Genomic DNA, 59182 nt, shown 5'->3' with positions numbered 1-59182 from the left:
TATGAACCTTTTGGTAGTACAAGTTTGTACTTACGTGCAAATGTTCAAGGAAAGAAGAGGAGCTAAAGGAGGTTACAGTTCTACAAAAGACCTCACTTGGGATGCCCTTGATGTGCGAATTGTATTAGGTGGCAAAGAGCCACCTGCCCATGAAGCCTGCAGCCAGGAGGGCGCATATAAAATGAAACGACTTAGTAGCATATGGCAGTTAGGAAAGACGAGAACATGCAGTACTTGGACGTGATGGTTTTGAGTTCATGAACCATCTATCTGGAATGAGTGATTGTAGTCCTTGAAATTATGTTCCTTCGAAGAAAGTTTTGGAAAATTCAGCAGCTAGATTTATTTTCATCTGCTGCAGCATAATGTTTTTAAGAAGTGTTTCTACCGTGGGAGGCTTTCATAGGAAAAGCTTAACAGAGGAAACTCAATTAATTAACATTTGGAACACCATTCTGCAGCAAGGGTGGATTCTCTGCAAATCCCATGCCTGTGGCATTCCAAAGAACGCCCGGCCCCAGGGCATTATTCATGTTCATATTCAATTTAGCCAAAGCTGCTGGAGAATGTCCAGAATCCTCTCCATTTGCTGCACAATTTAGGTCAAGCCCACGATGGAGTACTTGAGTTCAGGACAAAGTAGCCTTTGAAAACTTTGACCTTTTTCTCACTCTTCCATTATTTGTGCTAGGCTGGTGGATTCCATACTATATTGCACACACGTTGTATGCCCGCAAAATATTAAGAGTACAAACTACAATATGTTATTACTACTCCTGCCAACTTACTGAAAATTTGGTTCATCCTTAGGATTTCATATGAGTGCAATCATTACTTAAACCTTTGGAATGGCAAACTGGTTGATGGGAAGGCACTGAGCATCCTTGATCCGAATGTGGTAGGAGCACTGCACACAGATTACTCTGCTCCTTTGAAGACAGGACAATCAGTAATTATTAAAACAGCATTCTCTGGATGCAACTTCATTGCTTCTAGGGGCTGGGAGAGGAATGGGTAGGCCTAATGTCCATCCAGAATGACTATATATGAATTACGCTACATATTTTCAGGTTTCTTTCTACAGATTCCCCTCTTCACAGAATCACAGAATGGTCAGGGTTGGAAGGGACCTCTGGAGATCATCCAGTCCACCCCCCTCCGCCAGAGCAGGGTCACCTACAGCAGGTTGCACAGGACGGCGTCCAGGTGGGTTTTGAATGTCTCCAGAGTGGGAGACTCCGCAACCTCTCTGGGCAGCCTGTTCCAGTGCTCTGCCACCCTCAAAGTAAAGAAGTTCCTCCTCATGTTAAGATGGAACTTCCTATATGGTAGTACTTAAGATCAGAATTTATGAGGATTGAATTTATATGGCAGTCTGAAGTAAGTAGGTGTAAATTCTAACAGCAAAGATTTGATTTCAGTCGTGGGACTGTTTCAGAAGTATAACCAAAGCACTGCATGGATTATATTAGTGCAAATGGGACTCACTACATCTTCACGTTATCTTCATGCTTTAACTGGCTTCTCCTGGGGACAATGACACCTGTCTGTCAGTAGAACTATTTATTGTAAACTATTTTACATAGGTGTTATATTTAAATAGATTCTGACATGAGAGGCTTGAATGCAGACAGCACAGCGGCTTTGTGTAAAATAAGAGGGTGTATTATGCTTGGGAGGAGGGGGAGGAGAGCTTCAGAAGCAGGAAAAAAGGAAAAGAAAATTGGCAGGTGAGACTGAGAATATCGGTAGAGCAGAGACCAGCATCAGAATAAGGGGCAAAAGGGAGCAAAAAAGGTCAACTAAAAACCAACACACACAATCATCTGTAACATTTATTCCCATCTATTTAAAGAAGGCTTTTATAGGAAATGAGTGGTTTTGCATATTGCAGTGAAGGTTTTTTGTCACATTCAACTCTAAACTCAGTTGTCTGATTTTCTCAGGTGCTAAACTTCACAGCAATATGGCAAAGGTGGATGCAGTTCAGCTTTTTTTTTTTTAAATAAAGCCATGAATTACTTTCCAATCTATCCTTTGTGTCACTGGTTATTGTTCAAGAGTTCTTCACCTGATAAACAACTTTTAAGACCTAACGTTGCATCTGAAAACCAGTCTCTTAAACTGACTTCCCTTCTCTCCTGTCCCTCCTTCCCCATGGAATTGTTATTGTTAAGAGCTTTCACCAGTTTTTCCAACTGTCTGAATGAGAGAGTTCTCCTATCTCTATTCGCTTCAGCATTGATGTGATTTGTGCTGAGGGGTTTTTTCCTCATTCATGACTTGCTGGGTTTTTTCTTCTGCCTATGGTGAAGGTCTCCTCCCTACATTTCTGACTCTTTCAGATGGAGAGATTTCTGTTGTCTGGTTTTTATCTGTTGATATCCAGTCTGCAGATAGGCTTCAGGGTGTCTCACTGTAACTATGCTTTACCTGCAAGATTTTTTTAAAAAAAAACCAAAACAAAATCATTGCTTTCCAGCTATGCCATTCATTCAGTATTCTGTCCAATTGATTTTCCACTTTTATTATCATTGACTATTATTTTATTGACTATTTAATATCTAAATCAAGGCCTAGGTTTACAGCTGAAGGAGACTTTAATCCTTGTTCTTTTTCCTTCAGTAAACTGCTAATAATGTGAGAGGTTCAGTTATCTTCTATCGCATTTAGCCCATCTATTTTTGAATTTTTAATTAACCAGAAAAACATAAAATGTTTAAAAATGGACAAAACCCTAGCAAGCTGACGTGAGCAACTAATCATAAAAGTTCATCCTATGTTTTTTTTCTAAAATTACTCGTATTAATAATGAGTAAAGAACAAGAAATTAATTCTAAAATTTGCTGCCAGGAAACTTTCTTCTGCTGTCTCTGTTTTTCTCTCTTTTTCCAATATAATTGTTACAGTTCCTTGACATAATATGAACAAGTTAAACTGAATTCACTGAGATGATTAAAATATATATGGTCATCATTAACTGAATTATAGCAAAAACAGCAATGAATCACACAGGCTAATGTTTGCTGCCATGTTTGATGACAGATGTATCATACTTAGGCTTCAGCTGATGAGAGGCCAACAAACGATATTTCAGATGTCTAGACATATTCCTTTGGAGAATACTCAAGTATGAGTTTCATGCACGCCTCCAGTCTGACTGATAAGTGCATTATTCATTGATAACTGGTTTTAAAAGATGTATTTTGTGCCACAGTATTTTGATAGGCAGTATTTTTTGCTGTTGCTATCTTAAAAGGTTTATTAGCTGTTCTGTTTTTTTCTTTCTTTCTTTCTTTCTTCTTTTCCAACTTCTTTTCAAGGGTTTAAGAGTTCACTGTGGAACTCTGCTGATGTTTGGCAGAAAATACTCACTTTAGAATCATGTCTTTATTTCTAAAATAGAAAACAGTGTGTGTGGGAGGAATCTCTAATATTTTTATATGATTTCAGAGATACTGTCTTAAGCTTATTCAGTTCATTTATTATATGTTAACTCGTTTAGCAATAAAAATTAGCTGATTGTCCCATTTAATAAGAATAAACCAAGCAGCAGATAGTAATTCCATATTTTGATTCATATTTCTATAATTCCAGACTCTGGTTGTTCCCAAATGTTTGTATTTTTTACTAGTACCACTACATCCACATACTGGTTTAGGGAAACTGCATTTCAACTCAAAGAATCACAGGAGGGAACTGAGAGCCTCAGAGGACCCTCAGTAGGTTGTTATCTTTTACATGGCATAAACAGTTTGATAAGAAACAGGAAAGTCATATATGAAGTAAACCAGCCACCTCACTGAGGAGAAATCCCACACGACTGATCGTTCACTCTTACTGGTTTCCCAACCTATTTTTTCTCATCCAGAGGCAGTGGGTCGAGTTTCACGTGGTAAAAGTACTATTGATCCTACTGAGTTTCAAATAGTGTCACAACAGGACTGAAGCAGCAGGAGATGAGAACTTGGAGCTCATGGGAAGCAGTCAAAAGCAAAAAAAGCAATTCCTTAAAATAGCTGTGATGAAAGCATTATTGCAAACTACCCCAAAGTGGCATAATATGAGTGAAATAAGAGCCCAACTTAACTAAACCATGAATTCTTCAACAGTATTAAAACAGAAGAAGAAAATAGGGAAGCTAAGTCACTTGGCTAAGTGTAATTAGCACAAGGATACAGAGGCAAAATCAAAAGATCAGCCAAATCAAATGAGAAACAGTAATGAGTGTTGCATGAATAACAAGAAAAGAGGAGTATGTTCACAGGAGGGGTAAAAACAGGGGGTGAGTTGATCCGCCTTTCAACAGGGAGGAATCCTCAGTGCAGCAGCTGAAAAGGCGGAGGGGTTTCAGCCCTGGTGGAATGAGCCCTCACTAATAAAGTCAGCGCTCGTGCTAGCAACCATCTATCAGAGTGCAAGCTGCAACTGGGAAAGAAAGGGATCGGGGATGCTTGGCTTAGTTAGATGATGTTAAAATGGCCAGGTCTACCAGAGTACCTAGAGAGCCTAGGCAATTTCAGGAGTTGTTTTTGAGAATTTGCATTTACAAGTATACACGCAGATTCTGGTTTTTAAAAAAAATGGGAGCTGGGGAATTTTAGACCCATGGTTAAAAAACACCCTGGAACAAAATTATCAAGCAAAGGAGCGAGAAGTAAAAATCAATATGGACTGTAATCAGTCTGATGCCTTTCTGTACAAGGGTACAGATTTTACATGTTAAAGGTGGTAGATATCATTTATCTTGACTTCATTACGATCTGTGATATTGTGACATAGTAACAACATGATCTAAATGCTACAACTGTAACCTGAGTGAAAATTTTGGGGGAAAACTGCTCTCAGTAGTTCATAGACAAACTGATGAGACGTACTGAGTGGGGTTCTGCAGAGATCCGTCACGAGTGTGATGCTGTTCAATGCTCTCTTTAAAACCTTGGATGGTGGAATGGAAAATATGCTTGTAAAACTCGTGAATAACGAGCATCACGTAGGACACCAGCTGTCTCGGCTTTTCATCTGATACTGCTGAATATTGAATGGGTATAAGAATAGCTCTTCCTTTCCTGGCTGTTCCTGAGCTAATCAGTTACCTCTGATGACCTCTGCGAGCACCTTCTGCTCAGCCCTTGCTTCTCCCCATGGTTCCTCCACACTGGCACGAGCTTCTGCCCTCTGCTCATCACAGCGATTTCACCACCAAACTGACCTATGCTCAAGGCGTATGTGCCTTTGTCCTATGGGGACATTGGCAAAATGATCAGTAACTAAGCACATCTCCGAGGCAGAATATTTTAATAAGAGCTTTCTGGATAAAAATGGGACTGAAATCTGGTTTCACACACCTGACCATTTTTTCCTGGCTGATCTAAGTTTTCAGTAGATCCTGTATCTCTTTCGCAGAAAATGGTAGGTTTGGTAATGTTTGACTCACAGGCACTTTAATATTTCAGGAAGAGATCCTTTAAAGCTGCATGTGGTGTTTTGTTTTGTTTTGTTTGGGGTTTTTTTTGTTTTGTTTTGGGGAAGGGCGCTGTTTCTTTTAGGGTTTGGGTTTGGGGTTTGGGGTTTTTTTAATCTTCAAAGTCCCTGTCTAGCAAAACAAGACTCTCTTTTCCTTAGAGACGTGTTATAAGATCTTCAAAGCTAATAACTGTCCTGTGTCTTTCAAGGCTATGTTGAAGCCTGGGGCCATAGACTGTGTTTCCCACAGCCCCCAACAAGCTCTATTTTGCCTCTGGCTGTGATGCTCCTCTAAGTATCAATAACCTCCCATCACTAACAAGGTCAAATACCACATTTATAAAGTACTTCAGTGATCTTAGATTGAGGGCAATCCTATCTTTGCCTGGGTTTATACTCCTTTACAGCAGGAGGCTGGTGCTCTGGTGAAGTGGTAGGGGGAGACGTCCATTGCCAATGTATTAAACGCCAAAGCTGAAATACAAATTTTCAGGGCTCATTTGAGTTCAACCCCCTCAGTCTGTCAGCATGGAGTTTATCAGCGTGTGGGGGAAAGAATGAGAAACAGACTCTTGAGCACAAACAAGTGACAAAACTGAAAAAGGGGCTTTTAAAATGTGTTCTTACCCTTCAAGATTTTTTGTTAATTGGAAATAGAGCCTTGTGTGGGATCATTATTTAAAGAGGAGGCAACTGCAAGCAATTTCCATTAGACACCAAGAGACAGTAAACCTGGGTAAAGCGTTGGTCATGTTTATTACCTTTCTTATCTAATTGTGTGATACTATCAAGCACCACTCACTGGAAACCCATCCACTCTCGTTATGTATAGAGTCATGGTGCTAAATAACAATGTGGTTAGGTGAGAAGAGTCAACGCGTTAACAATTTTGCAGCCTTCCCCCTGTGTTTGTAGGGCAATAAGATGAAAATTTCCAGGTCCTGCTTTGATAGATCACAGCTTATAATTATAGTCACGTTGCATGGGAACGTGGGCACAGCGCTGGCTAGATTAGAGAAACAGACAGACAAGATCGAAGCCTCCCTGTGTTTTTTTTTTCCTCTCAGAGTATGCTAACATGTGCCTATTTTAGGAATTTTGATGAGAATGTTTTCATACTTTTTCTCCATTCTTCGTTTTTATAGATCCGAAGGTTTCGCTGGTTCTGCTTTGTTTCACTTATAATAAATTCTTCTTTTGCTTGACCTTTATCTATTTCCTCTGTATTCAGTAGACTGTACTGTATTCCTTTCCTCCCTCCGCCACAATCAGAGCTCTCCACCCCCTCCAATGCTGTCTCCACCTCCCTCCCTGGAGGCAGCCCCTGTCATTATCACCTCTCCTTCACTCCTCTCTTCCCTGACATAAGCGAGAAGCTCGATGACACACAGTTCCCTGCTTAAGAAGAGGCTGTTCATCGCCAGTTTTTATTTATTAAATAACCCCCTTTCACAACGGTGCCTTACAGCTGATTGTAGAAGATATAGGAAAGAAAATTGAACAGTGGTTTACGGAACAGCGCGGTAGAGCTGTGGGTCCACCCGCCGTCCCCGGCTCCTGCTCTGTACTAGCAGATGTGATAGTCCGGTGGGCTGAAGGGCTGTGGGTCATGGCCTGGCAAAGCACTAAGCCTGACTTTTGAACGCCTTGCACCCCATCAAAATATTCATAGAATCCTAGAATCATTTAGGTTGGAAAAGGCCTTTAAGATCATTGAGTCCAACCATTAACCTAACACTGCCAACCAAGTCCACCCCTAACCCGTGTCCCTCAGCACCACGTCTACATGTCTTTTAAATACCTCCAGGGATGGTGACTTAACCACTTCCCTGGGCAGCCTGTTCCAATGTTTGACAACCCTTTTGGCGAAGAATTTCTCCTAATATCTATCCTAAATCTCCCCTGGTGCAATTTGAGGCAATTTTGTCTCGTTCTATCGCTTGTTATTTGGGAGAAGAGACTGACCCCCACCTGGCTACAACCTCCTTTTAGGTAGTTATAGAGAGCAATAAGGTCTCCCCTCAGCCTCCTTTTCTCAAGGCTTAACAACCCCAGTTCCCTCAGCAACTCCTCATAAAACTTATGCTCTAGACTTTTCACCAGCTTCGTTGCCCTTCTTTGGACACGCTGCAGCACCTCAATGTCTTTCTTGTAGTGAGGGGCCCAAAACTGGACACAGTATTGCGGTTACATGATACAAAATACCAATCGGGTATAAAGTCAGTCCAAAAGGTGAAGTGTTCCCAAAAGGGCTAAGTGTTTGCTGACAGGTTTTACGACAGATCCCATTTTTTCTTTTCTCACTAGGGTTTTACTGCACCTCCCATTTCTATCCTCAAGTCTTTTCTTGGTCAGTTCTTTGCCCACTTATAACTGTTTTGCCAAAGAGTAAGTCCTCAAAGCACCCATCCAAAAGGAAGCACCCCTGTCCTTTCTTTTCCTGCAGGTGCTGCAGCTGGGTGGTCTCTACAGCCTTTACCTTGGACCTGGCCTTACACCAGAAGTCTCCACTGCCATAGTAGCCAGCAGTGGCACTGTCACCCATCAAAGGCCATAGAAATGTCATTTGTTTTCAGTCTTATCAGCTGTGATCCAGGGTGGATCCAGGAAGAGACCTGCTGAGGCGCTGGAGAGGAGCTGCTGGGCAGTAGTCCTTCACTGGCAAAATGGCCGGGGATAAGGAATACAGCGCTGTTGCCTCATGCTTGCTTAAGGAGAGGCATCAAAAGAACTTAGACCAGTGGAGCATCTAATCAAGGCTCTGAAGGAGGTCTATAGAAAGTCTAAGAATACTAATATATGGTCCCGTGCTGGGGGATGTTTTGTTTGTAGCAGAATGAACTTGGCTGCAGTCGGTGGGAGAGTGGGGGGCTGCAGTTCTTGAGTGCAGCAAGAGTTTGGTGGCACAGCCCCAAGCCTCCCTTCTGTAGGAGCCACTTCCCCTCCTCAGAAGAAGGGCATCCCTCTGCACTGGTCGGAGTACTTTGAGAGCAGCGACGGGGAGCACAGTGGATAAACCAGACTTCCTCAGTTCCCAGGTACCCTTGAAAAGGTCCCAGGCTAACAGGGGGACAAAATGAGGGATAACCCCATTTGTGGGTGCTTTCCTTCCTTTTCACGGCAAGTCTTATTTTCTGGGCTCACTGCCAAGGACCAGGGTTTTCCAGCAGGGCTGTCCTGTCTTCTCAGTTATCCTGCACCCTGACCTTTCTGCAGCAGAGATGCTCCCTTCTCTGGCCCATCCCACCTCAGAAGCTTTGATCAAGACCGTGTCACATCTCCATCCCTCTGTGGTTGGGCAACCACTTCTAAGCACTTAGGTTTTGCTTGCTCTCTCTCTCTCAAAACCTTTCCTACTGAACAGGCGTAGACACAATTTTTATAGTGATGGCAGACACATTCACACATCTCACACAAACCCAGGGCTGTTTATTACCGTCAGAAAGTGTTTTGGCAATGGATGGACATAGAACCAACCCAGCTGTCCATCCTTTGGCAGCTTTCAATGTTTATATATATTTGACTTAAGCGATACCAGAAATTAGATGATTGATTTTTGGTGAAAACTAGCTGTACTGAGACACCTTTGTGACCAAGATGTTTTCTTGTGAATTACTTCTTTTAGTTATGTGTTCAATTCCACCCAGAATATAGTTTAGTTACCTAACAGGCTTGATTATTTAAGTTTAGGTGTAGGTCTGATTATTAACTCAGAAGTAAGAACTGCACAGTTTACTTCGTATAGAGCTACCGAGCTCCTTACAGAGCTACCAGTTCCTTTTAATTTCATAGGGGGAAACGTTTTCTTTTCCAAATATTGACCTCAGTTTAAAATCAGCCAGGCCTTTTGAAGATACTAAGCGAATGCACCTAGACAAAGCAGATGCAACGATTGCCCACAGGAAGATCAGCTGAAATGCTGCCTCCCAGGTCATGTTATTCTTATCCCTAACCTCTTAGGTGAGAGAGAGAGACAGAGAGACAGAGAGAGATGAAGAGATGCTGCAATTTCACCCACCTATCCTGCTCCATACCTGATAATTACCCATGACAACAAAAAATACAAGGGGGAAGACGCTGAATATGCACTTCTAAGAGATGGATGCCCTGGAGCAACAGAAACACAAAAGCAGCTCCCACAGGAGAAGAATAGGATTAACGATCTTGATTGTTTTATAATGGCCTCTGGTATGTTTTTCCTGTTTTGAGGCAAAAAAAGCTATTTGCTACACAAAGAAGAAACAAGTAGAGCCTACCTGGTGCAAAAAGGCAAGGGCATGAAGTATAACTAACTTGGAAAGGGAGAGAATAAGTATGGGAAGAGTCCTGCATGGATTCATCCAGGCACGTGTTAGTGATAGTTTAGAGAAAAAAAAAAAAAAAAAAAAAAACCACCTTAGTTTGAAGGAATTTTTACACGTATCTGATTTCTGAATTGCGTAAACTGTGACTCCAGCTTCAGAGAGGGGAAAGCCAATGAAAGCCAAACTAAAAAAGCCAAAAGATGTGGGAAGTAGCTTATGTTACTTTATAATATTGTATTTTCCCCAGTAAAGAGATTGTGGTCAACATGTTCTTCTCCGAGAGTGGTTCACGCTGCACTTAATCTGGTACAACTGTGGGCTGCCACCAAAGATGGCAGTCTTTCTGTCTTCATGTCCCCACTCCCACGTGTGTCCCTGTTCTCTTCCTTACATCACATTGAGGGATTATGCAATTTGAGGGTGAATCAGCTCCCCTAATCCCACAGAAAATGAACAGGTTTTGGGTGGGATAGTTTGCTTTGGGCTGACCCAAGAGAACTGAGCTGGAGGCAGATGGGGGGAGGATGGAGAACAAACTGATGAGTGCGTGGGGCAGTGACCTCTTTATCTCCATCAGCTTTAGCCAGAGCAACGTTTCTGACTGCAGTCTTAAGCAACTTCAAAACTGGAAAAGCACACAGGGAGAGCTGTTCTCTATCAACATGCTGCTGGACCAACAGCAAAGATCCGGGGGAGGAGGAGGTGGCAATAAATGGCATGGAAGAGAAAGAATTCTGAGGGGTTTGAACACTAAAGCATATGGGATGTTTGGAGAATGGGAAACCACCATCTCAGCTCTTTCTGGAGAACGGAAGGAGCCGGACTGATGCAGCTTCCATAACCTAGCGGCTGAGGAAATGAAAATCTCACTTAGCTTCAACCAAGAAATATTAATTGTTGTCTCATTTGCTGTTGTTCAGATATTTGCTGCTGATCACAGTCTAGCAGATGATGTGCTATGAAAGGTGGAGGCAGCATAAAATGCCTTGCTGAATAATTGATCACCCCCCCTCCAGGCTATGTCTATGGATGAATGCATATGCCAGTTAGGATGACTGTGTCCACAGTTAATGCTCTTAATTGACAAACACTTGATCTGAATTAAAATAGTATCTTTAAAGACATCTTATTTATGTCAGAAGGGTTTTCTTATTTTACAATTTCTCTTTTTTGTGTGTTTTTCTGATTAAATGCAGTTACCTTTTGGCCCTTTTATTGCATGGACATTTAGAAAGGGATGTGTTTTTTAAAAACAGTGGTGTAAATTTTGCTCACACCAAGTCAATGGGAAACCTCCTGTTCACCATCCCACTGTACTTTTTCATCCAATATGTGTTGCTACCAACATGTTATAATTCCCCCGTTTTCTTAATAGGAGTTAGGAGACCAAATGAAAGCCAATATATCAGGTCTCCGTATCTCATCTGCAAAGGCAACACAAAGCAGTAAAGGGTCAGAGGGCTAGACAACAGGGTTGCTGAACTCAGTCAGTAGCAGAGATTTTCCACCTTTAAGTCCATTCTACAGATTTCTTGGCCCTTCACAAGAATCACAGGAGGATAAGAAATTTTACCTGAAAATAGTCCTGATTCCTAAACATCTAAAATTTTCTAAAATTTTTAATGTTGCTGATGTTATGCGCGTGTTGTCTTCTGCAATTTACTGCAGGCTCTGGAAGGAGGGGGGAAAAAAAAAAGGAAAATTAAAAAAAAAAAAAAGAGGAATTAAGAGAGTTGGAAAAAAGGCAGCATTAGTACCAAACGGTGCCACCATACATGAGCTCTCCTCTCAGCTTTCTGCTTCATCCCAGCTTCCTCAGTGTTGCTTCTCCTGAAATGCACAGGGACTGGCTCTTAGAGGCCCTAGGCCATTCTCTCGTCTGTTCGCCTTTGGGAGGATTAATGGTTATTTGGAGGCAGCTGCCTGGATTTTCTCCCCATGTGACTGTTCACGCGGTCACATCCAAACACGGTCATATTTGGTTTAGATTTGCTATGATAAGCTGATTTACTGTTTCCTATATAAATTGTTTAACATGCTCTTGTAAGTCCAAAGTTAACATAAATTGTAAAAGGAGATACTATCAAATCTCATCGTTAATCATTTTATTTTTCAGTCTTTTTCAAGGCACTTTTACTTTTCTTTCAGGTGAGACCCTGATCCAGAGTATATAAAGGTGTGTCTACACATATCATGCATACTGCATGTAACCCTCTACATTACAGGAATATTAATTGGGGTATAAGGTCCAAGGTGAAGCTTTTGAATGTTCGAAAGTGGCAAGTTTAAGATCCCCTTATTACTCCTTTTTCATCTGTATTCTGCACTGAACCAGACAGAGATCCCATGGAGGAACACTACGTGCTGATACTGCATAATTCAATTGGCGCAGGGGACCAAGTCAAGGTCGTCTAGTCAGCTGGCATCTTCTGGCTTTTGGGTAGCTGACTTTGCTACCCACAGGACTTTCTTCTTAAGTAGCTTCCTTGCTTCTTTTTTACAAAAACTCTCAGTTTATGTTAAAAAAGAAAATACAACCTTGTTTGTCATGTGTCCCCCAGGCTATGGACAGGTGCCCTTTTCCAGATCCAGCTGTGCTGGGGTGAAGAGTTATCCTCCCTGCAGCTTATAGTCACCCACCCCTTCCCCAGGAAAAAAAACTCCTGTGCCCTGGTACCCGCCGGCTGAGCCCGCCCTCCGCCTCCGAGGTCACGGAATCACGGAATCACGGAATTTTCAGAGTTGGAAGGGACCTCTAGAGATCATCTAGTCCAACTCCCCTGCCAAAGCAGGATTGCCTAGAGCACATTACTCAGGACTGCATCCAGGCGGGTCTTGAAAATCTCCAGAGAAGGGGACTCCACAACCTCCCTGGGCAGCCTGTTCCAGTGCTCTGTCACCCTCACCTTAAAGAACTGTTTCCGTGTGTTTGAACGGAACTTCCTGTGTTCTAAATTGTGCCCATAATGTGGGGCACAAATGAATGAAATCGCTGCGGGTTAAGCAGGGTGAGCAGGAGGCTTCGCTCACGTGCCTGATTCAGACTGAGACAGCTAGGGAAAAGTCACGGGTCTTGGGGTGGGAGTTCGTAACTCTCTCAGTGGACCCCAAGGAATGATACCCAAGAACCGGTGCCTTCCGACAGATGAGGCTGTGAGTGTGTCAGTGTGCCGTTTGCACGGACGCATTTGCGGAGTGCCCTTCTGCCTACACCTGAGCAGCCCAGACAGAAGGACATTTGGCATTTTTTATAGTTCGGTTCTCTGCTGAAGCTGCGTAGGTGTTTTTGTGACAGGGGAAAGGCATTTCCCCTGGAAAATATCACAAACTTTATTATATAAACTGTGCGACTTCTCAAATAAAGAGAATGATTTTTCAAGGCAAGAAAGGACAAAGCCCTGAGCAACCCGGCCTGACTTCAAAGCTGACCCTGCTTTAAGCAGGAGATTGGACTAGAGACCTCCTGACATCCCTTCCAACCTGAATTAACCTGTGATCCTTTGATTTTTTAAAGTGAAAAATAACCAGCTACAGGTTTGCTGTTGCTAGTGCTAGAAAGGGAATGAAAATAATTCGCGCTTTGGAGCCCTGTTGGGAGGTTTCCCATTACAGCTGAGGCGATGGGATGCCTGGCTGCCCCCAGAAGGACAGTTTATGCTCTGCCAACCTTTCTGCTTTCCTGTTACTGCTCACATCGCCCCACGGTTTGTTGGATCCCCTGCCTGAGCTGGCAGAAAGCTAGTTTAGTGAGCTGACCTGGCTCAACCGTGGGTCAGACAGTGCCAGAGGGAGGAAAATGGGAAAAGGTGGAGCCACATGGCCGGGATTAACCCTGGGAAAGCAGGGCCTTAGCTTCTCACGTCAGCAGGCTGTGAGCTACTGCAGTTTTATTCTTGTAAGTTGATGTAGATGTGTCTAGTCACTGTCTGGGTCAGTTCTCCCACTGTCATGTTTAATTATTTACTGTGGGCCTGATCCTTCAGGACTGCAGCCCCACGATGTAGGCTGGTCTCCGTGCCCCCATCTTCCGATGTATGTTTAAGCTGTGAGTGCCAGGAATCAAGTCCTATATCTGGGAAGTACCACTTACACGTCTGCTGTTAAATAAGTGATAATCTACAAAGAGCTTTTTGCTTCCCAGTAAGTTGCCCGTTTGGCGTTTTTTCAGTCTTTTGATCGTAGGTCAGATTCATGTCCTTTTTTAGGACAATTGCTTTTTTGAGTGATTGTCAGTGCAACCTTATTGCTCAGGTTACCTATTTTTATATTGCCGACTTGCGATGTGCGCGATGAAGCCTGACTCGCCGCAGCCTGGAAAGAGCGGTCCAGCTCTCTCCTCCTTGCCGCTGGTTACAAGCTCCCGCTGCTTCCAATCAAACAGCTGTGGGCTGAGTCAGACTAGCTCACAGATCAGAGCAGAGAAAATGAACCCTGCAGAAAACCCAGCAGAGCCGTCACTGCCAGCCCGGCAAGCTCATCCAGCTCACCGTGCCCTGCTCTGCCCATAACGCAGCCAAGGCCGGGGGGGGAGGCAGGGATGGAGCCCTGGGCAGAGAAGGGGAGTATAAACTACAAAGTGATCGCGGAACTGCAAGATCGGTCACCTTTTGCTCTTCAGAAGCACTTGCATTCAAATTTTTCTTCAGGTGATTTTACACTGGGAGTTCCAGGAGAAATTCCCCATGAGGCTGCAGAACCAGTAAAAGACACCCGACCGTATTTTTTTTTTTTTTCCTCGAACAAATGTAGCTGAAAAGAATGATTGTTTAAAAATTATTGCTTCTTCTGCCACAGAACAAGAGCAAGCTGGAGAATATTCATCAGTTAAATATTTACAATAGTAAAGTCAAGCGGTGGTTTTCTTTTTAGCTTTCGGCAACAAATGCAAAATTGTGCAATGATTTGCTTTACATGGAGTCAGTGTGAAAGAACAACAGTATTTTTAAGAAGCTGTCAGTGGCTTATCTCACAGCTGGCACCTATTAATACAGTGAGTAATTTCTGCAAACCCAGATAGGCTCCAAAATTAACGCTATCCATTAAGAAAGACCATGGAGTGCTATAATTATGTCAGAGTACTTTGGCTGGCAATAAACAAATCATCCTTAATGTTGTATTCACATACATTAACACAGGTTTCTAACCAGAAAAGCTGCAAATTTATTCATTTTTAATACAATTTAATCCATACATAGTTTAACATCATCAAGAAAAATAACAATTTTTCTATTATTTCCGCATCAGCAATTTTTGTGGGAACTAGCCAGTTTGACATCGCACTTTTTTTCTAGTAACGTTCCCATGTTAATGTGTGCTTTCACCCAGCCTTCTCAGACTGCTCAGAAGTGACACAATTACTTCAGACTCAGCAGTGCAGCAATAAATTACAAATTGTCCTCTAGCTTGTTTTTGCACACCCACGGAAAACTTCTTCCCTGCGGTTGCTCTCAAAAGACTTGAGATTCCATCTGCTTATTTTATTTCCCAGGTGGAAAAGAAAGGGGAAAAAAAAACCCAAACAAGATAAAACTGAAGAGGCTGCATCCATTTAAACCTGTTCAAAATCCAGACTGGGTTTTGGGTTTAAGCAGAGTCACTGAAGATTTACAGTGACAGACAGACAAGAACTCAGTATCTTCATCCGAGGCTGAGTTAGGAACACATGTAAACAACTTGGAATAAGGATTAAACGCGAAAGAACTTGTGCCCACTGTTTATTTCTCTGTAAATACGTAATGCTATCTTGAAATAAGGTCTGTCAGTCAATTCAGGCAGTCAATTTGACCCTTCTGACTACCAAAAGAAGGTTCCTCAGCTGGGACACTGGAGGAGTATAGAATACTAAGCTGCAGTGCTGAGCTGCTAGCAAGGCGGGAAGCCAGGCTGGAGTAAAGGAGAATATTGCCGTGATTCTGGGGATTTAGGTGCTGCAAGGGCAGCCTCAAAAAAAAAACACACTGAAACAACAAACCAGCTCTAAGAACTTATCTTACTTGACTCATTTGCTGAAAGCACCAAGAGGCTACTACAACTGCAAGTTACTGGACAGGTAGAGGCTAGTAGCAATAACTTTTTCTGAAAACGTAATTTAATCTTCCTATGGGGACCTCAATGCAAACATTTGCAGAGGTTACTGGTATCCTGCAGTAACGTATCTGAGCTTTCCAGCTGAATAATGTGGTTTTTGTTTTTTTTTTTTTTTCACCAATACAGCAGTTATCCTAATACAGCTGAAAAACATGGTGTATCACTAGTTTTTACAAATGCTCTGACTCTTCCCATCTCTATTTGATTTCAAACACAAAGAAAGTGACTGTGCAGTCACATTCTCCCGTGCAAAATACTTCATGTGCAATAGAAAAAAAAAACAACCCAGTTATTACATAGTTATTACCCTCTGTATAATGTTCAGTTGCTTCTTAAAATAAATGTGTATCTAATAAAGCAACTTAGCAGCTTATTTCCAAGAAAATAATAAAAAAAACCCCTATGCTGACTTACTTTGTCTATGACATTTCTTGACTTTTGGAAGGCTCCTGGTATCAGGATATGACCCCTCTTCCTCGCCAATTAAAAATGAAATAAACCAGCAGACAATAAAAGAAAAATTTCTCCCAGACCATCTTCTGGAACTGACTGCCTCTTTCTTTTTAACTCCCTGGCTTTCCCACTGTCCGGGTACAGCTGCAGCACACTCATATTATCACTGACGTTCCTGCTGTTCGTCTTTATATGGGTAACATTAGCTTTACAATACTTCCCATCTTTGATAGCACTGGAAACAGACATTTCAAGGTTGCTTCTGAACTTGGAGGTTTTGTACAGCAACAGCATTTATCAGCACATCTAAGACAGTATGATTGGACTGGCCAGAAATAATTCTTCCAAGCTCTTAACTGAGGACTTCAAACTGAAGTGGCAGCATGCTGTGAGAGATCATCCTGACTATGCCTACTACGCCAACCCTTCCTGCACCTTCTGAACATCAGAGAAAGCTTATATAAGTTGTAATATCATCACCATAGGTGATATTTCTTTTTTTTGGTTGCATTTCCAGAGCTTGAATGTACTGTAAGGAACATAGAGAACTGGCGTGTTTGTGGTATGTGTCTTCTTATAGATATCTGACTGAATGGTTCAATACTTAAAACTTCTTTGCTTTGTACACATCAAAGTTCGAGATCCTTTCAAATGGATTGTAGGATGGATCACCTAGGACATGGCTTTGATATGATGCATCACCTATGTGTTGGATATAGCACTTTTTGTGACAATTTACAGATCAAATGTTTCAATTAATTTTTAACTTCAAAATTAAAACAAAAAACACCCCAGTCACTTTAGAAATATGCCATTTGCCTGTCTTTTATCCCACACCTCTGTGCAATAATACAAAAAACATCAGCGCATTCAAACTTTCAGTAGAGTTAAAGCTCCTGAAATCTCACGTGTAGGCTTCAGCTGGAGGACATACATTGACAGTGTGTTATTAATGACTGGTATAGAAAGTGCTGTAGGCGATAAGCAGGTGCAGATCTACACCTCGATGTATAACGCTGGAGATAACAAAGCCAAGCGTCATCCTTCCTCACTCCCTGATTTGCATGATTCGGTTTAATTGGGCAAAATCAGTTGGGGACACCGGCCTCATCTGTTAATAGCTCTTTCTGACAGCGTGCACAATTACCACCCGGTCCCCAATGTCACTCTTGTAAAGGATCTCTGTGCCTGACTGCCAGTCAATTAATGATCAGGCTTATAAGGTCTCTTTGGCTGGTGTTAGTTCCCCCAGTAATGCACAGCAGCTGTAGGCCGGGCCTAGCTTATGACTGTATTTTGTTTGCTTGGCATTGCCACGTAGCAGCACAAAGCAACTAGTGCCTGCTGCTGAATCTGTCTCTCGACTTCAGATGACGTTTTCAGCTAGGCCAAGGTTCTTCACATATATCTTTAGTTTATGGCAGATACTAGGCTACCGTTCTTGTGTCTTCTTAGTGGGTTTCTTCCTGGGTTTTCTTGTTAAATGTTTGCGTGTAAAAACCTTTTAAAGAAATTCTCAGCCAAAGATCAGTGTTAAATTGGAGTCGATATTGAGAATGTGTGTCACTAATTTAACTGAAAGTACTCCCAGAAAAGGTATGAATTGCATCTAGCGATGGCTACTCCCATCAATATCTAGATCCCTTTTTTCACCGATTTGGTCATATCTGCAACTGATGAACTGAATGTCAGGTCCTGAATGGACACTACCAAAGAGACTAAAAGTAAATACACATTCTTGCACAGATGTCTGCTAGCTATTTTACTGTCGTAAGCTAATATCTCAAATGTAAGAATGCTTTGAATTATCAATTGGATAGTCAGTTTTATTTCTATACTATTTTATCCTTTGATCTGTGGATTACAACACTTGTTAAAAGATACAAATCTGCTGTACATCTAGGCACAGAGAGAAAAACTGTTAGATTGCTTTGGTCTTTTTTTATTGGTGTTGATAAAGCAGGCAGTTTGCTGTCAGTTACAAAGTGTTTAGTTTACCTAACCCTATATCCAGATGACCAATTAGTCATGCATATCAAGGTGATCTGATGATTGAAGACTTCTGTATGTCCATCCCCTGTCCCAGCCAAGCCAACTAAAAAATCCCAGTGGTTGGTCCCTTACCAGCATGATAAATTGAACTTCAAACTATGTCATATTACTCTTTGAAGCTATATCATCCTTGATTGCCACAGCGTCTAAAATGAAAATTGGAAGGATGATACTTACTGTGGTACCCAACCAATTCTATCGCTTCAAAGATTATAGATTAAGTAGATTCGTTTTGGAAGATTAGCCTATCAAAAATGCTAGCATTAATGAAAATAATACCTTTCTGCCCTGTAATAGGCTTTCTTCCAGGTCTAGTCTGCCTGCCTTCTTCCTCATATCTAAGAAAAAGGTTTCAAACATCAAGAATTTCATATTCCAAATGCCATTTAAATAATTTATTATCAACGCTATTTTGAAGGCTTGTTTTTTGAAGCATTCTACATTTTCCCTGCCTTGTAAGAGTGTTACAATGCCCTTTATTCTTTTAGACTAATCCAAAGAGCTCACTCGATATACTTGAGTGTTCTGCTCTGTCAGAATGATATCTTATCCTGGCAAATGTCCAGCCGGTATTTCATTTAAATTTAAACAATAGAAACCATGATGATTTTGAACTCCCTCCACTCAATTCTCATCACACAAACCCAAGTTTGTACCCCAGCACAAATACGTGACCTTCCCACAGCACTGTTTGAAATTAAGGGATAGGTAGCTTTTGGACGTGCCATCAAATTATAAACTGTAATCTATCTTAAAGCTACAAGTCGAATAAAGCTCGGTTTGGCAGACCAGAGAGATTATGATTCATGCTTTAATTTTATCTGTCAGGTGCTATTGCAGTGCTATTCTGGCCAGCGTCCCAGGCAAACTCCTAAGAAGACAGAACACAGCTCTCAGAATACGTGCACTTTTTAGACTTCGAAGCTCCAGGACCTCCCTTGTATTTGACCTCCTGAGGTAACCAAACAAACACAAAGTCAATCAATCATGTCCTGCCCCTGTCTCGTTGAGGTGCTTTTTTCCTACATCTACTCTACAGTTTGTTATCTTCTAGTTACACAGGGACAGATTCTTATCTGGACTTAAGTGTACAGGTCAAACAGCTTGCATAAAGGTATGCTGGTTAACCCAAGCAGAGTATCTAGCTCATTTTACTGCACCTTAATGAGAGACATGCTTAAAGAGTTTCTGCTACATGTCTCCCTTCTTAGCTGTAAAATAGCTTTTTTACAACAAATAAATCCAATTATAGGATTTTTTTTTCTTTCAAAATATTGAACTACAGATAGAACTACTGAATTTATTTGAAATCTTCTCACATGTGCAGCTAACAAATATTCTGTTGTTACTCTATAAGCTAGGAACTCACATTATTAATTACTTTATCTGCTTAAGTACTTCCCCAAGGATAAGGGAAATGGTAAAGCCTTTACTGTATGTTCTACTGGTATCATAAAAAAGACATTCAACACTTCATTCTTAGCAATATTTATCAATGTTTATATGAAAAGGGTAGCAGTTAAATAGACCTAGTGAGGACAAATTTGGACATTAAAGTTGTCTAGAATGCTACAGAATTTGCAATTAATTAAAAACAGAAGCTTCTAGATAGTCCTTTCATAAATCCAGTCTTCAGGAAAATGTAATTCTTCTCCAAACCATCTCATTTAATAGAGTATGCATAGAGATTTTATTCTTCTGGGAGAGGTATATTAAGGCACTGCATGCCCTTATGTATTTTGCAAGTGGTAACTAACAAACTGAGGCAGAGATCTGTGGGTACGTTTGAAAGCATAAATCAGAAGCTGTCACGCAAAGCTGGCTTAAAGCTTGTGCTTACACTGCCTTGATCCCAGGGTTTCTTTGAAGATTTCTTTGTAAGGCTGTGCCAGAGCATTCTGAGGGTTAGTCGAACGTACGTAACGGCTACAGATGATGATAACTCCAATTCAGAATTAAGTAGCGAAATTTGTCATTTTTCAAACTCCCTTGTGTGTAACTACATTGCCTTTTCCTCCTTAGCAGCCAGAGAGCGGCAGTTTAGCTTGAGAAAAGAGCTTTTGCATCAGCGGTGTGCCTGTGCAGCGTCAGCCGCACAGCCTCCCCCGTCATTTTGCAGGCTAGACACCAGTGAGACCGTGCGGCGCAGCTGCTTCGGGAAGAAGTCGTCTGGCCTCAGTGTTCAACTTCCAGCGATGGCGATCTGTGACCATCATCTTGATAACTGCAATTTTATTTTTATTTTTTTTCCCGGGGCGCTTTTTTTTTTTTAAGGTTTAAATCATCTTAAAAATAGCAGCGCTGCAAGATGAGGTAGTCTTTTATTTGAACAGTTCTTCTTGAATCCTGAGCAACTGGGAGAGTCTCCTACTTGAGCAATTACTTAACAGGAGGAATCAACACCAATCCATGTTGACTGACAGGTTCCTCTGGGAGATTTCTGCTTCTCCCGGCCCCAGACCACCTGTCAGTGCGATGGGCTCGCTACAGACGGTGCTCTGAACCTACAGGCAAAGCCTGAGGGTACACTCCACGTTAATTAGACAACTTCGTTACTCATTCTCTCTCTCATTTATATATTCATTTATTTTGAAAAAGGAGCGCTGTAAAGGGCTCCGACCCAATATTGAGTCTCCACGCCGTCCAGCCCTGCGCTTGGCGGCAACACAAGTCCAGCCAAAAGGATGGGGAGAGAGATGAAGGGGTGGTGAGAGGCAGCGCCTGGTTCTTCGGGGAACGCTGGCGTCGCAACAGCCTCAGCACAGCGGCAAGGAAATTGTCTTCTCCTCAGGGGAGAGGCTTCCTCGCCTGGCCTTGATTCTGAACCCACACGGTGTTGTGTTCTATTAGCTGGATCTGATCCCTGAGCTTTTATTTTTTTGTTCCTTTTTGTTGTTTAGATGCTATATTTTATGTTCGTTTAATCAAAAGGAGGGGAAAAAAAAGGAGGAAAAATGGAAAGGGTAAGGAGGCAGAGGACACTGACATGGATTATGTCACGATATAATCTTTTGCCAAACTGAGACAAAGCCAGTGATTCCACCACCACCCCCCCCCCCCCGAAAAAAAAAAAAAGTGAGATCTCTTACTGGCACTCCCGCATGCTGCACCTTTATTAAATCCATCTTTCTCTCCGTTATCTAGAATAGCGTGGAAATTGAGAAAAGGGGACTCAAGAGGTTTCTTATGGAGATCTCTTACCTCAGAGTATTTCATAATGAAAATGTAGTGAGCTGATATGGAATACCTTTTAAGAGAAATTTGCGACTGTTTTGAATATTTATGTACCCATGTCTCTGTGTGTTTATGTGTGTATATATAGCCATGAGCAGTGAAATACACTTTTTATTATACACAGCAAAGGAATTCTTCTTAAGGATTCATCATCTTTGTATGTTTGGTTTTTTTTTTCTGGCAGAAGGTTGGTTTGTTCATTCACTCCTATTACATCTGAAAAAAAGCAGTACCTCTGCAATATCCTTTTTTCCTCCTGATGCCACAGTGCTACACGTTCACCCTTTCCCTTCGTTTGTCAGAAATAACGCCCGTAAGTCAAATTCTGATCTCAAAGTAAATCTGGAGGAATTTATAAAAGAGATTTACAGTGAGAAAAAAAAAGAATGGCACTTTTGATCCAAAGGTGGCTTATGGCACTTGTGAATCCAGCCGTGGCAGTAGGTGTTTGCGTGCTGACTGACACGGTGTTGGAGAACTGAGCTGAAGCTGGAACTTGCTTAGGGGCTTTAGTTCCAGTATTTCATTTTTTTGCTCTGACAGCTTTTAAAAAAATGCCGTGTAGGACCAGGAAGCTATGTGACTTTCAGCCGTATCCCCTAATCAGATTCAGAATGCTTTAAATATCGCTGCAAAGTGTGAAATCTCCTCTGGGCTGCTGTTCTTCCTTTGGCACTGTTTCCACTGGAAGCCTGCCACCTGCACGACACGAAAATAGGAAACCCAATCTCTGGCCAGATTTTAATGCTTTAAAACAACTCCTAAAAGAGAGAGCATCAGTGAAGGTGAAAAGCAAGCAAGAGAAGAGTGAGACATGACAGAAATTGGAGGATGAAGCAGGCAGAATAAGCAGTACAAAGGACCAGCTAGAAAGATACATCTCAGATGTAAAGAGAGGGAGGAAAAGAAAACAGGAAGCAGGATGGAGGAACACATAAAGAGAAATAAGAAAAGGGAAAAAAAAAAAACAACAAGGAAGATGACAAATAGCAGAAAGGGAAAGAGGGAGCAAAGTAGGAGGGATAAAGGCAGATGATGAAATCGAGGAGCAGACCTGAACACATAGCGTTGAGAGCAGGCTATTTTTTTCTCTCCTGTAGCCCCGAGGGAGCGTGGCTTGCTAATCAAGGTATGTATGTGTTCACCCCTGCAACCAGCTAGATCTTATGCTGATGTCAGCAAGAGCTGGCAGCTGAAGACAGAGGTTGTTTCTCTTTAAAGGAGCCTCTGCAATGCATACCCATTCCTCCTCAGGGGCGGGGGGGAGGGGGTGTCTGGCTTTGCCCAAATGCATCCCCCTTGGCAGAGGATGTACTGAACACTACCTCAGTTCACCCTGATGGGAGGAGCCAGGGAAAGATTCAGCCCTAAATTTAAATAGTTGATAATGGCAGCTTCACTCCAGTTCCTTTAACCCCAAGAGATCCAAATTCCCAGAGAGTAGTGAGCCTTGCCTCCCTCTCTCCCTTTAATAGATGGTTCAAAGCAAGACCCCAGCTTTGCCACTGTGAACCGTTTGTCCTGAAGAAGCCAATTTTTCACCATTTGTTAGGAGGGAAACTTCCACTGGCTCCTCAAGTCCAGACATAGGGTGTGTGAACACCTTTCCAGCATCTGAAGCCATCGCCTGACGTACATTCAGTCGAGCATTCACAGGCAGCTTTTAGCACACCTTTCCTGGGGGAGGTATGATAGAAGAATTAAGTATCAGTATTATTTATTAACATTCTCTAGAGACGTATCTGAGATGAATTACCATCTTCAGTCTAAAAGACCGTCATGTGTGCCACTGTGCCTGGGAATCTCAGCAAAAGGGCCAGAAATATTTAATGAGTGTTGAGAATGTTCTTTTATTCCTAGCAGTGATCCTTCACACCTCAGATTACCTCTGAGAGAGGCTGAATGGAAAAAGTAGGGAAACTTTAAGAGTTTTCTGTGATGAAGCAGAGGACTTACAGAGACTATAGAGCTGAACATTTGTCGTCTTCTAAATTCTGCAAGGATAAAGGCTGGGCCCAGACCAGGAGAGTGAATGGGAAGTAGGTAGTAAACGAAATGATTATTTGATAATTACCAAGCATCTGAAATTAAGTGGTTTGGTAATTTCATTCCAGTCCATAGAGGACAGATATAAAAAATGACCACTATGGTCAAATTTTTCATGATCCTAGACACACAACTACCGCTGCTGCGTTATAACCTGCGAACGTTCTGTGTACAGTCCTCTGTCTTATGTGTTTGGAGCCAAATTTGCACAAACATACAGTCAAATTATGGCCCTAGAAAGACTGCTGGACTTATTCACCATCGTGTTACTCCAGGTTCACGACAGAATACCCCTGCTGATGTCAGGGCTCTTCTGCCTGTGTGAAACCTGAAGGATATGGTGGTGAACCAAGTCTCATGAATGCAATAGTTCCCTAAAAATTATATAATGTGCTTAGGTCAGGCTTGTACATGCAAGCATGCGCAAACCCTTTTAAACCATGTTTTAGGCTCTCTGATGTTACGATGTACTCCAGATGTGGTCCCTCCCTGTCCCAGCCCTTTCTAAAGCAGAATTTTGGTCTCCTGCCTCCCCACACCAGTAAGAGCAGTGTGGACTGCCAGGAGCCACTGATATGTTTTTCATAGCTTGGGCTCATCCTGAGGCTGAGCAAACACAGGCTGGAGAGGCAGTTCTCACTGTCACCAATCTTACTGTCTTTATTTTAGGGTCTGAGAGTATCTTTCACTTTTCATGGAATCACGGAGTTTTCAGAGTTGTAAGGGACCTCTAGAGATCATCTAGTCCAACTCCCCTGCCAAAGCAGGATTACCTAGAGCACATTACTCAGGAATGCATCCAGGCGGGTCTTGAAAATCTCCAGAGAAGGGGACTCCACAACCTCCCTGGGCAGCCTGTGCCAGTGCTCTGTCACCCTCACCTTAAAGTTTTTCCGTGTATTTGAACGGAACTTCCTGGGAACCATTGAAAAGACTCTATCCTCCTTCAACCCACCCTTCAGATACTTGTATGCCATAATAAGGTCTCCCCTCAGCCTTCTCTTCTCCAGGCTAAAGAGTCCCAGCTCTCTCAGCCTTTCCTCATAAGGCAGATGCTCCAATGCCTTAATCATCTTAGTTGCCCTTTACTGGACTCGCTCCAGCAGTTCCCTGTCCCTCTTGAACTGGGGAGCCCAAAACTGAACACAGTATTCCAGTTGTGGCCTCACCAGTGCAGAGTAGAGGGGGAGAATGACCTCCTTCGACCTACTGGCCACACTCTTCCCTATGCAGCCCAGGATTCCATTGGCCTGTTTGGCGACAAGGGCACATTGCTGGGTCATGGATAATTTACTGTCTACCACGACCCCCAGATCCTTCTCCTCAGAACTACTTCCCAGCAGGTCCACCCCTAACCTATACTGGTGCTTTACATTCTTCCTCCCCAGGTGCAGGACCTTGCACTTGCTTTTGTTGAACCTCATTAGGTTCTTCTCTGCCCAGCTCTCCAGCCTGTCCAGGTCACGCTGGATGGCAGCACGGCCCTCTGGGGTGTCAGCCACCCCACCCAGTTTGGTATCATCAGCGAACTTGCTGAGGATACACTCTGTCCCCTCATCCAGGTCATTAATGAATATATTAAACAAAATTCACAAGCTCTGATTTTTTTTTTTTTTCCAGTGCAGTAGCATATAGAAGCCTGACAGGATTCTGGCCTCATTATACCAAGCATGTTAAAAAACCTCACCAAACAAATTGCCATGAATTGATTTAATTGTGTTGATTTTATTATATCAGTGCAACCCAAGCAAAACAGATACACTGTGCTGGAATAACCTGCATTTGTTCCAGTGCAATTTTATACTTACGTAGTTTTCCTTTTTATAAATAGGGATTAAAAGGTGGTTTATCTACAATATAATGATCATCGTCTTTATGGAGAGTTTTTTACACTTAAGCAGTGACAAAGTGATTACTTAATTGCTGAAGATGCCGGTAATGCAGCAACTGGCATAGGTTTGGTGTGTGCAACAACGGTTCAAGTATTGACTAAATGGCAAGTCTTCATAAGGATTTACACAGCAACAGCCTATTGTTAAATAACAAGAACACATTTTTTCAGGAACAACTGTAATTTTCTCTGCAGCAAGAATTTTCACACAAAAAGATATTTAGAAATTGCTACCATCCCCTTTCACATCCTCTTTAATATGAATAAACTTTTAACTGAGAAGTCATGCATGCCAGAACATTTATACCATAAGATGCTGAAAATATTATTAGACCTTTAACTTCCACAAAGCTATCGGCATAATGTCATTTTCAATGTCATAATCATACCATGAGCATTTCCCTAGTACAATGCTATAAAAATGTCAATTTTGAGATAAGAGACCAAACACTAGCTAGAGAACGACTGCTTGATGTACAAAGAGACAATGATAGTGCCGATCCCTCCTGTCTTAAAGATGTGTTTACTTTAGCTCAGCTGAATTAAAATATGGTGCAAACAACTATTCCAGAACAACTGTACTTCTAAATGAAACCAAACTTAAAACTAAAGGAATTCAAAATGAAGGTTTATTCATCCCCTTTCTTTCCCTGAAGCATTCTTTTAAAGACTGCTAATACCGATGCCATCAATTTTGTCATTCAGACCATCTAGGTCATGTCCCATACAAATATTTAGCAGAGACAGATGAGTTTTCTGCCACCATTTCAGTTGCAGATGACATGGGATGGCTTGGCACTTTCACTGATGTTCTCCTGTGCTCCTATTTCAGGACACAAAAAGCTGTGAGGAAAACAGCCTTTCTTTCCTCTTTAGTATTATTCAAGAGTAAGACCCATCCTTGCACAAACCCATGGGCACCATGGGTGGCACCATGTGGAGGGCACCATGACCCATCCACCTGAACTCTTGAATGCACCATCCCAATCACCTTTCAGCTCCCAAAATAAGGGTTAGTTGGGAGTTCAGTGGGAAACAGGCCCAAAGCTGCTGGGAAAACACCACGATCATTAAGCACAGTGGTTTGGGTGATGGCCATGCAGCAGAAGGTCTGGAACACGACAACCAGAAAGATTACTCGCCTGTTAGGGATAACATTTGTGGCTGGCAGTTGCAATTCCCCCTGCTGATTAGAAACAGTTCTCTCCAAGAATGGTTCCTGTGGGATTACAACATATCCCAGCATTTTGTAACCATCAGTGGAAGTTCTGTTTTGCTTCTCACAATTGGTATGGACAAAGTAGGCTGCGACAGAGGAAAGGTCAAGAGCAAGAGGTCATTTCAAAATAATTGCTTTCTGAAAGTGGGGAAAGAATATGTTTGTTTATACAGTAGAGAGAGCGCACTGTGGAAAAGGGCACAAGGAGACAGGTTTCTCCACTGCTTCCTGGCTAGAGATTTCATGTAGCATGAGGTTCAAGCACAGGTGAGTCACCTCATGTAATTCTGTAATTTTAAAGAGTAGATGTCCAGCTCTGGACTATTGGTGCAAAGCTCTCTTTAGAGTCAACGGCCCCTGTTGGAGAGAAAATCATGTGCCTGTCTTAGCATCAGATCCATCACCTTCAGCAGGAGCTTGTTTCTCCCCACTGGGGGTTGGGTCTGGGCACCTACTTCATGTAGATGTCTAACTAAATACCAACAAACCCAGGCCAGCTGCCTCTGCCTGGCATGGCCTGTCCTCAGATGTGCAATCCATCCATTTTATTTATCACTTACAGAAGGCTCTATGAGAAGTATAAAAAGAGAAGAAAGAAAGAAACTGCAATAGAGGAAGAAAGGAAAAGGCAAGGCAAATATGGGAAAAAAAACAGAAGGCAAGGAAAATTACAATACTGGAAGTAGAACGTGAATGCAGAATGAAATTAGGATAAACGGCTAACCACAAGTGGGAAATACTACACAGGCTTCAAATTGCTGGTGTACAAGATTGCTAGAGAGATGCAGAAAACTGTAAATCTTTTAAAAGTATTAGTACTTTTACATAAATGTGATGTCCCAACTAACGGGTCTTTCATCACTTCCCTAAGTCAACCTCAAGCACTTTACCTACATTTTTCTTTTCTTTGTCATACCCCAGTATTTCTATCTGAAATTCTTTTTGACAACTTTGCCTTCAGAATCAGAAAGTTTCTCCATTGTTCACTTGTTCAATTTTCAAAGAAGCCTACATCTTTGGTTATGCTTTTTCACACACTTGGGTAAAGAGTCCGTCCTGTCCCGTCCGCCCCCGGGCATATTTTGTTCTCAAAATCTCATCATTTCTTGACAAAGACAATGCAGAAAAAACTAGATTTGACCACTACGACGCTGACCAGTACCATTTCATTGTCTGCTTGCACTCTGCCATCTACCTGCATCTAACTGCCGTCTTTTGTTACGTACTTAGGACATGTGCTCTTTGTTCCGGTTGTACAGCATCTTGCAAAATGGCATCCTAGCCTGTGACTGGGGCTCCGGTGCACTAAGATGATATAGGTAATAAAACACCAGTGTTTTGTTTACTGTTGCTGCGCTGCACGTGAGCCACACCGTACCTGTAAGCTTTTGAGCACAAAAGCACCACACGGTGCAGGGGGACAAGGTAACACCGCTCTCTCCTGCTTCTCTACCCATACCCATCAGGTTCTCCTCCCGTCTCAGACTAACGGGCCGGTTTGGCCCATGCTTTCCAAGCAGAACCTCATGTTTAGTTTTTTCCCCTTGTTTCTTTCTCGCTGTAAAGAACGGCCTGGAGCAGACTCTTTGGGAAGGAGAACAAGGCAATCTAGATGCTACAGCGAGCAATAGCCTGCGCCACACAGCAGCTGTTCCCCAAGGGAGAGTCGTGCAGGCCGCTGTAAACCGCTCCATCTCCCGGGCAGCCCGTTTTGCCCTCACGCCTCCCCGCCGGGGACAGCCCCTCCGCCGGTTCCGCGGCTGTACCATCGCCCCCCGCCCCCCCGGCTCACACCGCCCGGCCCGCTCCGGCTGAGGGCAGCGCAGCGGGCCGCCGCCTCCCCGCGGCCTTCCCTCGGGCCGCGGCCTCGGAGACGGGCCCCGGCCGCCGGCTCCGCCCGACCACGGAGCCGAGAGGCAGCTCCTCCCCACCGGGCCCGGCGCAACCCCCACCTCCCCCGGCCGCTCAGCCCGCCCGGCCTACCCCGGCGGCGGGCAGAAGGCCGCCGTACCACCCCCCCGCCCCGGGGCGGCCCGTCCTCCCCCCTCCCCGCTCCCCGGCGGGACAATGGCCACGAGCCGCCCGCACGCCAACCGGCCGCCGGGGCCGCCCCTCGGCGCCGGCCCCCTCCCTCAGCGCCGCTACGCCGCAGCTTCCCCCCGCCCCTCCCGCTGCTGCCGCCGCCGCCCCCAGCAGCCCCCGCGGCGCCCCGGCCCCGCCGCCGCCCGGCTCGCAGCTCCTGAGCCGCCGGCGGTTGCGAACCTGCCGCCGTGCGCGGCCCGCCGGGCGCCGCGGCCTGCGGGCGGCCGCTGGTTGGCGGCGGGGGGACACGTGAGGGGGGAGGGGGCAGCAGCAGCAGCGGCGGCGGCGGCGGCGGCAGGAGTTTCCCCGACAGCTGGAGGTTGCGGCGGCGGCTCCTCCTCCCCGGGTCCCCGTTAGAGCCGAGAGACCCCCCGCGCTCCTCCTTATTGACAAACACACAAAGGGCCGGGCCGGGGACGACGTCTGGAGCCGGCATGGGAGACAAGAAGAGCCCGACCAGGTAGGGGCAGGGGCAGGGGCAGCGGCGCCTTCTCCTTCTCCTCCTCCTCCTCCTGCTCCTTTCCCCGGGCCCTGTCGGCGGCGGCCGGGTGCGCGGAGCCGGCGGCGATGGCGGCCGGTGGGGCGGCCCCGGGGGGGTGGCGGCGGCGGCGGCGTGAGGGGCGTCGCGCCCGGTGTTGCCCCTGGCGCGCGCGCGTGTGTGTGTGCGCGCGTGTGTGTGTGTGTGTGTGTGTCTCTCTCTCTCCCACCGCAGGCCGAAGCGGCAGCCGAAACCCTCCTCGGACGAGGGCTACTGGGACTGCAGCGTCTGCACCTTCCGCAACAGCGCCGAGGCCTTCAAGTGCATGATGTGCGACGTGAGGAAGGGCACCTCCACACGGTGGGTCGCCGGCGGCGGCTGAAGGCGCGGGGGGGGGGGGGAGGCGGCGGGAAGGCGAGGTGAGGGGGGGGAGCCGTTGAGCGGCCTCCCGGGGTGTGAGGGAAAGCGGCTGTGACAGGAATCGGGTCACGTTTACTGGGGAGCCCAGGGGAGGGAGGGAGGCGGGGGTGGGGAGCGGTGGGTGTCCCCTGACCCGATTCCTGTCACAACCGCCTTCCCTCACGCCCCGGGTGGCGGGAGGCCGCCCAACGGCTCCCCCCGGCTTGGGTCACATTTACCGGGGAGCCCCGGGCCGGGGGGGGACCCCTCGGCCCGGGGCTCCCCGGTAAACGTGACCTGTGCCGGGGTGTGCCTGCTAAGACACTCACCCTTTTATTTATTTTTTTCTTTTAAAATCTTTTTTTTTTTTTTCCTATGAGTTTAACTTTGCCTCATAAATCCCCCCACCCCTCCTTTTTAAAAAAATTATTATTATTTTTAAATTCGCTTTTCATCACAGAGCATCACCGTGCGTGTTTCTGGGGGCTTGCTAGGGGTGGGTTGTAACCCTCGGCTGTTTAGGGGAGGAATTGTCGGTTAGCTGAATTGCGCCCGTATGGAAGCGCCCACCCTGCGTATCCCCGACTTCCCAGGAGGACCTTTTCCCTGTGCCCCCGTTGGAAAGCTCACGGTGGATTACCTGGTTCCTGCGTCTGCCGGTGGTTTTTTTTTCAGTATCGTGGCCTGAACGTGCGTGCTTGGGGAATGGAGGCTTTTTATAAAGCCAACAGGAGTGCACTTGTAGCTGTTGCGTGCTAACCAGAGAGAATATTGCTAAAGAATCCTTTGTTATGGTTATCATACCTATGGGTTAATCCCCTTGGCAAGACAAGTTTGAAGTGGCAATAAAAGTTGCAATTCTATCAAAAGCAGCAATTACGTTCTAGGTACCCGTCAAAGCAGTGCTGAATATGACTTGCAATAAACGTTACATGTTTGAAATTATAAGTGCGAGGTCAGGTCCAATTACTTGACAGAAAAGATTCATCTTTATTTCTAGAGTTGATGTCCTAGACTTCTGAAAACCAGAATGAATCTTGAAAGGACTTCTCATAACTTCAGTTTTGAATACTAGTTGATTTTTTTATTTTTTTTTAACCAAGGAAATCAGTGAGGTAAATGCACTGAGAGGAATTGTATCTGTCACGTATACTGTGGTTTCCAGTTATAACAATGACATTGTGTTTCTGTTATTGATAGATGTGTACAGATAGATAATATTCAGCAAAATAATACTGCTGAAATAATGAATGCAAAATCTTTAAAAGAGCGTGAATAAAGCCTCTTTAACCTCTGGTCAGTTTACTAGGCAAAGTCAATTTAAAATTATGTTTTGTTGCACTGGAAACTCAGCTGGATAAAAGCACTAAAATTAAAAAAAAAGTGTGGCAAAAATAAATAGTCCTGAGAAACCAATATTACCATTGCCTTCTTTTTCCCTTGCTTGAATATTTCATAATTTTTTAATATTTTAACAACAAAATGTCTTTTTTTGTTGTTTGGGTTTTTTTGTTTCCACTTTCTCCCCCACAGTGATCTGATACGCAGAGCTTTAGTTGATACGTTTATTTTTGTTTCTTTCCTTAAACTCTGAAACAATGTGTAGCTGAGTACGTTTATAGGTTTCTTTTCCCCCGTAAGGTTTAAATGGGTTGCATTTTCATGTTTGCAAACTCCAGGGTTTACACATGGCATGAGATAAATACAGGTTAAAGTTTTAGGCCAGGCAGTTTTAGACCCCAATTCTGAAATTAGATTTGAGCTAGTAAGTAGACCTTTGTGTCTATGAAGGGAATCATTAGGGTGCCAAGGAGACACAAAAGGCCATTTGGGTGGATTTTTTTTTTTTTTTAAAGGAGCTGGAGTCCAAGAGACCAAAGTGGGGCCTTGCTAAAACTTTTGCTGGTACTACCTATACAACAAAATGTTTTTCATCAATGTTCATCGGAATAACTATACTATGGTGGTTTGATGACACTGGGTGCTTTTTTTTTTTTTTTGTCTTCCAGTTTGAAGATTAATGTTAGATTAAGTTGATGCCTTAGCATGGTTCTTAGTGTGCAATGGTTCTTTCTTAAAAATTTTTACTACTGTTTTTACTGATGAGAGCTTTGTCTATAAGACACTGTAAAGTACTGGGTTTTTTAGTTCAGAGAAATGCATTTCTTTGTGGTGGGTGGTTTAATGACTCCTTCTGTGTCGTTAAAATTCACTAAATGCGACCAGATTTGCAGATGGAAAAACAGGCAATCATAGTCAAGTTTAGTCATTTTGAAGACCACTGGAAATTAGGTGCAAAGTTGATTAAAACAGTTGTATTTTTTTTATACTAATCATGTACAATTAACTTTACAGAAATATTTTCAGGTGCAGGGTAGGGTTTGTGGGTGTTTTCACTGTTGAATAATTTCTTCTGTCTGAAAGAATTATCTTTTATGCCAGAGGCTAGACATGGATTATGATCTTTAACAACTGGTAGAATTGTTAAGATTAGTGGAAATAATTCTTACGTCTTCTTGATTATATTTTAATATACTTCTAGACTGAATTTTCAAAGCAGATTGTATCATGGAGTTAAATTAATTTTGTTCATGGCAGTATCTCTGTGAATAGTTAAAGTGGGTTGTGCTTGGATGGGAGATGTCCAAGAGAAATCCTGGATGCTGCAGGGAGTGGTGTAACTGATTCCTGAGGTGGCACAGTCTTCTTTGGGTTAGCACTAAAGGAGTGCCCCAGTGTGGTGCCACTTAGATGTGCCGTGAGTCAGATGTAAAACTAAGCTCCTATCTGCCAGTTGGAAATCCCTGTACCTTTTGCTGTAGAACTGTTGCCAGACTTTAATTTGGTAACGTCACTGAGGATCTAAATTCTCCCTGTAGACATGGCTTTCTTACTTACTTTCTAACCTAAATTGTTCTGTATTGTTGCTTGGGTACTGAGAAATTACTACATTCCTCTTGATAGGAGACTGTACTGAATATAGTAATTTTCTATATGTGACCTTTAAAACATTTTGAAATCTTTCTAGATGAAAGGTGTTGTATAAATGTAAGGAACATAGAGCTGTAATAATCATTCCTTACTTGGACAAATCTGCTGAAGTTCATTAGAAACATAAGTAAGGAATGCTGAATAGAACCCAAACATACTGTGTTATAGAGGGAACTGGTAACGAACTCTATATTTAGGTTGCTTAATAGTTTCCATTATAAAGAATTTGTATGATCTCTTTGAGAAGCTCTATTGTTTGCAAAAGCCATTGACATTTGGCAAGAGGAAGAGTCCTTAGGCTAAATAAGTGGTTTGATTTCCTTGCCCCATGAAATTGTTTAAGTTTTGCTGAGACATAAACACTTGAAAATCATCATTCCCCCTCTGTCACTCGTGTTGTATGGGAAAGTAAAGTAATTGCTTAGAACACTGAAAAAGCCCTGACTGGCATCACTGTAAAAGCAACAGTGGCAATGATATTATGCTGAAGACCCAGGACAGGATTGTTTGGCTCCTGGGGAGGTTATAGCGGGGTTGCTGAATTTGGTCTGACTCACAATTGCTGCTTTGCCAAAAGGAAGTTGCCTCCATGGGCACACTACCGTTTCTTTTCTTTCTTTCCTTCTGCTCTTCATAACACTATTGGAATCAGGAGTACACACACCAATACTGGTTGATCTTCAAGAATTGGGCTGGATCCTTGGACAGACCTTGCTGCAGCAAGTATTTGCTCCCAGTTTGTCTGTCCTTCAACAGATATTTGGTTTGTGGTTTTGATTTTTTTTTCTTGCCAGCTAACAATGTTAGTCATTGTAATTTAGACGCATTGTAAAGCTGCAGTTTCAGAGTTTCAGTCTTGCTGGGAAGAAATATGCAAGAGGACTATCATTCTCTCTAAAGGGATGTACGTTTGCTACTTTCTTCTGTCTTCTAGGAGGCTGCATTACTGTTCCATCCCCTCTCTGCTCCATCTTCCTCAGATCATATTAACGCTCTTGTTATTCACTTAGTGACAGCATCCAGATTTAAAATTACCTGTCACTTTGCTTTTCTTCATGTGGTTTTTATGCATGCATATTGTAGTCTGGTCTCTAGTTGCAGGATCCCATTTTTTTTTCCATGCTCTGACAAACCACTTCTCTGTTCAGTGTGAAGGACGAGCATCCAGGGGAGTGTAGTGAGAGCTACAGGAGGAACTGGAAATCCAGATTTTTAAACTTTGAAATATTTGGTGTGATACTCTGCTGTGTAAATAAGAGGAAAAAAGGGGGGCAGGGGTACGTGATCCAATTCTCCTACCCAGAGTCCATAGCATTCTGTGCTTTTCAATTAGGAAAAAGGGCAGAATTCCAAAGGATATTTTCACTAGTGGTATTCTCTTCGCTAATAATAGGAAAAGGATTGTTGTACAAAGTTGTAACTACTGTATGCTTGTTATGGTTTTATTTCATTTTATTTTTTAGAACTACTTTTATTGCCTTCTTTGAATTCAGTAGAAACTTAATCTTACCTATGAATCTATGAGACTTAGTGCACACTATCCAAGCCCAAAGTATTTTTCTTTCTGCAGGGGGTAAGAAAGACGAGGATAAGGAGATAAAACAAGTACAAGTGACTTCTGTGAAGTGGTTTTTGGTTTGTTTGTTTTTTTTTTATTCCTCTCTGATGCACTTGTTGGGCGAGCTGTTATATGCAGTATCATTTGTATAAAATAACCCCTGAAATTTGTAGCCAGAATGAGAAAGTCATCTCAAGTCAGGATTAATTTCTGTGGATTTGGGATGTATACCTCTTAACGTCCTGTACTGCTGAAGTAGAGACATATATAACCAGCTGCCTGGGGGCATGGCTTCCATGTCCTATGCTCTATTGATCTCCATTACTGAATCGTTCCTTTTCTCCCAGCCTAAGGTATGAAAAGCCAACTTTAAATCATACCAGACAGAAGAGTCTGAGGTATGAGGAACTGGGAAGCCATCTTTCTGTGTCTGTTTGATATTTGGTCTGTGCTCCTTGACTGTGCCCGAGAGTGTGGCTATTCAATATGTACGTGTATTTTATAAGCATGTCTGACAATCTCCTAAATATGAGATACAGGTCTCTACTTGAAGCTGTCATGAGTTTGTTTTATGCTTTGAGAAGCATAAATAAAATATTTAATTTTTTTAACTTGGATATCAAGGTCATTTTTCTTCAGAAAATATGTTCAATTTGTTTAGTCATGTACCATCTGGATGTTTATAAGCACAAATCAGTTACATTTAACCAAATCTGGTATTTGTATTTCTGTTGAAATGCAGTACTGCTCAGGACAGAGGGTTGTACTTATCTTGTATATCTGGTTTAACATGTCTGTTTTACAACAGCTTGTTAAGGACTCTGTCTTCTGCTTTCCAGTATGCAGCCTCTGTGTGCGCACATGCGCATGCGTGTGTCAGGGGGAAGGTTGTGAAGGAGAAAAAGAGGAAGAACTGCCTGTCATGCTGATTTTACAAATACATGACTGAATCAAGCTTAACAGACCGAAGAGCTGTTCGTAACTTGTGATAGTTTGGAGAAGGAAGTATTTGCAGGAATAAAGTGAGTGGAAAAGTCATATATAATCCATATTTTATCAAGCTCTGTATGACAAGTTTTATGTTTTAGCTTAAATATTAAATTATGAAGGGGAGCGTGAGTAAATAGTTGTCTTTTGATCTGTAGATAGCCATTAGGTAACCTGGTCATTCTGGACTTCCAGTCTTATTTTTAAATAGAGGTTTTAAAAGTAACCTTTGGAATTATTTAGGAATTTATTTAGAAATTATTTTCCCTGAAAAATATAGTGCAACTTAAGAATTTTGCACACATCAACTTGAATGAGATTTTGTTTTTCCATATAAAACAATGAAGTAATTTTTATTGATTGGGGTAGCTCTGTTAGATGCTGTTGATAGGCGTGCCTTGTGTGGGCAATAGAGAATGAATGGTCAGCCAATCAAAAAAAGATAAAGCTTATATTTCAGGAAGACTAAGTAAGCGGTTGGTTTTGGTTTGTTTGTTTTTTTTTTTTTTTTTGGGGTGGTGGTTTGTTTTTTTAAGGTTAATTCTGTTGTTAAATCTTTGTAGTTTTGAACTTGACAGATATTTTAATCCATTACTCTAAGCAGCTCATGAAAAAATGTGCTTTTTTGTTTTAAGCATGTGCTTGGTATTTTTGGTTTGATGCTTGTTTGGGTTTTTTTGTGTAACTCTTTCCTGATGTCTGTTATAGTTTGGGCTTTTTTTTCTTTTTTTCCCTTCTTTAATGCAGTCTCCCCAGAACAAAATGAACAGAATTTCATTTGATATTGGATTAAGACCCAGGAGGGCCTGTTTGATCCAACTTTGATAGTTGATTTAAACCTAGTTTAGTTGTTTCTTTTTCCATTACATTGAAAAAAGTAGTTATATCAGCAGTCATCTTTGGCCAGAAATTTAGGTAGCTGTCATTGTGACTTGGCCTTCTATTTGTATATACCTTATGTAACCAAAGAAATAAACATGGAGCAGAAAGAAACCTATCGCTTTCTATAAACTTTCTCTCTTCTCCTGTGATAACTAATGACGTTTGAGCTGCTGAGCCCTCTATTTCCAAGATCTTGGATCTGATCATGGATTGATGAGATATGTTCTCTAGAAGGCCAACTTTGTTAGTGGGCACTGCAGGGCCAGAGGAAGGTTATGCCAGTTAAAAATGGCTTGTTTAGCTGAATTGTACCAAAGCCAAGCAAAATAGATTAGCATTTGTTTTCCACAATTACTAAAGTACTAAAAGCTTTGAATACATTTGGGTTTGTGATAGGGATGTTTCTAAGAAGGCTAACATGCCTCATTTGGCTTATCCGTGTTGCCGTAGCAACTCAGGATGGAAAAGGTCTTCCAGTGAGTTAGACCCTCTCCCATATTGAGAGGGGATCAGTAAACCTGGGCAACTTCTGACATAATCTTTGTTCTGACAAGTCTCCGGTGAAGGATACTGTGACCCCTTTGGACAGCATGTTTACAGTGCTTTTTACCCTTGATGGTTTTCCAGATTTCTAACCTTTGTGTTCAGTAAGATAAATTGATTTATACTCCCTTATCCCCAGTGAATTACCCACTATATTTGTAGTTCTTTGGTTATTGTGTTATGGTTTCCATGTTCACCCATTCTTTTCTCTCTAAGTCTTTCTTACAGAAAGAAAATTGTGTCAGCCCTTTCTTGTAGGTGGCAGTTTTCTTCAGTTTATATCATTATTCTTTATTCTTGATTCTTCAGTTGGCACACCTGTTTCTTACAGTAGTAGCCCAGAACATTGACAGACCTTCAGCTGAGTCATTTCTAGTGGAAGGTGTAGTGGGACTATGCCTTTCCAGAATCCTGCAAAATTATATCTGATGTTGATACTTTCCTGAATGAGGATTTTCCTTTTGTGTAATAGTATCATGATGTTGGCTTCTCTGTACCTTGTGATCTACTTGATCCATTACAGTCTGGTGTCTTTTTGTGTCCCATTGTTACTAAGTAGGGTGTTTTTTAATGCAGTCATGGGGCCTGCGGTACTTTATGCTGCCTTTCTTGGATTTCATTGTCATCGTAACTCAGGATGGTCTTAGCAAATAGCTCTCACCACCTTTCAGCTTGGTGCTGTTTGCTTGTTCTATTCCTTATTCCTTCATCCAAAGCATGATTAAGAATATTAAATAGTATACCTGCAGAACCTCACTATAACTGTTGTCCTACATCTGCAGCTGATGGTTGAGAACTATTAAAAACAAGCAAACAAACCCTGATTTTGAACTTCATCCTGTGCAACTTTGTCTCATTCATAGTCTAGCTTGAGTGGGAGAATGTATTTTTACTGTGTCCCAGGTCTGGTACTGCTTTTCTCCTAGTCACTAGGACAATTATTCCATTAAAGAGAGAAACAAGACTTTGTCAAGCCAGTTGGCTTTATCCTTTAATGCTCCCAATTGTTAACTAATTTTGTTCCAGTACCTCTCTGAAATTTGAGTTAGGCTCAATCATCTATTACTTCCTGCATTTTTATTTCCCCATCTTGTGATTTCTCTTTTACTTTTCTTTGCTTTTTTTCTTTTTCTATTCTGCAGTGCTTTGTGACTTCTTCCATCTTCCTGTAGTTCTCTAAACAATTTGTTTCCAAGGGTGGCTTTCATTAGATGCTGTTGACTGCCATATATGACATTCAGTAGCCCGGCCTGTTTCTTATTCTAACTTGTACTCATATCCCCTTGTTTAATTTGGTTATATGGAATTAAACTTTTGTGTGGAGACTGAAGCAAAGAAGCCTTTATGCCATCTGGTATTTGGTTGCTTTCTGCGTCTGATAATGGGTATACTTCTTTTTTCTATTTCCATGATTAAGTGCTTTCCTTTGGGGCATAAGTAGTGCGTGTTTCAATGTGCTTAGCTTTTTTCTTTTTTTCCTTTCTGTCTTTCTTTAGTGGAAATGTCATCTTTGTTTTTAGTGCCACCAATGGTATTCTTGCTCAGTGATTCTTTTCTAGGGAAAATGATAGCGCTACTGGTATTTTAATAAACACCTAATTAATAATAAGATTAAGTATGTTAAAAAAGAAGTCTAGTTGGTAAGAAGAAAGCTCTTGTATCACCTGTAGAGCGATGAGAAGTTGCATCTTCTGCCCCATGACTTTTTATAACAATTTTTCCTTTACTGTTGTGACAGCCCACTATGCCTGTTCCTGTTTAAAACTCGATACAAGTCTCTACTTTTCATCTTGAAAGTCAGGTTAGGACAGTATGCTTTGCAGAAAATTTTCTTAGAGTATCAAATGATATCTTGTCTTGTTGGCTGATACAGTCAGCTACAAAATACTTTCAAAGTAGGCTAGTGGAACAAAATATTAGGTGTTCATTTTTTATGCCTTCATGCAGTAGCTTATCCTGGTTTAACTAGGACAGAGCGATCCTGAGGATTGTCTGTTCTCTCTGAAGTGCATTCCACTGGTATGTGGTACATTGATGTAGAGCAGGCTTGAACTTGGAGAGTTCAGCTGCAGAATGTTGTTGGTAGGCTTTTGGCTGGCAAACTTTCCATCAGAAGCCAGATCGAAGAGTACAATATACAACCTTGACGTCTGCTACAAGTTTTTTCTTGTTTTCTTAGGAGTTGGGAGGTAGGGAGGAAATGAACAATTGAAAAAATTACCTTTCTAACTTACTGGAAGCTTGGGACTTATCTTTAAACTTTTCCATAATGCTTGAATATACTTTATCTGAACTGCACAGTTCAAATGACAGCACTTCATAGAAAGAAATGTGTGAATGAGTAGGGTTTTTAATATTTACTTTAAAAATAGAATTCCTAACTCTAAAAGCTGAAAAAAGTTGGGTTTGACACATTCAGTGAAAGGAAAGTTGTTTCTTACAGATATCACTGAATTCTGTGATAAGGGTCATAAGCTAGAAGTTCTGTAATTGAATAAGAAGGGGGGAAAAAAGAAGAGGTGAGGGCTGATCATTATGTGGCATTTTTTTTCTATTAGAACACATCTTTTCTGAAGAGCATTATGGAGACTTGATTTTTTTAGGGAAAGTGTGTAGTCTTTTCCCCTACTTAAGGTGGACATCTTTGTGGGGCTGGCTCTGAATGGAGGAAGTTTCTAGAATGCTGCAACCTTCCGGGAAGATTACACCTGCAGCGCAGAACAAATAAGATAGGTCAGAAGCAAGCTCTTTCCTGTTTGGTCACAAAACTACCTGTGCCAAGTATTCACCCTATTTTGTTCAACAATAACTGTGCTGCTGCATCAGTATGAACCTCATGTTTTGCGTGTGTTTTTTTGCATAGGTGCAAGAAGCATCACTATTTCCACAGGAAGGGGACAGAGGAGCAGCCTGGAGGATCCAATCCTTTGTGGGATTGGAAGTTGGGAGAGGTCACTTCCCCATGAATCCCAAGGATCTCTAGGGGTCTAAAAGACTGTAACCACTGCCTTCTCTGCAGACTCCCAAATACTGCCTCCTCAGGGGATGTTGTTAAGGAAATTGAGCTTCTTGACCCCTGCTTATGTGTAGCACATTGTCATCTAGGAAACACAAATTTGTTGATAGCCGTATGTTTCTCAAACAGGATATTTTCAATATAGCTGTCACTTATGCTGAGCGTCGGTGAACCACAGTTTGTGGCATATGGGGAAGAATTTCTAAGTGTGTTGAAGCCTTAAAACTGGTTGTTGGAAAAGTACCATTTGATGGCTGCTTTAAAAACTATCCGTGAAGGTGAATTTGGGCTTTCTAAAGGTCCTGATAAGAATATTTCTTCTTAGGGCAGACTGTTGTGCAGTGTACCAGTTGTCTTCAGGAGACTTGCTGGCCTCATCTGTTAAATGTCATCTGGAAAATAGGGCATTCCCTTTAAGGGAATGATTAAATAGGGACACTGCCTCAAGGGGTAGTTTTCCGCACATTTATACAGTGACTGATAAAACCATATGGGTCTTGTAAGTCTATTCTAATTGAATCAGCTTTTATTGAAAGACAGAATTGCTAGAAATGCACTGAATGGATGAATTCCAAGTAAATGATTCACGCTGTAAAACAGCTAGGAGCATGAAAGCACTGGAAATCAGAGCTGGCTGAAAGTTAGAATTCAAATATACATAGGATGTGTAGAAATTGCATTGTTACTCTGCCATATGCATATGGACTATATTTTGTTTTCCCGTACAGACCACTAGCTCCATTGTTTGCACTGTCATAATTATTCAGTTGTATTATTTGCAGAGGCAGTGTAATGTACTGTTAACACTCTAGGATATGACAGAAAAGATGGTAATGAGAAAAAATAATTTTGGATAACAACGTAAATTATCAATGTTGAAGATGCATTTAATCATGAACTGCTTCAATGTAGAAATAAAGACTAGTTTCTCACAAGATGGCTTTGTGTGGTGATTAGCATGAGCATATTCATGTGACATGGCAAGCTAAATGTAGTTTAATCTGATAGTTTTTAGTCTATGAATAGCTTAATAGAGTACTGATGACTGAGGGAGGCTGAGCTGATCTGTGTCAGAATCCAAAGACTGCTTCTGCTGCTAGTGATTTAATTTAATTGCTAGCAACTATTGTGCTTGCATTACAAGAACTGGTGATAGGAAATATTTTTTGCTTTTCATAATGTGACTTCAGCTGCTAAAAATCAGGAGTAGCATTCTTATGTGAACTGCTAGCTTCTCTGTAGACCATGTTTTGCGAGATCTAATTGGCCACAGTGTTTGCAATACTACTTAGTGTACACAGTGTTCCTGATGCTTTCCCGTTTGCTTTAAATAATGTCACTGATGTGCTCATGCAGAAATGAATCTTTTTTTATTATTATTTTTTTTTTATTTTTTCTTTCTTTGGTATTAGGAGGTAAGTTGTGGTATGGTTGCAGTTGATCACAAAAATCAGCAATGGTAACAGAACAAGTGTTTGTGCTGGGTTTTTAGTGAAGTTGAAAAAGCAGTTTCCTTTGTTCTGGAATATTGTTTCCTCAGTATTTTGGCAAAACCTAGAAGCTCTTGTTGCACAAGGTGCTGCACAAAGAGCTTGTGGAGTAGATGTGATAGTCCATTGAAAGATAAATGTGATTTTAAAAAAGTAAATTTTGCTTATGTATCAACTCTAGAAAAAATAAAATGTTAAGTTAGTTGAAAAATTGCCTGATAGAAGAAAATAAAGTCTCAAAACATTGTAGCTACTAATCTGCAAATATGTGGAAGGATATATTAAAAGCTGGTGTGTGTTTTGTGTGTAGAAATGCATGAGAGTTCTCTCTAATTATTTGGGAAGGAGTGTTTTGCTTTTGACAAAAATAGTCCTCCACTGTTGAAGTTCAAAAAAATATTTCATGCTTTAAATGTTTACTGCCAAACTAGCACTTGAAAAATTCATTGTCTTCTTGAGGCATGAAGAAAGATCAGTAAAAAAGATTGGGAAATTGATAGGGTAAAGATAAGGGATTTTTTTCTTTACTTCTGTACAGCCGGATTACACGTACTTACCCCTTAATGATAGGGATTTCTGCATAAACTGGAATGAATGGGCTAAAATGTAAGACACAAACTTTTGCCTTCTCACTTAAAGTTTAATAAGATTCTGCCATTCGCTATGTGTCAAGTTGACTGTTGACTGCATTATTACATGAGGACAGTTACTGCAATGATTTAATGCATGTATATGTGTCTCAGTTCTATTGATTTCTCTCTAGATTATAAAGAATTTAAGTAAAAATTTCTTGACTCCTTGGAAATTCTTCACCTGTTCATTTGTAAGCCATGATAACAAGATTATGATGCTAAATTAAATTTTGTTCCATTTGTTTTATTTAAAGCTGTCAACACCATTGCAATGTCTGTATAAATATCAACCTCAGCCTTCCAACATTTTTCATGGATTCCTAGGTTGTTTTTTTTGTTTGTTTGCTTTGTTTTCTTTTTTTAAAAGAAATCTCTTTGACATTAAGCTCTTTGCAGGCAGAGGTCACCTTAAAACAAGGAAGACTAGGGAAGCTGTGTATATGTTTAATTTTTCCCTCTGTTTAGGTGAAGTTGCTTACATTTGATATTATTAAAGCCAGTTACAGTGTGCGGTGGGGGGAGAGACTCTGGAAGGGGCATAGATGCAAAAATCACTTGCATTATTGTAACCTGTTTTGCAGCAAAACTTACGCAAAAAAGAGAAAACATGCCCAAGAAACTTAATTACTTGATATTTGTAAAGTAACTTGTTATCAGTATATGGAGGGAGGGATCTAATTGTATTAAAAAGAATTGATGGGAGGAAAGTTTATTTACTTTTTAGTAGCCTCTACTTCAAAGTACTGTATTACTTATTACAGAAACTGAATTCTGAAATATATATATATATATTTTTCATTCATTCATTTCATTTAGACCTTCTGGCATCTAAACCTACATCATCAGTCCATCATGAAAAAGTCACATTCCAAAGCTGCTGGTTGTAACCTGTCCTATGATCTTCAGAGTAAAAACCTGTCTAAGCTCTATCACAAACTTACGGTTAGAACTTTGCATAATTAATGTCTTTTTGAAAACACACAGGAAGCATATCATACTATAATATTGCTACAATATTTAACTGTAGCTGTACCCTGTAATAGTTACTGAAATAAATGCCATAAGAATTGCTCAATATGTTTCATACCTAAGAGAAGATATTCTCCTAATAATATGTGTTACAGAAGTAGTCTTTCACTTACAAAATCTTCTACCTAAAGCACCTTTTCACATCCTTCTTTTTGTCTGCTTGTTTAAAAAGCTGTTTACTGTAAAATCACGCATCTTTCCAGCTGATTCTCTGTATGCATCTCCTTGCTTTGGAGATTAGGAACAACATTTTATTTTTAAATTAATTGCTCTAATTACTGTGTTAAGGTATATTTGAGAATGTAGACCTTAGTAGTTAGACAAACGAGGACATGTTGTGAAGGAGATTTGAGTAGGGACTAGCAAGAATATGATGATTAAGTAGAAAGTATGCAAAGATAAGCTTTTCTTGAGATTTCAGTAATGACTGCGAACTAGAAAAATGGAGATTAGAGCATTACTGTGGATATCAGATTTCTATTAGCTTCTTGAGTCATTAATATTTAGGATAGACGTGAGTAGAAAATGATCTTCAAATAAATTATAAGATATTTAAAGCCTGTACATTTGTATTGGGAAATGGTCCAGTCTAGTAATGAAAGAACAGAGCAGGGTTTAAATGATTTGACTTTGTTCTCAACAAGATTTTAATGAACTTAATTGTATTCTGTTTAGACTTTTGAAAGTCATGTGTGATACATACATCAGCAAAACAAGATTTTTATTTGGGTTTGGTTAAACCTAATCTTATTTTGTCCAGTAGTTCTGTTTAGTTCACAATGGCATATTGTTAATTGAGTTACTTAAAGTGGAATAAACAATACAGTGTTTGAATTTTCTTTCTTGCTCAAGGAGATGAATTATTTAAGAAAAAATGAACAAGTACTTACTCAATATTAACTTTATAGGAGTTTGTCTTTTTGGTTTTGGTGACAGTTCCAAGAAGTGTTGAGCAGGGTGGTCGGTAGGCTTATTAGATGCATGGCTCTGTGGAATGAGCATGTGTGGTTTTTCTTGGTGAGCTGATAGATCAGGTCTTGTACTGTCTTGCAAGTGCCTTCTGAAAACACTTGTGGGAGTGTTGTAAACTATGTCAATTGTTTTTAACGTAGTTTTGCAAAATTTTAGACTAGCCAATACATGAGAGTCTTTACTTTTAACAGCTTTGTGAAATTATCCAGTCAAGTGATATTTATGAAGGGATATTTACAAAACTGTTTGATTAGCTATCCAATGGTAAGATTTGATATAATTTAGATGAAGAGCCAGTCATCATCATCAAGAGGTTGGCTTTGTGTTGTCTGGAGGTAAGGAATATATGATAAGATATAAAAATAAAGAAGCAACAGGGCGATACAGAATATTGAGTAACACAACAGCATACATTTCCAAGTACAAATATCTGAAATATAACCCTATATTCAAGATGCAGTACTAAAATTATGCTATGAATTTTCCAAGAATGTATTGCCTTGTTTGAGGTAAAATACATGTTTGCTGTTAGCAGATGAGTACACACTTTAAAAAATGGTCACTGGAAATGGCCTCTATCCTGTTATTTTCTGCATAAAGGCTGCATCTATAAGGAGAGGACTACATTGAATTAATTCCAAGGTCTGTCCTCCTTTATCGGGATCACTCTTATTTTCAGTGGCAATGCACTACAAAATTCAGACAACTAAAGACTTTCAGTCTACCTCCTGTCACAAGAATTAAATTTACTACCAAATTTTAAAAGAATTCAAGGTTGGAAAAGCTCGGGCATGTTAAATGAAAATCTGAAATCCTTGCTAGATGAGGGAATAGCAAAAGCTGATGGAGGAGAAGTATTGGCATCCTGGGCTGTATTAGAAGGGGGGTGGTTAGCAGATCGAGAGAGGTCCTCCTTCCCCTCTACTCTGCCCTGGTGAGACCGCATCTGGAATATTGTGTCCAGTTCTGGGCCCCTCAGTTCAAGAAGGACAGAGAGCTGCTGGAGAGAGTCCAGCGTAGGGCAACTAAGATGATTAAGGGAGTGGAGCATCTCCCTTATGAGGAAAGACTGAGGGAGCTGGGTCTCTTTAGTTTGGAGAAGAGGAGACTGAGGGGTGATCTTATTAGCGTTTATAAATATATAAAGGGGGAATGTCATGAGGATGGAGCCAGGCTCTTCTCAGTAGCAACCAATGATAGGACAAGGGGTAATGGATTCAAGCTGGAACACAAGAGGTTCCACTTAAATTTGAGAAGAAACTTCTTCTCAGTGAGGGTGACAGAGCACTGGAACAGGCTGCCCAGGGAGGTAAGTTGTGGAGTCTCCTTCTCTGGAGACATTCAAAACTCGCCTGGACGCCTTCCTGTGCAACCTCATCTAGGTGTTCCTGCTCCGACAGGGGGATTGGACTAGATGATCTTTTGAGGTCCCTTCCAATCCCTAGCATACTGTGATACTGTGTGATACTGTGATTAGTACGTGATCAAAATTAGAATTCTATTTGAAAAAATACTCAGTATCTTAACGAAGTCAGCTCAGTCGCACAGCTTGGAAAACACACAGCTCAGAAACACAGAAGCCCCACAGTAGCAGATGAAAAGGAGATAGGCAAGTCTGCAGGGCACTAGGGAGAGAGAGGAATACAATTTTTTTCATTACGATGTAAATCTATGGTAACTTCTAGGTGAACAAAATACACAACTTTTGTACATTTGCTATGAAGTGAGAAATGTTAAAATTTGGTGGAGAGTAGGCTTAGAAGAGTTTGATAGCAACCTCTAAAAGCTTGCATTTCAAAAAGAAGAGATACTCCTTAAAAAGTGAATTGGAGGGAGGACAACAAGGTACAATTAATGTAGAAATTAGTTGTGTCATGGTAACAGTGTTTTTATAACACGGTATGTATTACTGTGAATTGTATGTTGTTTTCAGATATCCAGCAATTTGATCAGTCTTCTAGGCAGCGTAAACTTATATTTGATGTATTTGAATCTTCTAGTATGGTCAAATACCTTAAAAATCAAATGTTTAACATATTGGGGATAGTATAGAAGAGTGTATCATTTTGGGCAAAACGAATATTTTAAGTATGAATACTAGTGGATATGGTGGGTTTGCAAAAAACATAGGAAGAGTGATTTATCTTTGAAGTATCATATAATTACTTGACTAACAGGTCAACCTCTGGGGAAGGTGCTAGTTCTGAATTTGAGAAGAATGTGTTAAATGCTTTCCTTGCATTTGGCAGTAATTTTGAAGTGTCCTAAAATTGTATAGCTGTTTGAGTTACAGTAATATAACATGTTCCTGTGCATCACCTCATTGTCAGAACTACCTGCAGGAAGGTTCCACAGTAACGTTGTTTTCTGTCCAAAGTTACTGAGCCATTTGCAGTGGCTTAAGAGCACACATAGCTGATTACAGCGTATCAACTTATCTATGATATTTTATATTCCTATAGATCCATGGGACACATTTTATATGGAAGTCAGGGGACAACAGAGCTGTCAAAGGAAGAAGCAAGCAGTGTAATTATAGGTAAATGAAAGAAAGGTTTCTGTAATTAAAGTAAGGATGAGTGCTTGAACAAAAATTTCTAGCTATGAAAGTAGAAACCAGCTGAATTTCGGCATGACTTAAAGTAGAAGTTGCATAAGCTTGCATATAAGATAAGATAGGATAATCATAGAATCATAGAATGGTTTAGGTTGGAAGGGACCTTAAAGATCTAGTTCCAAATCCCCTTGCCGTGGGCAGGGACACCTTCCACTAGACCAGGTTGCTCAAAGCCCCATCCAGCCTTGTCTTGAGCACTTCCAGGGATGGGGCATCAAAAACTTCCCTGGGCAACCTGTTCCAGTGCCTCACCACCCTCATGGTGAAAAAAATTGTTCCTGATATCTAATCTAAATCTACGCTCTTCCAGTTTGAAGCCATTACCGCTTGTCCTATCACTACATGCCCTTGTAAAAAGTCCCTCCCCAACTAAAGGGGTATTAATCAGATAAAAATGGAGGCATTGCCATGACGATACTGTAGTAGTCATATTTCTTTGTGACTGTCAGAAGTGTGTGACTTTGGGAAGGTTGCTTTTTAAGCAGTTGTCCTTCATAAGTAGTAAACAAAGAAGAAGGTGGGATACAGGAAAACTAGCAGTGGTTTGAGCAACTGACTGACTGTCTCTGATGCCTAGTGATGCCTAGTTCTAGGTATTTTTTCCTAGAAACTGACTGAGCTTGTTCTCTTATGCTTTCCCTAAAGATACCTAATTTGGAATGCCTGACTTTGATTTTAGAGTTTCTGCTACCTTAGTCAGAAGTGTGACAAGCATTCTGGATTTAATCCATAGGCCATCAGCATACACTGTGTTTATAATGCAGCTTTTGGAATAAACTCCAAGACTTTCCCATAAAAAAAACTCTGTGTGGAGTTTGTAAAGGCCAAAGCATTTTTTTTTTTTTGGTACTGATCCTATTCTTTAGCAATCAGCTTTGCAAATTTGACCAGACATGACTTGTATAAATGGATTAGGTACTGCTTGTAAGGCCTTTTGGCAATACCGAGTTTTATAATTCTTGAAAAACCACGGAGAGTGAAATTCAGGGCACTGATTGACTAGATTACTGGTTTCCAAAGAATGAGTTCTGCCATGCCTTGCTGGTGGGACAGAACAGATTGCAGAAGTGTGAATGAAGCCGATCTTCAAAAACATGCTGGACTCATTACCTGAGTCCTGTGCAGTGAGGGCCTTCAAGCAATAAGGATTACAAGATTTGGGAACTTCCATTAATTTGGAAGCATTTAATCAGTCCTCCTGAATCACGTGAAAGGGAAGAATATTTTGTATTTAAACAATAATGTGAATTTTTCATTTTTGAGGAAAGGATTCCGCGACCAAGGGCAAGACAAAATCAGTGAGGTTTCTGTTCTGGATATTTCTAACCTCTCTTTCTTGAGGGATGAATCTGCTGTCTTGAACAAAAGGTCAGCGTCTCCCTGCAGGGAAGAGAAGTTTAGATAAATGGTACTGCTTAAGGCTTAGGGGTGCCTTTGAATAAAACCTCTTTAAGTCTCTGAAACCTGGTGGTTTGTGGTTTATTGTGGGGGGTTTTTTTTGTTAGGTTGGGTTTTTTTTTGGTTAAGAAGTGATGTTCTTTTACAGTGGAGGAAAGGAAAATATTCATGTGCAAAGTTGAAATTATGGAATGTATGGGATACCGTCTAAAGATTCTGCCTAAAAGCAGGTGAAGAATTTTGAAAAAATACCACAGGCTTTCTTTTGCTCAGGAGCTGGTCTTTTCTGGGAATGAAAATATGATAGGAGATAAGATATTGCTGATCAGCCTGAAAGCTGAAACTGTTCTGATGAATATATGATTTTTGGTATATTATAGTTACCTGTTTTGTTTGATAGTATGAACATCTTACCTGTTTCATTGAATCCTTCTGTCATTCAAAAGGTAGCTTCTTAGTACCTGGAAGAGAAATTTGAATCCATGAACCAAAAATAGATCAATACCACATTGGACAGCTATGACGTACCATCCTTCTGCAGGAATGTTTCACAGGCGATTTCTTCCTGATTCTTAGGATAGGGCAAGATGTTTATAATTTAATGGGAAACCAGGTAGTAAGATGAATTTGAAAACAGAATTGTCTCAGCTCATTGATAGGTAAGTAAAACTGGACTGGATTATTGCTCTAGTTATTGGAGGAAAAGTGTGGCAAATAAAGTCCCTTGAGCTCAATAGCAGATGTAAATATCTGGCTTAACATGTATTCTAAAAGTCTTTGTATATGTTGCATGTGGCACTTGCTTTACAAAATAGATAATTTGCCACTCCAGAGAGGATAAGCCTCCAGCAAGGGGTTTTTGTCTGCATTGATACCAGGAGGTGGACTTGAGAGGAAGAAAGGGAAGGAAAGGATCATATTTGAATGGAAGCTCTGCTTGGCAGATATTATTCCAGATCCAGGTCATCTGTTGAAGACCATCTTTCAGCCTGATTAAAAGCTGAGGTGACAGTGTTTCCTTAATTTAGACTCGTTCTGTTAAGATTGGAAAATCATAATTTTAATACTTTTGCGGTAGTAAAACACACAAAGCAGAGGAGAATGAGCTTCAAGAAAGAGTGTGCCTTTGAGTATGTCTCCTTCAGAATATCTGAACTTTGTAAACTGTGCATTATAGATGACAATACACTTTCCCCACAACAGGTTGAAAAGATCTATATATTCAACAATGAGATTTAATTTTTAGAGCTGGTTTGACAGATAAGTGGCTCAAGTCTGCCAGAATTTGAGCTTATACTCTTAGTAGTGCAGGAAACATTAGACTGCTTTATGGACTTGTGATGGCTGTAGAAGCAGCACTGTGCAAATGTAGTTGTGCTCTGTATAAATTAAATAAATTCAGCCAGACCCCAAGATGCCTCAGCATTAAGCCAGTTCGGTTGTCTGCATGTTTGATGCACAACTCGGGCAACTGAGAGTTTACTGTGCTTCTGCTCCATTTGTTGACTATTAGTATTGTACATAGATTTTGGTTTTTTGTTTCTATTTTCAAAATGGACCCATTTTGGTGTAATGAGACCAAGTTATTCACCGTATCAAATTGGTCAAAATTCTTTTTACATAGATTATTGGTGAATACCAGGTGAGGGAAACTAAGGAAGCACGCACTGGTGTGAGATGTTCAAATTGATTTATGAGCAGGAAGGTACTGTTTGAGCTCTGGGAGAGGGCAATAGCCTGGAGCAAAAGTTCCAGATATCATTTGGTCTAGTGCACTGCGTGTATTCTTGAATGAGTATTTTTCATCTTTAGGCATGTAAATTGCTATGCTATGAAGCTTTTTTTTTTTTTTTTTTAAGAATGCCAACAAGGAAAACTAGTCCATCCTTCTCAGTATTAAATATTAGCTCCCTTTGAGAGCATCAGGGCTGAATGAGTTTCTGCACACAAAACCTAAATAGACAAGTCTCTGCAGCCTCTGTAAATATACCCTCTAAACCAGCAGCTAGATAAAATGAAGTCATATCCTGCAACAAGAATAGAGTTAAAATTATAACATCCTTGTTGTTTATCATTAATGGAAATTGTAGAGAAGACAAAAAAATGTATCCTTGAATGTTTATATTACTGTCTGTTGGCTTTTTAAAAACCAAAAATGTTAGTTTTCCTTATTTTTGAAGGAGATTATGAAGTGTGTGAGTATTTGTATGCAGGATCTTGAAAGCAACATTGGAATTAGATAATTAATAAAACCATAATGGATGAAGTTGGAGTGGAAATGTAGGTAGAAGTATGGCTGATGTTAACTTGGAAGAAAAATAACACTGGCTGAAAAGGAAAACTAAGTGATAGAGAAGGAGAGGCATAATATTCGGACGTGTATTGTTTAGTGATCTCTTGGAAGCTCACTAAATCAGTTTGTTGGTACAGCTGCAGTGCTTAGGGCCTAAACCATAAAATTCACCTTCGTTGGAAAGAATTGATAGCTTGTATCTTTTGCAGTAGTGTATGCCTCTCTTGATTAGTGTTCCACTTAAAATGACTGAAGTGAAATTATTAGATAAAAATGCAAAGTTCTGAGGGGCTGTCTGAGCAATATGTATTGTATTTATGAACGTTTCTGCCTGTAGTTCTGGATTGTTCAGTTGTAAAGTCACTCCCAGTGGTAGAGGCAAAAATGCTTGTAATCGTAATGCAGAAGTTCATAGAGTTTCTTTCTAAACACCACTTAGCTTCAGTGATCAAAAAAGAAATTACCGTAAATATATTGATGAAATAAAAGGTGGCGTTAGCATTGTCTGTGTCACCTTAATCTGTAGCAGCCTGTTGCAAGGAATTTTTAAATAACTGGTTATTTAAATAACCAGTAATTTAAAATACTGTATTTTGGCAAATCATCAAAATCAATTTCCTGTTACAGGAATAGCTTTTCTTACATTTATCTTCTCTGCAAGAAAGCCTTCTCTGTATGAATTCCTTCATGCTTGAATGACATGATTCAGCTACCGCTAAATCATGAACAATTCTATCAGGTTAAAGCTTCATGAGTGGTAGTTATCTCCTGAAGCCTGCATGGCTTGCAAAGTGCTTGGTTGCAGTTCAGTAGCCCATTTTGAGTACCTGGAAAAAAAAAATTGAACGCTTGAAAGACACTCTTAGTATTGAAAGATGTGATTTTTTTTTTCTCAATTTTTTAATATAAAAACATTGAATGCCTCATTTAAGAAATCTGGAAGTGACAAAGCAGACAATAAATTTTGGAACATAGATATAGCTGTTCGACAGCTATAGAAATAATTGACAACAAAAAGATGGATGTTTAATTGGGAAGAATTAAGTAACTGAGTGGAATTCCTGGTCACAGTGAAACCACATAGAACCTCTTGATTCATTTTTAGTGCATTTTCTCAAACATGATTTCTCAGTGTGTTTGTTTTTTGTCTTAGCTGACTTCTGTTCCTTGTGGCAAAGATATTTTTTGTCAGTCTCATTTGTTTTATGGTACTGGAAAAAGAAGTTCTAAACCTAGGACTTGGTTCTAAGCTTAATTTCCCAGTTGTACTCTAATAGAAATTATCTAGTTTGCCCTCAGAAACTGAAATTGTTGTAAATTGAGAACTCTTAATATAGTTGGCTAAGGTTTTTTTTTTTTTCCCCTACTCTGTGCCTTTTTAACAAATTTCCATGATTGTGATGTTGTCCGCAGCCCTGGGCAATAATTAATTCTGTGTTGAGAAGTTCACTACTGTCTTTATTTCATAAGTAACATGTCAGATTATTCTCTCAGGTCACTATGTAGTAATAATGGAATTGTACTTGGCCGTCACAAGGAATATTAACTCCCTGTATTCCTATTTCCCAGAACAATCTTCAATTCAAGACAGATGATCAGTTTTGTTTATGTATCACAGGTGTTTTCCACCTGAAATGATAAGTTTGTGCATCAGTTACACCTTGATTCTTCTTGCTTTGTTATGAACTACTATGACAAATGGTTGAAACAGTTCTGAGGCAAGTTTTCTTAAAAATGTCCTATATAAACTGTTAATGTAAACAATTGTAGTCTATTGTGGCATTTCGGTGTTTTTGGACTCTGCTGTGTGTTTTCCAAGGTCCTAGTTGCAATGCTGACCTGAAAAGCATGTAGTTATGTATTTGCCAGTTGATACAACCTGGGTAGTTTTCATTAAGTGATCCGTTGCTGATCTTCGTCTCTTCATGAGTTAGCATGGGCTTAGTTTATGAGTGGGTATGTGGTAGTCTAGTTCTTACCCCAAAGTTCTATTGTGTTGACATTTTTAATAGTCTTTATTTTTACTTTAATTCATAAGAACTTGCTGTGAAGACTCATGAAATCTCAGCTGGTTTATATTAGCTGCCTTTCCACACTTTATTGAGTCTTGTAACTTGGCTTTCACTTTGTAATGTGAACTTTTGCAATCATTACTGAAAATATAACTTGCTAATGGGAGCTGCCTTTATTTTCTGTTTTTGTTATTTTCCTTGTCACTTCACCTAAGCAAGAAGTGCCAGTAGTGTGATCCTGTGGGCTGGGATAAATAAATATGTGTAAAAGCTGATAGCTTCTGTTGCTTTAATAACGGCTTTGTATTTTCAGAGTATCACAGTGCATATAATTTGTGCTTTTTCTATTTTAAAAAAAGCCAACAACACAACACAACTAACAAAACCCAAGAGCTTGGCAGGGTAAACATTCTTTTGGAGAAGAAATTTGCATCCTCAAAGTCTTAATAGAATCACAGAACCTTCCTTTTTATATGTCATGACTTCAAACTTCTTAATTCCAAAATCTCAAAATAAAGAAATGGCTTTGCATTGGAAAGAGTAAAATGTTTCATTTCACATTAGAATCCTTGTGTTCCAATACAAAATAAAATAAAATAAAACTGAAGCGATTTCAAAATAGTATTTCAGAAAATTTAAAAATAATACATTGTTTAAATTCTTTTGCCTGCTGTTCCTCTTCTCACACTGGTTTTAACTTTGGATCCAAACTTGAAAGTGCAACCTGCGCTGTATATACTGCTGGAATGTGGTTGGAAGATTCTGTTGCCAACTTTTAAATTGTATCTATGTTCTGACAGCTATATCCTACTATTATTAGTGCAGTATATTTTTTTTCCAGTTAACAACTTGGTAGTAGATACACAACTTAGGAGGATTTGACATTGCTTTCAATAAATTTGTTTGAGCTGAAAACACTTAAGTTTTACTCTGTAAGGCTAACAGTGGCTTTAGCTCTGCTACCTAAAAGGTCAGCTTTTTCCTATTTGTGATGTGGATTGTATACTTCAGTATTGCAGTACACTCACAATAGACCCTGTCATCATTTGAGGGGGCTGGAATTGGATGGTAGAATATTCCCTCTGGAAGCTTCATCTTTTGGAGTTCACTCCGTGTAAGCCTCTGACTGAATATGACAAGTGGGAGAAGAGGGGACACTGCAAAGTTTTGCCTCTAAATCCTTATAAAAATAAATAAATAAAAAAATCTCATTTGTTGATAATGCAAGTGAAACAAGACTGTAATGGGTTTAAATTTGATATGCTATTTTAATGAAGTATAAGCAGCAAGGTAAGTTTTTGCAGTATTTCTTTTTATAGTGATTGCAGTGAATCTACACTGAAGTATATAGAATTTCAGACTTGTTGTAAATTCTACGCATTATGCGTGTCTATATGTTGTCCCAAATCTGGGTTCATTACCTGGTGTGCAAGCCAATAACACTCAGAGCAGAGGTATTTCCAAGTTTATTCCATTAATGCGCAGAAATGGGGTGCTCATCCCAAAACAGGAGCACGCCTTAGTTCCAAAAATCTCCACTTTTATACATTGATTATTACATGTTCAAACAATTAATATGTATTCATTATTATTCTCTTTAACGATTGGTCAAGATTTCTTCGCTTCCCATGTAAATTAGTGTGCAGACTCTGTCGTCTTCTTCCAGTGTTCTCTTTTGAGTAGGTGGTATCATTTGGGTAAGTGGTCAATGAGTTGGTGGTCGTGATCTTCCCCTGCCAGAATTACCTTTTACCTACTTCTCCTCTGATCTTGGGAGTTCCAAGTGGTTTCCTCAGTTTGCTGACCGGGCCTACAGTTCATCACTCTCTTGACAGGATACCCTCCTTATCAACAATGCTACGTTGTGTGGTGGTTAGTTCCTTTATTGAATCGTAGATAAATCATGTCTCATTGCTATTTATCTATTTTAATATTAGGTAAATTAAATCGGGTTGGGGCAGTATAGAGGACTTGAGCAGCAGAAGGTTTCCTTGGTTGCTTCAATTAAATTTTACATTTCATTTTCCTGGTTAATGTCAATTTTACTACAGCAGATATATATATGTGCACACAGGAAACCTCGACCTGTCTCTCAGCTGGTTGCACAACAGGTTCCTCAGCAATTTGTGCCCCCTACACAATCAAAGAAAGAGAAAAAAGACAAAGTAGAAAAGGAAAAAAGTGAAAAGGAAACAACAAGCAAAAAGAACAGTCATAAGAAAACCAGGTAAGAATTTCAGTAACTTTTGCGATATTGGTAAAACATAATTTAAAAAAGAAAATAGGAAAATGTTCTGCAATTTTACTGCTTTGTAAGTGCTGTGGCAAACTCTTTCAACAACAAGGCTAAATATTTGTGCGTGAAGTTTTATTGGTTTAGGATGCCTATTAAATGTGAAGAAAACCTGCAGTTTGTAATTTCGACCAGAAGATGGAGACCAGCTGAATATAGAGAGAGTGGCTTGTATTTTTTGTTAAGGGTTACAGGTGTATTTCTCACACCACACAAAACTGTAGATAGGCAAACGGATGATACAAATCTCTGAAAAGAGAGGGGACAGGAGTGACTAGTTTTCATGCAAAATAATAGGAGAGAGAGGGAACCAGTACCGGACTGCAGAAGTGTGGGAAAGTAGCATGGTTATTGCCATCCTTGCAGAACTGGAATAAACTTTGAAGAGCTGGACTAGGATATAAATTAATGCGACAGGATAAGGCATATATATTACCTAGCGATAAAAATCTCTGTGCTACATCTGGGGTGCTGAAGGAAACCTTGGACTCTTAGAACTGAGAACATGAAATATTACAGTACAGACAAGCAGTGGTAAAAGCCTTGATCTTTCTGTAAGACCAGGTAGAGGGAAGGTGCAAACAGCAAAACAAAAGCGGCAAGCTTAACACAAGTATAAAATTATTGTGGCAAGAATGCTGTGCTAAAAAGCTCAGAAGTGTACAAGATCTGTAGTCTAATCGAACGTGGGAGGAACTATTGATTTGTTTGGGGTTTTTTTGCTTCTCTTGTGCCTGGAGCAAGATCATCAGGATCTGAACCAGGGGGAGATTGAGAGTCAAGAGAGAACGGTTGTTAAGAAAACCATGGTTAGGATTAAGGACACTGAGATGTTCCTTCTTTTTCTTTTTTTCTTTTTGTTTTATACTCAAATTTACTAGCTTACCTCATGCAGCTGAAGTACTTCAGTTATGAAGTATTTGAAGTTAACATAGTGAGTTTTAATTAAACTAATTAAAAATTTATAAATTGAAATATTGATGGTTGAATTGCAATAGTACATTAAAAATGCAAAAGGGAGGTTGAGAAAAAGGGAGAACATTTTAAAAACAACTAAAATAAAAATCTTGGACTGAAATACCAGTATTGAGATTTGCATTAAGAATTGCTATATGAAATAACCAGGCTGCTTTTTTTTTAAATGCTTCAAACAGTTCAATTTTTCACAGAATTGAGTCACTGGGTAGGATAGGAAGTTAAGAATGCTTGATTAATTTAAGCAGATTTCTTCAGTGTCCTTTGAGAAAAGGATATCCTTTTCTCTTTGCCTGAAAACTTGTATGTTATTGCTGGAAACGATCATAAAAATCTGAAAGCGCACTCAATATGATTAATAAGCTCCAGGCATGGCATTTATGCTAGTTGATAATGCTGAATTTTTCTCTCCATTCCCGTGTTACAGAGCAGCAGATTTTCAGTTTTCTTTTAAATTCCTCAGTCACGCTACTTCAGCCTCATGGGAACAAGATGTCAAAGCCTATCTCTATTCTAGCAGAGGAAAGGCGTGAGATGTTTCAGCTGAAGTGACTGGGAACCAATTCCACTTCAAAGAAAGTCAAATGACAGGGTAAAGGTTAGGGCTTTCCTGTTAGCACACCTGCTAACATGTGATGTCGTATTAATTTGTTTTATTGCAGCTTGCACCATTGAAAGCTGTGGAGTCAGTTAAAGCTATGCTTTTCATAACTGATTGTAGAAATTCAGCTGTCTGGTGACAGTTTTTCATGGTAGTCAAGGGAAAGTAGTAAATTGAAAGTACTTTATGCTTGTCACCAGCAAAAATGCGATGGCAGAATATAAGTCCGAGTATTCTATGGTCTGTACATTGTGAAAATCAAACAATTGAAAGATTAGATGAAGAGACACCCTATCAACACGGTGTATAATACTCAGCTCTGTGCATAATTTAAATCACAGCATATGCCAGCAATACCAGAGTTATACTGTGAACACAAAGTCCAGTTCAAATAGTATACTAGTAGTCCTAGTGAGGTTTTGAAATGAAGTAATACCTGCTGCAAGGTAACACTGTCTGTGATGTTGAATTCAAAAGACAGACACCAACATCTTCATTATTGAATATTATTCTCTATTTAGAATTGTTGCTTAAGGCTGCTGCAGAGATGCTTCTCTGGATTAATTTCATAACTTTCTATAGCCACAATAAAGACAGACTTAATTTTTAAAAGTAAAAGCCTTCACATGTGCAAGACATCCATATTGCTGCACAGTTACATTATTCATAAGGTCAACTTTTAAATAATCTTAGGAGAAGGTAATGTGTTATGTTCAGCAACTTTAATGTCAAACATACTAGGAAACACTCTACCATAAATACTTGTGGTATGTTGTTTTCCTCTGTATTACACATAGCAGTTTTATGTACACGTGTATGTTCTCCAGAGCTCCTAAAAAGTAGGAGGAAGACAAGATAAGAAGATGGTGTGTGTATGCTTTTAATACGATTATTTGCTTTGTTTAGGCCAAGGTTGAAAAATGTGGATCGAAGTAGCGCTCAGCATTTGGAAGTTACCGTTGGAGATCTCACAGTCATAATTACAGACTTTAAGGAGAAAACTAAGTCACCACCTGCTTCCAGTGCTGCTTCTGCAGATCAACACAGTCAGAGTGGCTCTAGCTCTGACAACACAGAGAGGGGAATGTCCAGGTCATCTTCACCCAGAGGAGAAGCGTCGTCACTGAATGGGGAATCTCATTAAAGTTTATTTCCTCCAGTTTCTTTAGTCTCTTCCAAACATGCAAATACATAACTTCTGTCACCTGTTACCACATTTTCATGACAGATTATCCATGCACAATTGGTATGTTGACTGGAACATAATTTATGCAGTTTGAAAAAAAAAAAAAAAAAAAAGTCCAGTGGTGGAAAACAATAATTTAAATGCAATCTACAAATGCTTACAAAGCATTTTCAGACCAACTTTTTAATCTTCATGTGTAAAGGTGCCATGAAAATGTGGTTTGAATGTTCATTATGCAGTGTTATTGGTAAGTCCATTTTCACTTTTAGTTTAGTGAATTCTAACACAACTCTTGGAGTCTCTACTATTGGCATGTACTGAATTTAAATTTTTATAACATAGTTCAAGCTGCCTAAATATGTATTATTTGAGAATTGTGAAACATAGTTATATGTATGCAAGTCAGAGATCAACTTAATCAACTATTGCTGCAACAGAATTTTCATAATAATTATCTTCTTAAAAACACCTGCTGGTACTTGGTGTGGTTAAATAGGAAAAATGTTATTAAATAAAACATTTGTATGAATTTTTGCCAATGTTTGACACATTTTACTAGATTACTGTTACTGAATTATGTTTTACCAATATTTTTTCACACTTAAAACACTTATTGTAATGTTTACAAGCAAAATAGAAAACACATTCTAAGCATTGATTGGTTAACCTTACAATTCAGGTAAAGTACTATATTGTCACTGTACACTGGTATTCTGTGTTGTGTAACAAGTATGGAACCTCAGATGACTATGCATTTGGCAAAAACTAATATTTGGAAATATGAACATTTGGAAAAGCTTTAAAAATAACAGAAATGCAGTTCTGATTTCTGCTTAGTGCTGTTTCCTTGCCCCAAAATTATCTGGTGTCATATAGTCACTTATCATTTCATTACAGGAATATTGGATGTTGCACAAGAATAAGGAAATAACAGTACTATTAATTTTTTGTTCCTGAATCAATTTCTTTAATTTTGATTTGGCCTATTAGAATATATTATGTCATAAATAATGCAAAAAACCCAGTACCCTACTTTATGGCATAAACTGTCAACATTTATGCACTTAGCAATATACTGATACAGAGCAGAACTATTTACAATCCCATCTGGTATTATGTAAAATTACCAATAAAATATTTTTGTGAATACAGATTTTGCATTTTTGTTTACAACCAATAAGTGTTTTGATGGACACATACAATCCATGTATAGAGTTTAAATTATAGATTCAGGTTCAGTACAAAAGTCCATTTAGCTATTTTTAGTGAGGTAATCCACTTACACTCCTGTGATTCTTTTCTTTTTCATTCAAAATAAATATATTTTTAAGCCCATGTAAAAGTTGAATGGACCTTCTTGGTGGTGAATCCAGCCCCAAATTATTACCGACATATGATACGTCTTCTTAACAGCTAAAGCAATGGATTTTTGTAGCCCCTGACAATTGTGATGTTTGGTGGTTTCTTGTAGTAATGTATTTTTCTGTTTTTAATGCAGTACTTCTACAGGCACAATGGTACTGTTCTATTTTGTAAGATGCTAGTTGTGAAATACAGTTAGTTGCATAAAATGAAAGTCTGATGTGATATCTGAGAACATACATACCTCATTCCTTGGTGTTGCTGTTTAAACTTTTTAGACATCAAATGTTAATTATAGGCTATTTCAGATGGATAACTACTGACCTGTTTATTATGTATTCTGCTTTATCTTACTAAATAGGATGTCTGTTCATTGCCGTTACCTGGCCAAATCTTAGTATCTGTAAAACAATGCATTTCAAGGTTTTTAAATGTTTTGGGGGCTGGGCTGGTGTTCAAAATAACATACGCTAGTTTTAAAAAGAAAAATACATGCTTCTCAACTTTATTTTTTTATATTTTATTTTTAGGTGAAACTATTTGCAGAATATACTGAAGTAATGGATTACAAGAAAGCTGAAACTGTTTAAAGTAAGCAGTTTAATGATAGCAAATCTCATCGCAAGATGTTTTA

The 59182-nt window shown here is 40.3% G+C and overlaps 1 protein-coding gene across 1 annotated transcript; it reads left to right on the top strand.

The window, feature by feature from the left end:
• The first annotated feature begins 29063 nt into the window (after nt 1-29063).
• YAF2 (YY1 associated factor 2) lies at nt 29064-58762 on the top strand. The gene is made up of 4 exons (XM_082497223.1): nt 29064-29294; nt 29547-29672; nt 54206-54358; nt 56907-58762. The coding sequence occupies exons 1-4, from the start codon at nt 29269-29271 to the stop codon at nt 57142-57144; spliced, it is 543 nt and encodes a 180-aa protein (XP_082353349.1). The 5' UTR covers nt 29064-29268; the 3' UTR covers nt 57145-58762.
• The last annotated feature ends 420 nt before the right edge of the window (nt 58763-59182 follow it).

This window comes from Vanellus vanellus (genome assembly GCF_965231255.1).
Source record: "Vanellus vanellus genome assembly, chromosome: 1".
NCBI lineage: Eukaryota > Metazoa > Chordata > Aves > Charadriiformes > Charadriidae > Vanellus > Vanellus vanellus.
This window is presented reverse-complemented; position numbering and strand designations above follow the sequence as displayed.

Excerpts from the sequence above, each read along its gene's own strand:
- YAF2 (XM_082497223.1), top strand. The coding sequence starts at position 29,269 with ATGGGAGACAAGAAGAGCCCGACCAG. Across the intron at positions 29,673-54,205 it reads AGGAAGGGCACCTCCACACG|GAAACCTCGACCTGTCTCTC; the intron begins GTGGGTCGCCGG and ends ATGTGCACACAG. Across the intron at positions 54,359-56,906 it reads AACAGTCATAAGAAAACCAG|GCCAAGGTTGAAAAATGTGG; the intron begins GTAAGAATTTCA and ends TGCTTTGTTTAG.